The 71052-nt window shown below is 48.0% G+C and overlaps 1 protein-coding gene across 11 annotated transcripts; it reads right to left on the bottom strand.

The window, feature by feature from the left end:
* Nucleotides 1–10561: 10561 nt before the first annotated feature.
* NLRP1 (NLR family pyrin domain containing 1) lies at nucleotides 10562–39934 on the bottom strand. Of its 11 annotated transcripts, XM_031467872.2 has the most exons (19): nucleotides 39711–39934; nucleotides 39498–39560; nucleotides 38813–39130; nucleotides 37732–37908; nucleotides 35887–36072; nucleotides 30444–32073; nucleotides 27547–27717; nucleotides 25334–25504; nucleotides 24581–24751; nucleotides 23312–23401; nucleotides 22072–22194; nucleotides 21154–21245; nucleotides 20384–20546; nucleotides 18827–19050; nucleotides 16322–16584; nucleotides 15679–15804; nucleotides 14517–14658; nucleotides 12015–12059; nucleotides 10562–11579 (listed from the first exon to the last, which is right to left on the bottom strand). In XM_031467872.2, the coding sequence occupies exons 3-19, from the start codon at nucleotides 39093–39095 to the stop codon at nucleotides 11242–11244; spliced, it is 4395 nt and encodes a 1464-aa protein (XP_031323732.2). In that variant the 5' UTR covers nucleotides 39096–39130; nucleotides 39498–39560; nucleotides 39711–39934; the 3' UTR covers nucleotides 10562–11241. The 11 variants fall into 11 exon arrangements, with proteins under 11 accessions (XP_031323732.2, XP_031323734.2, XP_031323733.2 ...); XM_031467874.2 differs by lacking the exon at nucleotides 39711–39934 and having other exon boundaries at nucleotides 10562–11561; nucleotides 38813–39704; XM_031467873.2 differs by lacking the exon at nucleotides 39711–39934 and having other exon boundaries at nucleotides 35887–36054; nucleotides 38813–39704.
* Between the last annotated feature and the right edge of the window lie 31118 nt (nucleotides 39935–71052).

Below are 71052 nucleotides of genomic sequence, written 5' to 3'. Positions count from 1 at the left end.
CCCCAGGCCAGGGAGCTCAGCGTCCTCAGTAAGCCCTGAAAAGGCAGATATCTGGAGGTCCCAAGCTGCAATATCACTCTCCACTTGGTGCCAGAGTATTCCAGGAAAAAATCTCATGAATCTAAGGCCCAGAGCCAGAATCTACTAAAGGTCTTGAACAGGCAAAGGCTGCCTTTAGCACTGCTTCTGGGACCCATCCAGACCACACATCCTTCTCAGAGGTGAGAGAACCAGCCTCTTCCAGGAGGATCTCTGCTCCTGGGCTGAGATGGAGATCTCCTTGATCTATTCAGGAGGATCTGTCTGTGAAAGAAGGATACCCTATCTGAATGAACATGAATTAGGGATCTGAGTCCACCAGGCCAAAGGCCAGCTCTGAACAAGTGTCAACTCACCATGTTGGTGATATCCCCTGGGAGGAATTCAATAATAATAGTAATAATAATAATAACAATAATAGCAACCAACAGCCCTGCATGTGCTAGGAGCTGTGCTCAACATTTTTGCAGAGATGGTCCCTGAATTAATTCTTAACGCCATGAGTCAAACACCAGTATTTTCTCCAATATTCAAATGAGGAAACCAGTAATACTATGTGTGGCCTTAGGTCAATCCTTTCTCTTGAGAGTGTCAGTTCCGCATTAACAAGAGAAGGAATTAATAGTACTACAGTGGGTGAGGGGAGGTGAGCTCCTTTTCACATTGTCAGTGCTGAGAAGCCGGTACCACCTCTGAGGGAAGCAATTTAGCAAGGCATAGAAAGTCATGAGAATATTCATGTCCGTTGATACAATCATCTCACCCCTCAGTATTGATTTCAAGACAATGATCTAAAGGATAAAGAAAAGCTCTCTGCAAAAAGATGTGTACAGTTTATCATGGCAAAAAATTGGAGCAAACTCAGTGTCAGAACAAGAGGAGAATAGTTAATTACATGATGGTGCATTCACTGCATGGGCTCATACACAACCCTCAGAGAGGTTATTCTGAAAACTCTAAAGTAGCTTGGGGATGCTTGTGACGACCTAATTCAAAGTCAAAAAAGGAAGATTTAAAACCACAGGTGCTAGGATGACAACAAGATGAAAGTGTGTTCCTGCAGAGGAAGGCTGGAATGGGAAGAGTAAAGATGATCATTTTTGCATTGTTTGGATGGTGAGATCATGGGGCAATTTCTTTCTCATTTTCCCCGACTTCGTGTACCATTGTTATATTACGTTTTGTGCACCAAAATCAATTAATAGTTGAGAAAATCTAAGCAATGGATCCGGTGGCCACTTGGAGGATTAACAATACCCTGCAATGTTCTGTCAGTGCCCACGCAGTCTAAGGACTTTACCCGAGTGTCTGGATGGCCCCAGATTGCCTAGCAACCACCTGCTCAATAGCAGTTGCTAGGAAACCAGAGACAGAGCCAGGACTCCTGACTAATACTCAGTGTCCATACTACTGCCAGTCTCCTCCCCTCAAGTTCTCTCCCTAGGGTCATGTTCCTACCTAGCCACTCCACCTCCTCTCCTGCTTTCCCCCTCCAGGTTCCTCATCTGCCTGCAACTAACCTGCCAGCAGCACTCAGTGAGTCCCCACAACCACAGAGCCTACCATGGCACAGGCGACCACAGGTTCCAGAGGACCGATTAGTGCCTGGACAGGAGTATGTACATGGTTTAAAGCTTAAGGGCTGTTATCTCATCATTGAGACAAGCATTGCCTGCAGCCTTTACGGGGCCCTAGCCAGCCCTTCTCCCCTTGTGGAGTGATTCTCTTAGGAAAGGCATTGAGATCAGCTCAGAAAATTCGAGTTCTCAGCAATACAGGCATGTGTCTGAAATCGTGTCCACAATGCGCACCTAGTTTTACCTTGGATGTCTGAACCACAGCTGCTCCATTTTGACTATCAAATGCACTTCCCTCCTCAAGGCCAAAGCAAATGTACAATGCATGTCTAAGAGGCCACAAAACAGGCTGCTTTGGTCAGTAAAGTTTAAGTCAAACCATGCATAAGCCAGAATGACTTCCCCATCCCTCAGTAGCTGCAGGTTTTTCTCTCATCTCCCCTTTTGATTATGACTCTTCCAATAGAAACCACTGGTGATCAAAATATCTGTCCCTCAGTGCTGGGTGGTGGCTCCTGCCCAGGTTCAGATCACGTTCCTTGGTCCTAGGCCTCCTTTATATTTGCCTAGTTATCCACATTGGGGGAAAAAATAACAGATAAAGTAAACAGGCTCAGAGAAACCCTTTACAGACTGTACATTTTATCACTTATACCCCATTGTTACACAAGCATTGCACATGTGCTTTTAGCAATAGACTTACAGCACTGTTATACATCGTGAGCAGTTATACTCTGTGCCAACTCCATTAGACAGTTCTCTTTCTACCCTAAACATTGAGGGCAATATTGCTAGGGAGTCAACATTTGGTAAACAGTTCAATTAGAAAACAGATTAAAAGCCAGCAACACTTCAGACAATCCAAAAATTATAACCATATTCACTCAACCCCATGCAATCAGTCCCCCTTACCAACAGATTCATAAAATCAGTTTTTCAGTAGACTTCTTAAATACCTTACCTAGCCAAGCAGTATGATTTAAAAGAAACCTGTGCTTGTCAAAAAGTCCTTTCTATGAATCTTCTTGAAGGTGAAGCAGTTCTGAAAAGCATCAGCTTAACTGTCCACGAATGACAAAAGACCACAAAAGGCAAGGTAAAAGATCTGATTATAATGTTTTTGACAAAGAGGCTTATCAAGTTGCTGTGACCTACAACATCCCGAGATAACAACCAGAGTCATGACTGATAGCATTATACCAGGACACACCTGGATTTCATATAATTTCTAGAATGTTTATATTAACAACATTTATCCACACTGTGTAATCAGAGGAGGCTTATCACTCATTTGACTATACTTCCCATGTAATTCAACACACCAACCAATCCTAGTTAGTTTGATATTTTTCTCTGAGAAGTCTCAGGGGCCCTCTGAAGTGGCCCAAAGTTAGCTAAGAGCAAAAGAACTTTAATTAGAATTTGAAAGGAAGCTTTTAAAAAATATCAAAAAGTTTCACACAATCTGTAATCAGAAGCATTCTAAATAAACTTGTTCTCTTAACAGAGAGGAACCAGATCTAGTCCTGCTCTAGCCTAATTTTAACAACAAAATCCATTTACCTAATCAAGTTTAATCTCAGCCCAACAATGCACAAAACTCCTTTTTGTTTTTAGGGCTCCCTTTCTACAAACTTTCCACAACTTTCTGTATCCATATTAGTTTGTCCCTTGTTTTTTTCCTATCTAGACACAACCAGTTCTAGGACTAAATCACCCTCTTTTTCCTTAATAAAATGCAATTCATTTCTCATTTTCCTCTTTTTTTAAACTCAAAACATATATCCAAAATGGCCATACTGTCCAATGCAATCTATAGATTTAATGTGATCCCTATCAAATTACCCAGGACATTTTTCACAGAAGTAGAATAATCCTAAAATTTATATGGAATCACTAAAGACTCAGAATTGCCAAAGCAATGCTGAAGAAAAAGAACGAAGCTGGAGGAATAACCTTCCCAAACTTCAGACAATACTGCAGAGCTGCAGTAATCAAAAGAGCATGGTATTGGTACAAAAACAGACACATGGATCAATGGAACAGAACAGACAGCCCAGAATAAATCCACAGACCTATAGTCAATTAATCTTTGACAAAGGAGGCAACAATATACAATGGAGTAAAGACAGTCTCTTCAGCAAGTGGTGTTGGGAAAACTGGACAGCCGCATGTAAATCAATGAAGTTAGAACATTCCTTCACACAATATACAAAAATAAACTCAAAACAGCTTAAAGACTTAAACATAAGACAAGACACTATAAACCTCTTTGGAGAAAACATATGCAAAACATTCTCTGACGTAAATCTTAGCAAAGTTCTCCTAGGGTAGTCTACCCAGGCAATAGAAATAAAAGCAAAAATAAACAAATAAAACCTAATTAAATGTATAAGCTTTTGCACAGCAAAGGAAACCATAAACAAAACAAAATGACAAGCTATGGAATGAGAAAAAAATATGTGCAAATGATGTGACTGACAAGGGTTTAATTTCCAGAATATATAAACAGCTCATACAACTTAATAGCAAAAAACAAACAACCCAATCCAAAAATGGGCAGAAGACCTAAACAAGCAATTCTCCAATGAAGACATACAAATGGGCAATAAGCACATGAAAAAATGCTCAATATTTCTACTTATCAGAGAAATGCAAATCAAAACTACAATGAGGTATCATCAGTCAGAATGGCCATTATTCAAAAGTCCACAAATGATAAATGCTGGAGAGGATGTGGAGAAAAGGGAACCCTCCTACACTGTTGGTGGGAATGTAGTTTGGTGCAGCCACTATGGAAAACAATATGGAGATTCCTCAAAAGACTTAAAATAGACTTACCATATGATCCAGCAATCCCACTCCTGGGCATATATCTTAAGAGAACTCTACTTTGAAAAGATACACACACCTCAATGTTCATAGCAGCACTATATACAATAACCAAGACATAGAAGCAACCTAAATGTCCATTGACAGATGACTGGATAAAGAAGTTGTGGTATATTTACACAATGGAATACTACTCAGCCATAAAGAAGAATAAAATAATGTCATTTGCAGCAACATGGATGGACTTGAAGATTGTCATTCTAAGTGAAGTAAGCCAGAAAGAGAAAGAAAAAACATCACATATCACTCATATGTGGAATCTAAAAAAAAAAAAAAAAAAAAGAAAGAAAGAAAAGAAAAAAGAGGACACCAATGAACTCATCTACAAAACAGAAACAGACTCACAGACATAGTAAACAATCTTATGGTTACTAGGGGAAAGGGGGTGGGAAGGGATAAATCTGGAAGTTTGAGATTTGCAAATGTTAACCACTGTATATAAAAATAGATATAAACGTTTCTTCTGTATAAGACAGGGAACTATATTCAGTATCTTGTAATAACATTTAATGAGGAGGAATATGAAAACAAATATATGTATTTATATATGCATGACTGGGATACCCTGCAGGTAAGAAATTGACACATTGTAACTGACTATATACTTCAATAAAAAAAACAAAAAAAACCATATCCTACTTAACTACTCTATACTGAAATGTTTCCTTTATTATTTTTAGTTACTTCAATTACATATTTAAATTAGGATCCTCAGCTCCTAAAAATCTTAATTTCTAGTGAAAACCAAGAAGTAAGCAACTATGGACTGTCTTTTACATCAGCATTCTGTAGACTGACAAACACAAACAATAATCTCCAAAACCATGTGCTTTTCACAGAAAATCTCAGTGTGGCACCAAACATACTTAACAATAGTCCTAAACACCTTTAGTTTCTCTGTAAAGGGAAGCCAGTGTTTAGGAAACAATGTTTTAGTGTCTTATATTGTTTGAGAATGACCTAGCCATTTAACAAACTTTCATCATTTAACGCAATTCAGCACAACTATAAACTTTCAAGTTACCAAATATTTAGAGAGATCATCCTTTAGTAGACATTCCTAAAATGTAATTATTTCCAAAGAGTTCACCCCAAAGCTCCCATCTCATTTGTATTTAATTTACTTACAATAATCTTATCATATCAAGTTAATTAATTTTTTTCTTTCTGCTGACAAACTGCAACAGAAAATGAACTTACTGACCTTCAGTGAACTTAGATACAATAAAAGACTTGTCTGTACTGATTACACCAACAATCTTAAGCTGGCTTTAATATCAGGTATCAATTCAATATTGAACATTTTCTACATCACATGAACCTGAAACTTGTCCTGTTTAGCTTCTGTTATACTTAGAAGTATTTAATTTGTAAGCAATAACTTTTAAGTCAATTAAATAGAGCTCAAAGTTCAATTAAATAGAGCTCATAGACAAGTTAATTTTAAGACAGAACCAGGAATCTCAATTTTTCTGCTTGAGTTAAAAAAAACAAAAAACTTTTTTTTTTTCCCTTGAGAGCCTAGGTAGGTCATTTACATCTCAAAGGCACAGAAAAAGAAATGCAAATTCCTGCTCTAATTGCTTTTACAAAACCCAACCATCTTCGGGTTTCCGGGATTTTTTTTCAGTTCCCAAACATCCACTTTGGTTTAAAGAAATAACAGTAATAGAAAATAGTATATATATATATATATCATTCAGTCACATTCATATGCCTCACTTTCAGCAAAACTAGGAAGAGAGAACAGGATTTGGACTCAGGTACCGAAACATTCAGACACACACGAACTCAGGATAAAGCCAAAGACTGCAGAAGGCCTGCTTTGATATAATAGCAGAGCCATTAGGGGCCACTGTTCTCCAGATCTCAGGGAATGCTGAGCCCACACAGTGTTACAAAAAATATACACATATTATTTTCTTTCATTTATGGGCGCATAGCTGAAGATCTCCCAGTTTTGCAAAATATACCCTCTGGGAACTGGAAGATGTAACAGAGCTCTGAATATCCATAATAGCTATTCACAGCTGGTGTTGTCAAATATCAAGCAAACAAATGCAATGTGAAAGACAATCTTGAAGGGTCACAGTTCCCTTGCTCAAAAGGGTGATGCCCAACCAATGTCCCCTCAGTTCAAACGGGGAGAACCCCAACAAGTGCCCCATCAGAGATAAGGAAGCCGAATGAAAGACCAAGGCTAGAAAGGGGAAATTCTGACCAATGCCCTGCCACAGGCCACGCCAGCACAGCAGGGAAGAGTGCTCTGATGTCCTCACGCTTGTGCCCCATCACTCGCCAAAGATGTCTCAACAAGCCAACGCAAGTACTGACACGCACACGTACAAACAACAAACATGGTCCCACAAACCAAAGATCAGACAAGGTGTAGCCCCCAAATTCCACTCCCATTCCATTCCAGAGAGGCCTGGCTCCTGAGGGAAAATGGACCCAGAGTGGATCCCAGGGAGCCCAAAATGACTCACTTCCTGGAAGGGGATGAGCCCAGGTGGAGTGGGTAGAATTTCCCCGTCCTATGCAAGCCAGAGTGGCTCACCCTAAAAATGACAAACACGAAAACACAAACAATAAATAAGCCATGGTTGCACAGACACACAATCAGAGGAGGTGCAGTCTGAAATATTCCACTTCTACTCGTAGATAGAGGCCTCCAAACTGATTGGCCCAGATTTTGAAAGAGAATGGACCCAGAGTGGCTCACAATGAACCCAGATGGAGTGGAGAGAATTTCCAGCTGGTGAAAGCTGGAGCAACTCACCCTCAAGCAACACTGAATGTGGACCGCAGCTCAGGACGTTTCTCAGCTCCAAAGCCTCGTGCCAGGGCAGCAGGTGCCTGTCAGGGAGAGTCTCATTTCCCTGTAGTGAGATGAGCTCTGGCAGCCGGTGGGGACCCAGTGAAAAAGCTGTTTCCAGCAGGGGTTGACCAGCCACCAGCACAGACTCCTAGGCTGGCTTCACCAAAATTGTTACTGAACACAAGTTCATGTGCCCGATGCACAGTGAGGCCAAACCAACTGAAATGTTGGGGTTTGGGGCAGAGAGAGATTTATTGCTGGGCCAAGCAAGGAGAATGCATGGCTTATGCTCCCCAAACCCTGAATTCCCTGAAGGGTTTCAGCTGAGCATTTTTAAAGGCCGCTGAGGGAGGGGCATCCCAGTGTCTGTGACCAGCTGTGCATAATTCTCTGATTGGTTAATGGTGCTTAATCCTTAGGCGCCAGAAGGTCTGGGGGCTACATGCTCATGATCATCAGATAGTTAATTTCTTCCACTTGGTGATGGTTTCTAGCATCCGAGAAACTCAGGAAATCTGCCTGAGATACCACAATCTGGGTACTTCAGAGAGGAGCTACACCAGAGGATATGGAGTCCTTCCCAAGAAGGTTACACTTGTTCTAAGTAGCCCACTTGAAAGAGAAAGGAAATTCATCTAGGGTGGATCCATCTGAACACAGTGCTCCTGGAGAACCCCCAATCTTCCACCACTGTTGAGAACAATCCATGCTGCCCTGGGCTTCTTCATTCCCTGCACACCCACCATGTTGCTCTACCATCACCTTGGTCCTGAGAAAGCCACCTTCCACCTCTACCTGATGCCCAGTGACCGCTCCATTCAGAACCTGCTCTGTGCTCAGTCATGGACTGATTTCCTGGCTCACAGAGGCTTTCGGGGGGTGGGTCTCAGCTTCACCACTGTGGGCTCGATTACCTTTTGCTGACCTACCTGCAAATCCAAAGAATCAGTAATATTTCCAGTGTCCATGATCTGAGATTCTGAAGGATTGTTTGTGTCTTTTGAGAACCGAGGAAGTTGGGGAGAGAGTCAGATGAGGGTCAGGCCCTCTCCCCTAGGTTGAAATGATGGCACACCTGATTACTGGCCAGAGGACTCCTAGGGTAAAGGATGTTTGATACAGGAGAAACTTGAAGGATGTGACACATTGTATTTTCCAAAGATGGCTGTACTAAAATTATCTATCTATCTATCTATCTATCTATCTATCTATCTATCTATCTATCTATCTATCTATCTCCCATTCTATGTGCTCCTCTTAAAATATCACAACCCTACTGAGAGGTGGGGTTTAGTTCCTTCCCCTTGAATATGGGTTCAAGGGATATGATTGCTCTAACTATCAGAATACGGTAGAAATGAAACTATGCTATGTGACCTCCAAAACTAGATCATAAAAGGATACAGCTTCTGATTCTCCCTTTCTCTCTCTCCACTCACTCTAGGAATCTAGCTCCTTGTGACAAAGCCACAGCTAAGGTCTCAACCAACAGCCAGCATCAACCACTAGACATTCAATTGAGCAGTCCTTCAGGTGATTCCAGCACTCAGATTTTGAGCCCCTCCAAATGATGCTGAGTGGAACAGAGACAAGCCCTTCACAATGTTAAATGTCTTGAGCAAATTAAATTTTGTCATTGTTGAAGCCCTGAGGTTTAGGATGCTTTGTTAGGTAGCCATAATAATGGGAAGAGTGGGCGACTGGAATTAAGGGAGAACATGGTTTCATGAGAAACTAGGCAGGAGTCAGTTGGAAATGGAGAAGTCACCATGGGGGCGACCTGAGCCCCTGGCTTTGGCAGGATGGGCATCCCAACTGGAGGATGCTTGAGGTTCTTCTGTTCCTTGGACACCAACACCTGGCTCCCGGGAAATTCTGAGTCTGACTGCTGAGAACATGTTAGTCACCACATTCTGTGTTAACTCTTTGTGATGCACAGGGCTTTGTTGAGCTGGCACAAAGGTGTCATTGTGCATGTGATTCAAAACCATCACTCCCACAGAAAGAGGACAGGGCTCCACCAGCAGCAGAACATTCAAAATCAGAGCTGCCCAGAGGTGGGAGGACCTGCCTCGGAGGCAGCCAACTTCTCATCACTTGAAATATTCAAAGATGGGATGGCCATCTGGATGTGGCAGCATTTTAGAGCTCTACTAAAGCAAAACTGACACAATAAACCCTATACAATATTTAATGTGTAAATCTGATGTTTTGCGGGGTGTATACCCACTGTGAAACCATCACCACAATCACAGTAACAAACATACCTATCATCCTTCTAAAGTGTCTTGTGTCCCTTGGGAATCCCTCCTTCCTGTCCATCCTTGTGCCCTCTACTCCCACCCCACCCTCAGGCAACCATTAATCTGCTTTCTTAGATTCATTTGCATTTTATAGAAATTTATAGAAATGGAACCACACAGTACGTACTCTCTTTTGTCTGGCTTCTTTTACGTACTGTCATTATTTGGAGAGTCACCTACCTTGTCCGGTGTATTAGTAGTTTGTCCTTTTCGTTGTTGTATAGTATTCCATCACATGGATGTACTACAATTTGTTTATCCATTTATCTATTAATGGGTATTTGGGTTGTTTCTGGTTTGGGGCTATTACACATAAAGCTTCTGTGAACATTTGCGTACAAATCTTTATATGGACTTGTGCTTTTATTTCTCTAGGGACAGCACCTAGGAGTAGAATGGCTGGCTTTATACTCCTGTCTGCCAGCACCCTGAGGACCTAATGGGGAGGGTATCAGTGTGTAGGTGTCTCACTGGAAGGATGCTGACCATCAATTAAATCCTATTATTCTTTACAACACAATACCTCACTCTGCTTTCCCAGTTGCGGCTGATATTCTGAACTGTCTGTCTGATTCAGCCTCTGCAGAGATCAAACATTTAGGAAGGGAGGAAGGGAGCAGCAGTGCTCTGGCTCTGTGGGTTCATGTAAGTGGGAGAGACTGGGTGCCTACCTGCTCCTAATACAGACTCAGCTTTCCCCTTCCCCACACCCATTGTGAATAGGGGCTTGTGAATAGGGGCGAAAACAGATTTGTTTTTCACTTGTCCACGTTGAGCTTGGTTTTTCTATTAGTCCAAATTGTGCTTCATTGTTTCTGAAGTTGAGGTGGGTTCCTAGAGCCAGGAGATGGTGGAGAAGGAGGCCATGAGAGAATCAAAAAAAAAAAAATACAACAAATGAGAGATGTATCAACTGAAAAAAATCATGCAACTTAAAAGTTGAGAATGATGTTTTATTCAGCAGTCTGAGGACTTCAAGTCTGGGGACATCTCAAATTTAGAAATTTAGCACTTTTCTATGTATAGGAAGATGCAAGAGTCTGGGCTCATTGAAATCACTCCTTTGATGTGCATCTTAGCTAGCCAGAGCCAGTATCATGTTCTTTCCCATCCTGAGTCCCCTCTGGGGATAGGGGTGGCTGCAGTGGCTGAGGGCTTGGCAGGAGACATCCAGGGCTCACTGTTGGTGGCAGCTGTGGCTTGATGGCTGCAACATCCTTTGTTTCCTGATATGGTAGGCAACATTTTTCATTCACAAATGTCAACAAAAATTTTAGAAGATGGAAAGCAGATGATACAAGCTTCATCCCTTGGGGAAAGCTGACACCAAGCCTGCAAAGTTTCAAAAGATGCCTATTGGCACTGTAGAACCCGGGAAAGGGGCAGGCACTGACATTCCCTGAGATGCTGTCCTCCCAGCTGGACAGCTGGCCCGTGGAAGCCAAGGGAGGCAGTCTGGGTGCCTGTGGGCATGGACATATAATGCCCAGCAAAGGCATCATTGAAGTTCCATAGCTTTAGGGCAAGAAAGCAACTCAGATGGCAACTTGTTTATAGATGAAGAAACAGACACAAATTGTGAGGAGGCAGACCCAGGACTCATGACAGGTGTTCAGACAACTGCCGAGCTTTTCAGGAACCCCCTCTGGTCTCCTCCAGTGCCCCACATCTCCCAGAGCTCCAAAATTAGGTGAGGATGGGTCTCCTTCAGGGCTTGATAGAGGCGATCTTTGCAGGCCCAGTCCCAGGACCGGCTGAAGCTGAATAGCTTCCGCATCTGGCCCGGCTTGGTGGCCTCAGCCCGGACCCCTTCGTACTGCTCCTCACTCAGCACCTGCCCGTGCAGCTTGTCTAGGATGGGGTCCACGGATGTCACTCGAGCCACCAGCTGCTCCCGATACTGGTCCACAAAGTGAAGCAAGCCCAGGGCATCTGGGGGTGATGGGGAGGCTGGAAACGAACGAAGAAGGGCTCCTACCACAGCCTCTACCTCCGATCCCCCACCTGTTTCTCTCCACTCACCTCGCCTGCATCTCTGGCTTCCTTCTCCCAGGTAAAGGTGTCTGAGGCACCAGGAAGGCACCTCTGCCCTCCCTCACATCAGCACCCAGCCTAGCATTCTGCTTGAGCTAGGGGTGGGGGTGGGGTTCTTGATGGAAGCATCTGAGGTGGTCCAGTGGGAGGTGCCAGGGCCCCCATGGGAAGAGGAAGGGGCATGGGGAGGGACCGCCCTGGGGCACACAACGCTCTCCACGGCCTGATCCCTTGTGAGGTTGGCAATGACAGAGCCCCTTCCTTTTCTCTCTTCCCTCCCCTTCAGGACCAGACAGTACAGCCCAGACTGGCTGCCACAGGCTCCTGTGGCCTCTAACAGCTCTCACTGACCTTTTGGGCCTGGATGGACCAGAGTGGCTGAACACCTGAGATCTCCTGGAGGAAAACAGAGATGAAGAAGCATCTGTAACAGGGATGGTTATTCATACACGTGATAATCCTTGAAACTCCTACCCATTTATTTCTGAGATTGTTTGATTCTGAGAACAAGATACAGACGAAGTCTGATAGAATCTGGAGTAAAAGCTGGGAGGGCCTTCAGAGATTATCTAGGTGAATATGGGGAAGCGGGGGCCCAGAGGCAATAATCAGAGAGAGAGACAGAGAGAGAAAAGACACCCAAATGAGCTACAGCAATTTCTCTCTCAACATCCCAGAAATGGTTTAATCCAGTCTTGACCTGAAGGGAACCCTGGTGGAGAACTAACCAGGGTTTAGACAGCTTAAACTATTTGAGATGTCCTTCTTCTGGGCAGAAATCTATCTCCATGCCCTTGTGTGGTCTTCTGGATTCCCACAGATCAAATCTGCTCTGGATTTTGATTTCAAAATCAAGACCAAGAAAACCTTAGCACCTGGGATTGATGGGTGAATTTCAACAGGAAAATAAATAGCAGCAATGAATGAAGGGGCTTAATCAATTACTTGCAGAAGGAGAGGAAGGGGCTGTCCACAGCAGCTCGTGTGGACAAGACCCGGGAATCTGAGCAGACTCAAGGTCAGTGTGACCTGACAGCGTGTGGTAGTGGGAACAGGGAGAGGGGGGCTCCAACTGTGGTTCTGGGAGCATGGGGTTCACTTGGATGGAGGGAGGAGGGTGTTCCACATCCTCCATGCTGACGGACAGCCTTGGGGTCCATCCTGACTCAGCTGCAAATGGGAGCATCTACTGGGGAAGGTGACCCGGATGGCAAAGAATTTAAAAACCAAAATATAAGAGGAATGATGGGAGGAAGTGGAGATGTTTAACTTGCCTAAGAGCAGACCTAAGGGAGGCCTTGATCACAGTCCTTAAGTAACTGAAGGGCTTTCCCCTGGAGGAAACAGATTCTTCTGTCAGCTCCGAGGGACAGAATTAAGATGGAGATGAAGAAGAAATTGGCTTAATATGAGGAAAAAGAATAATATTGCTACTACTTATTAGGGACCACTGTGTGAGACATGAACAGACATTATTTTGTTTAATCTTTCCAACAATCCTACAAGTTAGGCATTGTGAGCCTCGTTTTACATATGAGGAAACTGAGACTCAAATGAGTTAAGTAATTTTCCCAAGCTCACCCAGTCAAGGAAAAGCCAGAGTGGGGCCAGTGAATTCTCCACCTTTCACTGTACCCAAGCCAAGACTGAGTAATTTACAATAGCCAAGACATGGAAGCAACCTGAATGTCCATCAACAGATGACTGGATAAGGAAAATGGGATATATACACACACACAATGGAATACTACTCAGTCAGAAAAAAGAATAAAATAATGCCATTTGCAGCAACATGGATGGACCTGGAGATCGTCATTCTAAGCGAAGTGAGCCAAAAAGAGAAAGGAAAATACTGTATGCTATCACTTATATGTGGAATCTAAAAAAAAAAAATGACACAAATAAACTTGTTTATAAAACAGAGACAGACTTACAGGCATAGAAAACAAACTTATGGTTATCAGAGAGGAAAGGGTTGAGGGGAAGGAATCAATTAGGAGTTTGGGATTTGCAGATACTAACTACCACATATAAAATAAACAACAAGGTCCTACTGTATGGCACAGGGAACTATATTCAATACCTTGGAATAGCCTATAATGAAAAAGAGTATGAAAAGGAATATGTGTGTGTATATAAATATACATACATTTATAGCTGAATCATTAGAAATGCTGTATAGAAATTAACATGACATTGTAAATTGACTATAATTTCAATTAAAAAAATAAGTCCATTCTCTTTCTACCACAGTGTGACATCTGTCACAGCAGCTCAGGCAATGTGATCATATTTTAATAGCTGACAAGGGCTGGCTGTCCCAGGAAGGGCTGCTCAGGAGGTTCTCGTCTTTGGGGGGTGTTGGTGTTGGACTAAGAGACTGTAAAGTTTCTCCCTTCCATGAAAGTTCATTATCTGATTCCTTCTTGTCTACCTTGAAAATAATCTGAACGATCCAGGTTAGAGTAACTCACATTGCAAAAACTGACTTATCTACACAACCATATAACCATCTAGTTCTTACTGTTTCATTGAATATCCAAGCTATCGTGAGAAACTGCCAAAAACCTTGTGGGTGTCAAAATCTATTAATTCAAGGGCAGTGTGGAGACATCATGGGGCCAGAGAGAGAACACGGGACTTAGAGTCAGGTTAACTTGACTTCAAATTCTTTTCTGTTGTGTAACCAGAAAAAGCTACCTAACTCCCCACTGGACTGTTTCTTCTCATCGGCAAATTGTGATAATACAAACTGCTGCCTCCCCCCAACCCCTACCCACCCTGGCAACACACACATCCGCACTTTAATCGACTTTCTCTTTCCCACCTCTGTGCCCCTTGTCTTGACTTTACCTGGTTTCACCAAGGTTTCCCATACCACGGTCCCATCTTTCTTGTTTCTCATCTGTAGCCTGATCCCCGACCTCAAATGGCCAACATAGAACTCAGAGAACAGCTGGGCTTCTCTGGGGCTCCGATAGCAGAGCTCCAGCTCCTGCAGAGAGAAAGAATCACCGTGGGAGAAGCCACCATCCGTCCTGCAGGTGAAGTCTTTCCCCAGCCGACACCTCCTTGGCCCTGCTCAGCCCCACTCCGATGATTTCCTGGACTGAAATCAACTTCAACCTTCAGACACCGCTCTTTTCCTCATTTCCCACAAACCCTGAATCAGAAGGATAAGCACAGGCTGATGCCCCATGAATGAGTCAGGATTCATCCTTGAATGGAGTGTTCACACATCCCAAACCAGATCCTCTTCCTCCATCTCCTCCCTCCCTGCTGAACGAGTCCCTGCTATTTAAGCAGTTGCGGCTTTATCCTTGTCGGGTCTGCTCTGACTAAAGACGTGCTGAGGTTCCCAGTCATAGAATTGCCCCTGCCTTCCGACAGCACCCAATCTAGAGCAAATCTCCATTTCCTTAGACCTTCCCCCAAATTACCCAACCAAGGCAGGGTAGATGCTATAATAGGTTCTTCCTGACACCTTTGTGCTGAGAGGCCCCGTGGTTTCCTGTGGTGTGTGGTCTCCCACCGCCATGAGTCCTAAACCCCGTGTGTTCAGCTCCATGTAAGTTCATTGTGGGTTTTTTTTTTTAATTTAATTTTGGGGGGGGGGATTAGGTTAGTTAGTTAGTTAGTTAATTAATTAATTTTTGATGGAGGCAATGTGGCTTGAACCCAGAACCTCATGCACGCTAGGCACGCACTCTGCCACTGAGCTATACCCTCCCTTTCATGGTGCTTTTGATTGGAGGGCTGGACACCCTATAGCCCAACTCTTCTCAGCGCCCCCAAGTCAAATCCCACTGTTGTCCTCATCCTGAATGTGACCCTCCCCCCAGCTTCCTTTTTCTCCCAATCTTTGAAGCATTCTGCCCACCCTGAATCCCACTCCCAGTCTGTGCCCAACCCCAGTTTAACCCGCCCCTGGGAAAGATCTGAGAGCTGCCCGCAGCTATCCATCCGCAAGCATGACCTCGGGCCCCGGGGAGGGCGGAACATCTGGGCCGCTCACCTCAGGCATTATTTCCATCCTCTCTGAACCAGACACAATGTAGCGGGAGCCCATGTAGAGCGGGGTCAGCGGGGGCGGCTTGTGTATCCGCACGAACTGGAACTTCTGTTCTTCATCATCTATGGCCTGAGGAAAGTACCGAACAACCATCAAAGGAGGAGGCGTGCCTGGCTCAGAGATACCTCCCTTGGAATCTGGTCTGAACAAAATGAGATTGTGCTTCTGTGTGTCGGGGGGTGGGGGTGGGGGGCTACACCACCCCTGCTGGCCCCTCAACCCCCTTGCACTGCTACACAGAGCGCCCCACGCTTGGCCTCTGCTAATTCTGGGTGGGAATTGGGGCACTGTTGGAGAGGACGGGGAAACGGTGGAAAGGAGACAGTTCTAAGCATGGAGACCTCCCATCCTTTTAACTCCTGGAAAGAGGCTTGTCCAGAGGTGAGTGATGGACCAGCAAAGCCAGCTGGAGGAGACCTTAGGGATCCAGACCCGCCCATGGCTGAGCAGGGGCAGGATTATTCACCCACTTCGAGGTCCCCACTTATAAAAGGCCCATCCTCATTCCCAGTTGACCCATCTCAGGGACCCTCTGGTTGCATTTCATGTTTCCTGTCAGCCCAGCCTTTCTGGCTCTTAGCATCACCTTCTGAATGGAGCAGTCGCTGGGGATCAGGTAGAGGTGGAAGGTGACTTCTTCAGGATGGAGGTGATGGTACAGCAGCACGGTGGAGGTGATGGGAATGAAGCGCAGGGCGGCATGGACCACTCTCAGCAGAACTCCCATGGGGGAGAAGCTGGGGTTTTCCAGGACTGTGTAGCAGGGTGCCACCCTGGCTGGCTTCTCCAGGAGCATCCCCTCCGCTTTGAAGTGGGCCACATGGAACAGAGGGATGTCCACGCAGTTCCCTGCCGAACAGTGGATTTGAGAGGCAAGGACTTAGTGCCCTCAAGGAGTGAGGCTCGGCTAGGGGAGGGAGGTCCCAGGTGCAGGCTCAGTGGCCTTCCTGGGGGACCCAGCCAGGGAAGGCAGCATGTCTGGGGCTGGGGCCTTTTGTGGCTGCGGGCAATCCTGTCTCTAGGGTGGGAACATTGCAGGAACGCCTGCAGCCAAACCCACACAGGAGCCCAGCCTCTGGTCCTGGAGCCAGGAAAGTTACTGACCCCACGTTTACCCATGCTGGTGTGGTTCTCTTTCTCCAGGGACCCCTGACCCCACCTGCTTACTGTAGGAGTGTTTCTGTGTCAGGGTCTGGGGCCCACAGCCTCACAGCCCTTTATTAAACAAAAGTGCTCAATGAACTGTTGTTCCAGAGAAGCAACAATTTCGAAGCATGTGTGGTTCCTAGCCATCTAGGGCAAGTGCATTCCTGGGATGGGTAGCTGGGGAGAGGGAGTGTAAGCAGATGGGGGGGGGGGGTCCCTGGAGAAAGAGAACGAGGCATGGCTTTCTTGACATAAAAGAGAAGCCATTTTTGGCTTAAGCCATTTTGTGATCTGGCCACAAAGCTTGTCTTTGAACAAGTCTCAGTAATAATGATCTCAAGGGAGCAAAAGAACTGTTATCAAGCCAGGGAAGTAACAATAGCAAAGGTAACAAATGAGTTGTACAAACTCTCAGTTCTGTTTCAATGGTGAAGACTAGCCTGAAGCGCTTTCTTGAGCTGTTCTGCAGAATTTAAACCCCGCAGGCAGCAGGCGCTGAAACCAAAGGGATGATGGTGGTGACCTTTCCTGACCCTTGGGAATTCAATCAACTAAAGCTCCTTCATGAATATGCATGAACCCTTAGCTTAAAGCTTCCCCAGTTTTGCTGTTTGGGGAGACACTGCTTTGAGAAAGATCCCGTGTTCTCCTTACCTGTTGCAAGTAATAAATTCTTTCTTCTCCCTGTCTTCGGCTGGGTTGTGTCTTTTGGCTCCACACCCACCAAGAGGCAAACCCAGTTTTCAGGTAATAGTGGGAGAAAACCCACCATGGGAAGTTACTTGACGTAGGACCTCCCCAATGATGAAGAAGAAACAGCCAGCACTGGAGTCCTAAATCAGGCCTGCATTAGGCAGTGAGGTCACTGTGGCCAGGACAAGAAACAGCTGCAGTGCGGAGAGCAGGCGGCAGGCATTCCGGGAAGGGCCCTGGTTTCCTGGCGGGGCCTGGGCACCTGGAGCTACAAGCAGCCTTTGTGTATTTTGCCTCTAGCTCTGAATTCAGAATCCAAAGGGAACAAGTTCTGTCCAGCCGCAGTGTGAAGTCCAGGATGTGGTCTAGAGAAGGCTGGTGGGATATGGGCTTGGGCAGGCCTTGGGGGCGTGTGGGTTTGGCTCTCATCCTGGGGTTAATAGGACCTGGGTTAGGATTCCCAGCTCTGGTCAAGCATCTTCACATCTCTGAGCTTCAGTTTTCTCACTGGTGCATCAGGGGAAAACCATAGCAGCTGCCTCGCTAGGTCGTTGTGAAAATCAAGATGATGTGAATGTAAATGGAACTGCCTTGCCTGCTATCAGGCACAGACGGCTGATCATCGTTCACAGTTATCATTAGCCACGTCCCAGCAGCCCTCCGCCAGGGCCACCAGCTTGGTGACTTCACTCCTGTCCAGATTTGGTCTTCGGCCCAGCAGGCTTAGGCTGGACTCCTGTGCACTTGGAGTGGGACCTCTTCCTTGGGCCAGTCCCATTTCCCAGACTGACCAGGGCGTGGCTAGGGTGTCCTCACAACACGGAGGGGGGCGCTGTTATTAGTGCCACTTGTCACATGATGCACCAAGAAGTTAAGTAACTTGTTTAGACTCTCCGAGTTGGGAAGCAAGTTCTTTCGCTGGGAGCCAAACTCCGGCAGCCCATACTGGCAACCACTGTGCAAGACAGCTCTCTGTGCTTCCACCTTTACACAGTGGGGGTCCAGTGTCCCTCCCTGAGCGGGGAAAGTTGCTCTATGCTTCAGCAACTCACCTGAGCCTGGAAGGTGCTGATGACACACTCAGCAGGAAGGGCAGGGCCGGCAGGGCCATGGGATCAGGCCACAGGGCCAACCCCCTCTCATTGTCTCTAAGGAAGCCAAGAGTTCCTCCCTCAGAACATCACCACCCAAAGCCCCTTTCAGGCCCATTCTTACCACCATCACCTTGCCTCCACCCCTCCCTCTTGCTTACCTTGGAGGGCCACAAAGTGAGGGAGGTACAGAGCTGCCACGGCTCCTGGCTCAGCCTTGATGTCAAACAGAGGCCCCGCAACCATCCAGCCGTGTGGTGGGACAGTTCTGTTCAGGAACTGGTCCCAGGCACAGAATTCAATTTTAACGGTCACTGGCCCTCTCACCACGAAGCGGAGACCCGTGCTGGGCCAGTGGTAGAAGCCGGCTGTGGGGAAGTGGACTCTGGGAAGAAGAGGGAGCAGTGGACACTGAATTACTCTACACAAACTCACTGAGCCCTTACTGGAGGCCAGAGCCTGTGCCGGGCACTGCGGATCCAGTAGAGTGCCTGTAGACCCAGACGCTGGAGTCAGAGGGTTTGAGTTTGAGTCCCGGCTCCTCTGCTCTCTGACTGTGGATCCGTGAACAAGTACTTGAACCCCCGCCCCAATCTCCATCTCAGTTTCCCCACCGGTAACACAGGATCATAACATCACCCATCACAGGGCCGTGAGGAGTCAGTGACCTAATGCGTGCGCGCAGCTTCATATGCGCTGGGGATGGCTGGCCATTTTTATAATGATGATACTGATGATGATGATACAATAGGAAAGTGTTCTTGTTTTTAAAGGGCCTATTTGCCAATAATTAATGGCATTTTGCATGATAACATTAATGATAAACCCCGGGAGCCGAAAATAACACTTCGCAGGGTTCTTAAGTGACTGTCCCAAGTTTCCCCATCCGGTAAATCATGGGGTCGAGGATGCCAGCTTCTGTAGGTGTTCAGTTGGGGGTTATCTCCCAGCTGAGGTAACGTCTATGATGGTGAGTGGCAGTGTGTTATGTGGGAGGTCATGACAGGGGTCACAGACAAGTATTACTCATGGCTGGAGACCCCGGGAAGGCAGGGCTGCCGTATTTATCTCAGGGCCCCCAGTTACTGGTACGGTACTTCGCACCTGGTGGATATTAATTAAATAGAAGCATACAGATGAAAGGAGATTTAGATGCTATTTAAGAGACATGACAAGCCACATACGAGTGGACTTCATTTGATTAGAACAAAGCATTTGCAGAGACACACTCAGGCAATGGAGCACGTTCAAATAAGGGGCGGGGTGTCAGATGACACGAAAAGACCCACGGTAAACGTTGTTAGATGTGAACATGGCACTGTGGTTATGGAAGAAAAGGTCTTTATTTGTACTTTTTAAAATGTCTCCCAAAATATTTAAGGATAAAATCACCTGACACCTGGGATTTAAAATACTGTAACAACAAAAGAGGGGGAAAGTGAATAGTTGAAACAAATTGGGCAAAATGGTGGTTGAATCCGGGTAATGGGTATATATGGAAGTTCCCTGGACTCTACTTTTGTGTATGTTTGAAAATTTTCATACCAAAACCTCTTTTTCCATAATAAAAGGACCGATCCAGTATCTCAGCCCTACCCCTGCCTGGTGGCTTGGAAAGGGGGTGGGGACCCAGTGGGCTGTGAGTGGGGTACAGACTGTCTGTGGGGACTCGGTGTGAGGCTGGTTGGGTGGGGGGCACGCAGAGCCCCCTCACTCACCGGTACAGGCTCCTCTCTTTGTCAACCATCTCGGTAGCCACGGGCCCTGTGGGGCCCCAGAAGTCATCTTCAGTCCCCAGAGACGCCGTGTGCAGGTCCCCCGGAGGGGCAGGAGCAGACGGACAGAAGGGTCCCACCTGTGCTACCTGAGGGGAGCTTCCCTCTGGAACACACAGGGCAGGGCCAGCTTTAGTTCTCCCGTATGGCCTCCCCCAGTCCCCTAAGGCTAGATCACGGACGGCCCTTCACCCCAGGGCTGGCCTGCTGGACTGCGGCAGCCCCCATCCCTGCTCCTGGGGCTGCCGGCCTGCTGCCTGAGGAGGCTCAGCCCTGCTGCCCCCCCCCCCCCCCCCGGCCCTCCTTCCTCCCCTCGCTCACATCCCAGAAGCGTTGCTCTTCCCAGTGTGCTGCGGGTGGGCAGCTTGTGAGATGAACACGCCTCAAAAGACGGGTGGGCAGGGATGGAGAGGTGATTCCCAGGTCTCAGAAGCCCAGAGTGGGTCTTGGGAGTCTGGACTCCGGTTCAGATTCTGAGGCACACTGCACATATTTGGGAGAGGAGCAGCCCCAGCCCCCAAGGCTGGGAGAGAGGGAAGCAGAAATCCTGCAATGTTCTGTGGGTGGAAGATCTCGTGTGGAATGGGGCTCTCCTAGGAGGGCATCCTGCCCTGTCCCACAGCAGTGGCAGGGGGATGGAGGAAATGGCCTTTCACAGATGCCCTCTCCCAGCCGCGCATCATGACGCTCCCAGCCCGGCCCCTTCAAACTACCTGATTCTTGTCTCTGCCGCTTGAGTGAGGACGTGTTGACACCCATCTCTCCGCCACCTGGGCCCTCATTAGGGATCAGCAGACTTGGCTTCCTAGACAGAGTGCATTCTCCCTGAGGTCTTGGAGGAAGCCGGGCTGTCTACATGACATCCCCGCTTAAATTCAGCTCCTCTGAGTTTGAACTCATGGTCCCCATCGGACTTCTCCCATTGTCCCTGTTTCCACGAATGGCCTCCATCCACCCAGCCTTTTATGCCGGAACTGGGGTACCACCCTGACTTTTGAGAGTGGATTGATCACCTTGATCGGTCACCTTGACACCACCTCCAAAACAGCCCTCTTTTCTGTGCTCTTCTGTCCACCTCCACTGCCTCCACTCTAGTCCCAGGCCCTGGAACCACGGCATCATCCTAAAAGTTTCCCTGCTTTGGCTCCTGACCCTCCCCGGTCCATTTCCCTCACAGCAGCTGATCTGAAAGCATGACTCTAACACAGCATTTCTCCACTGAAGCCCTGAAATGTCTCTATTTCTTTTGGAGGTGAAAGCAGAAGTTCTTAACATGGCCCCAAAGACCTGACCGTGCCCCCGTCTCCCGCCCCCAGTCCCACCTGTGCCACGACGCTCCCTGCTCACTCACCTCTAGACCAGGGGTCTAGACCTCTAAACTGGGCGTTAAAAACCACCTGGAGGGCCGGTTAGAGCACGGACTCCTGGGCCCACCCCAGAGACTGTGATTCGGCAGGTGTGAGGTGGGGCGCCAGACTCCGCCTCGCTGACCGGCTCCCAGGTGGTGCTGACTCTGACACTGCTCGTCTGCGGACGACATTTGAAGTGGCCTTGCTCCAGGTCCCTGGCCTCCTATTCCTCAAGGAAGCTAAGCTCAGAGCCTTTACGGAAACAGCAAGTAAAACACTGACCAGCTTACACTGGTTTTGCCTCCTTGAATTGATTGACTGATTAATCTTATGGAGACAGCACTGCACATGCACAAGACGGGAACCCACGTCTCCAAGATGACACCAGAACCAAGAATCTTCAGTCTATAGGATTCAAAGAATAGAAATGTTGCCACTGCAGCCCTTTACGGAACAAGAAGTCCTTCAGAAAGGAAAATCTGGCTTCCAGAAACTCGGGGAGTTTATAGGGACTGATTTGAGACTAGCCAGTCAGCTTCCAAACTTGAAATTTCCTTAATCCACGAACCCTGGATCAAGGAGGCAGATGTGAGAGCCTCCCCTGCTGTCTCCTTGCCAGTCAGCCTCAAAGTTCTTTCTTTTTTCAAAAGCCTGTGTGGAAGTACTGGTTTCTATGCACATCAGGCCGCGAGCCCTTGCCCAGCAACACTGTCTCTGCCTGGAATGGATGCCTTCTCTGCCCAGATAACCCCTCCCATCGTTTAGAACTCAGATCATCTCCTTTGGATAAAGTCAAAAGGCCCATCGTAGTCCTCACAGGGGCCCAGGCAGAGCGGTGACTTGTGCCTGTCTCCCTGCTGCACTGAGCTCCTGGAAGTTGGGTCCTTGTTCGCTGCTGTGTGTCTGACACATCGTGGGGCCACAGGGAATGTTGTTTTGTGATGAACGGGTTCCCTTCTAAGCCTAGGAGCTCCCTCATTTCCATTTCAGGTGAGGGGACCCGAGAAGAGATGCCCTTTGCAGTCACAGGCCAAAATGCACCAAACTGGGAGAATGTGGGGGTGCAACAGACTCCCCCGGGAAGGAGGAGGGACCCTCCTGTCTCTGGGGCTCACCCCTCAAGCCCCAGGGTGTGTGTGTACTTGTGTTGGGAGGTGGGGATTAGGGTGCGCTTGCTACGCCAAGGTGCTCTCTCGTGGTCTTTGTCTCCCCCTGGTGGACATTGCATTCCATGTTCCAAATCTCACTCACCCACGCCTTCACTTTTTTCATTTGTTCATCTCATTCATCTAATGGAAGGGATTGAGCAGAGGAGTGGAATGATTCTATTTGCACTAAACAAACAAACAAACAACAAAACCTCACTCTGGCTGCTGTGGTTTCTTGGTTTCTTCCCAGCTCTGCTGCCTCTGCCTCCACCCCATGTTTCTTTCCCCAGCTCTTGGCTCTGGACCCTCTGAGCCTCAAGGACCCAGACACCGCCTGGGTCAGCAGGAGGGAGTCCTGGGTCTCCCCACCTTACCGTCTCCTGGAGATGAGCAGCTGAGGCTTCTCCTCCTTCAGGGCCCTCAGCATCTCTGTCACCTCCTCACTCAGCTGGGTCTGGTCCAGCCTGAAAGCACAAAGGAAGCCTGGTTCTCCCGGGACTCCCGCATGATCCCGAGGTCCTCAGGGCTCAGAAGCAGGGAGTCCGCCACCTCCCATGGGAAGCTGTCACAGGTTGGGTTCCCCGGGAATCAGGCTCTGAGATGGAAAGTAGGGTGAGGAGGTTTATCCGGGGGTGTTCTTGAGTCAACACCAGGCCAAGGGGAGGGAGGGATGCAGGATGGGGCAGAGGGAAAAACTGGGCTGGATGTAGTCTCACTGCAGACCTCAGCTGCCTCTGGTGGGGGGACACTGAATTCAGCATGGCCCCTCAGAGCTGTCCCAAATTGGGATGACGGGCTGAGTCTTTATACCCCAACACCAGTCAGGCATTGGCTGCAGGCCACCCCAGGAAGGGGGCATGACCTTGGGTGAGGTGGCCCTGGTTGGCAGAGGCCATCCCAGGGGCATTCCCAGTGGCTCGGGATTAAATCTTCATTCCTGGAGGGCATGTGGGCAGCTCCGGGAGGAAGGAAGCAGTCCCTTCGCAGGATGTCAGAGAGCAGGCTGCTCTGAGACAAGATCTGACCAGCGACCGGTGAGCTGGATCCACGAATCCAGAATCCCTGCAGAGGCTGGGCTCCGGGGCGCACTTTCACCACGGAGCCGGGACCGAGGGCAGGACCAGTGTGGTGGGACATGGAGGGTCTGGCGCCCGTCAGCTCTCTGAGTGTGTGACAGGGCCCGGCCAGGAGCTGCAGAGGACTTGTTCTCAGGAGGTGGTGAAGAGAGGAAGTGGCTGAGAGGTGGTGTGCTGAGTGGTGCTCGAAGAAGAACATCGCCCTCGGGGCCGGGAGGGAGGGTGGCAACGAGGGCTAGGGGCTTGCCGCTCGTCAGCCGCTCAGGTCTCCTGTGCTCCAAGCCCATGTCCGTCTGAGCACTGTGCTGGTTTTCACATGCACTTTATTTCATTATAGGACATGATAGTCCTTTTAGACAGATGAGAAAACTGAGTCCCAGGTGAAGACCCCACCCAAGTCACATGGCCTCAGTGAATGGCAGAGCTGGTGATGAACTCAGGCTCTCTAGAAGCCCTGGTACCCTTTTCCTTGCCCCATCCAATCCCATGGCACTCACATCCCCTGCCTACCCTACCTCCTGCCCCCCTTCCCCGCCCTCTGCCCAGAAGGGACTGGCAGGGCCTTACCACAGGAGTGTGAGTCGGCAGGTAGGGTGCCTGAGCCCCTCACAGAGCAGCCTCACGCCAAGGTCGTCCAGGTCGTTCTGCTGCAAGTCCAGCTCTGTCAGGCTGGGGCCGGCACTGAGCATGGAGGCCAGGTCCTGGCAGCAGCCGGACGTGAGGCTGCAGCTGACCAGCCTGCAGGAGAGATACATGTGAGCCCCCAGCCATTGTCCCGAGGGCCCTCTCCTCGGGGTAACTAGGGTTTCCCTTTCTAGTACCTGTGTCCTTTCAGGGGTTCTGAGGTAATATTAAAGGAAGATAAAGACCTGCCTGGCTTGCGGTCGCCTGGGAGATTTAAATTTTCCTCCTGCAGCCAAGGGGCCATCAGGATGCAGGCAACCTCCCTTTTTTACGCCTGTGTGATTCCCTCGAATCCTGCCCACTCACCATAGCAACGTTGTGTGATTAATTTTCCCAAGGTTCTACTTGTATATCTAGGTGCCGTTGTTAACTACACTGGCTCTGCCAAATGCCCAGGGTTCCTGACGTAGGATGCTATGGTGGGTTTCAACATTAAGGGCGTCTAAAATACAGGATGAAGGAAGAGCGAGCTTCTAATATAAGAATAAAAGTTGAGGAGGGGTATGACGGCTTCAGCGGGACTCTGTCGTGGCCCCCGCTGAGCCCTCGCCTTCTCCCTGCCCCACGGTGCCAGGGCAGCTCCCTCCGCACCCCCGTGCCCACCCCCACAAAGTAGTGCCAACAAGGAGCAATTACAGCAGCCGCCGCAGCCCGCAGCCTGGCTGTCCCAGGCGCTGGCACAGGTGCGCAGCCCCAGCGTCCAGCAGCATGTTGAAGCTCAGTTCCAGCTCTGTCAGGGTCTGGCTGGCGCTCAGCCCAGAGGCAAGGTCTTTGCAGCCTTCAGCTGTGAGGCCGCAGTTGGCCAACCTATGGGAGACGCACACTGAGGGCCTTGGTTTACTTACCTGTTGATTGAACAAACACCCGCAAACACCCATTGAGCATCTACTCTGGGCCAGGCCTGTGGACCAGGTGGAGCTCAGTAAGGCCCCCAGGACCCCAGAAACGCACGGGCACTGGGTGGGGCAGACATAGAAACAAGTAACAGTAAGTCAGTTTTTGGATCTCTTTTGATCAAAATCCTCCCATGTTTTCCCATGTCATCAGAGGTAAATTCAAGGTCCTTGTCCTTGTCTGTGAGACACTGGAGAGCTGGTTCCTTGTCTTCTCTGTCCTCATTTCATATCTCTTCTAGCTGGATCTTCACTGGCCTCCTCACTGTTCTTTAAACACTCCAGGCTCGGTCCCACCTCAGGGACTTTGCACCTGCTGTTTCTTCTGTCTGGAACAATCTTCTTACCTGATATCTCATGGCTTGTTCCCTCACCTGCTTCAGGTCTTTGCTCAAAGGTCACCTTGGTGAAATCTCACCTCACCACCCTCCTTATGCACACCCAGCCTCAGCCCCCTACTCCTTTCTGCTTTATTTTTCTCTATGGTCCTTATCAAATGCAATATAATTTACTCACTCCTTTGACTTTTGTCTCCCCCTCCTTCAGAAGGTAGGCTCCATGAGGGAGGAGTTTTACCCATTTTCATGACTAGTTGCGTTTTTGTTTTCATTCATCTCAGAGCATTTTTGAATTTCCTTCGTGATGTCTTCTTTGTCCCATTGTTATTTAAGAGTATGTTGCTTATTTTCTGTGTATTTGTGAATTCCCCAAACTTTCTCCTGTTATTGACTTCTAACTTTATTCCACTATGGTCAGAGACTATAAACGGCAGGAGTTCAATCCTTTTCAATTTGTTGAGATTTGTTTTATGGGGCAATCTTATTTTTGCACAGAGCTTAATTTGGTACCTGTTTGACATCTCCACTTGGGTACCTCAAAGGAATTTTCTTTTCTTTTCTTTTCTTTTTTAACTTTTTTTTCATTGATTTATAATCATTTTACAAAAAGGAATTTTAAATGAATATGCACAAAGTCACACTCATGACATCCCACGCCCCCAACCATTCTTCCCCCAGTATTTCCTACCTTAGGGAAGGTGCCACTATTCCATGAGTTCTTCCACCCAGAGACCTAGGATCACCCTTGCTAAATCTATCTCCCTTTCTCCATAGAGATCCAGTCCATTACGGAGTTTGGTTGATTTCACTTTTCTAGATCTCTGGAATCCATTTATTTCTTTCCATCTCCATGGCCAACATTGGAGTCCAAACTATCATCATCTCTTACAGAAACTATCATAATTTTCCTTAATCCAAGCTCTCACCACCTTTATGGGAACTACTGAAATTTTCCTACAAGTGGCTTCCCAACCTCTAACTTTACTCTCCTTCAATCCAGTTTTTCACACTGCAGTCTGTTTTTACTTTGAAATGTACTGATCTTGTCAATCTTCTGCTTAAAATCCCATTGTAGTAGGTCCCCCAGCCCTGCCACATTCTAACTTGGCCCATGACACCTTGCATGGTGTGAGTCCTGTTGATCTCTGTGGCCTCATCTCACCCCTTGACCCTCCACCCTCTAGCCACACTGCCCTGCTTTCAATTCCTTGACTTCCCATCCTCCTTCCTGCCACAGGGCCTTTGTACATGCTGTTCCTTCTGCCTCGAACTGTCTTCCCCCTTGCTTTACTTAGATAAATCTGCCGATTCTTCAGGTCTCCAAGCATCATTTCCTAAAGGAAATTTCCCACTGGAGGCCCTTATCTGGCTCCGTATTTACACATTTGTTATATGGTTCCTTGATTCACGTCAGTCTTTTTTGCAAGATCTCTGATGAAAGGATCCTGTCTGCCTTTGTTTACCATAATAGCCCTGGTACTGGGCACAGTAGGCGGCCAGAGAGGGGTTTGATGAATACTTGTTGAATACAAAGACCAATTCCCTCATCCCAGACTCAGCTTCCATCTTAGAGCTTCCGTCCATTTCTGTATCAGAACAGAAGCCAGGCCAGACTCACCGCAGCGTCTCTAGGTGGCAGCTAGGGCATCTCAGGGCCTCACAAAGACCCTGCACTGCAGAGTGGCGCAAGAGGTTCCCGCTTAGGTCCAGCTCCTTCAGGCCTCCAGTGACCTGGAGAACGGAGAAGAGAGCCTGCCAGCAGACATCTGTGACCGGGACCCAGCTCAACCTGAGGGAGGGAGAGAGGGACAGGAGAGATGTGACCTGTATGTGTGGGGTCTGAGGTGCACGGCCCTGCACGGCGCAGCAGGGGTCTGCTCCTCTGGGTGCCAGGCCACAGTGGGCAATGCTGTCCCCAGGACTGACCAGCCTCCCTGACAGCCCTTCTGCCCCCCCCCACCACCCTGGATTGGGTGCCCTCCTCTCTGTGGCTCCCCAGTCTACAGCCCTTGCCAAACTACACTGAAGTGTTCATTTTGTGTGTCTGCTCCTGCCTCAGTCGGAGAGTTCCTGGAGGGCAGAGGTAGATATTTTCCATCTTTTTTATCTGCAGTGCTCAGCAAAGGGCCTGGCACAGAGGAGGAGCTTGGGGATCTGACAGCCTTCCTCCCTTCAAGGAAGACACACCTGTCTTCCTTTGGCACAGACATTCTGGAGTCCCAGGGCCCAGAAAGGAAGGAGGAGATGGAGAGCGCTTTAAGGATGACTTTGTGACGGGATGTTTTATATATATATATATATAAAGAACACTGCTGTCCAGGTTGGCTTGCCTGGGACCCTACCCCCTTCCAAGAATAGCAAGAACCACAGAGGGGGGTCTCCAAGAGAGCGATGGCAGAGAGGAATGTCCCAGGAGAGAACATTAGCAGCTTCAGTGGAGGCAGGGATGACAGGCTTCATCTGGGAGAGTTAGCGGAGACCGCCTCGTGGAATTCCCACCCATTTAAATTCTCCATTTTCACACCCTTCAGCAGTGAGCCCATCTACTTCCAGGGTTTTGATGACTCAAACTCTATTCCAGACTCCAGACTGGCATCTCTATTTTCTTGCCAGATAGCTCCACCTTGACACCCCACTAGCACCTCGTCCTGATCTGTCCCAATATGTCCCCAGCTCAATTCCTCTTTCCCCCCACATCTGCAGCGCTGGGCAGAGGCTCAGGGGCCAGCTGCCTGCGCACAAATTCTGCTTCTCTGGGCCTCATTCACCTGTGAAAAGAAGTGTAGAGTCCCTGCCACAGAGGGTTTTGTGAGGATTTCAAGACATTGGAGAGGATCCCTAAGGTTTCAGTGTAGTTTCCAGCTTTAACGGCTCCAGACATTTAAATGCTACAAAAGTACCTCAAAAAATCCATCAGTTGAAAGTTTAAGTGTTTGAATTTCTTTTACATTGATTTACTTTTGGGAAATCTGAATACCACATTAAAAAAAATCTTTTTGTTTTGGTCAAAGCTTGTCAACTTTAATTTTTAATCAGAGAGACTAGAAGAAAATATTGAAAATGTATTATTCAAAATGCGCAGTGCTTAATTACAAGCCAAACACCTGGAAGCTTCCCACCCTTACTGTCTCAGGTTAGTCCTCCTCTCCCTTCCCACCACAGCCTTCAGCCAACCTTCATCATTTCTGGCTGGACTGTTTGGTTTGTTTACAATGGGCTCCTTGCCCTTCTCTCTCTGCCTCACCTGCCTGATTCAGTGCCTTTAAAATCTCCGTCCCCTCCGCACTGCAGCTGAAGCCTCTAAATTTCCCACTGGGCTCTCTCCAGGGTCCATCTGCCACTGTCCACTGCAAACTCTCTTGCTCTGGCCTGGAGTCCCTGGTTCCTCTTGCTCCCCACCTTGCCTCTGCCTCTGTGTCTGCTCAGGACACTTCTGAAGGTCATTACCATTTGTCACACCTGTGCCTAGGTCCTTCATGGCCCAGTTCACATTTATAACCACGAACAACCAGAACAACTCAAGTACTTGAGAACCGAGGGGTGGTCCTATCGCTCATGACACCTTCCCTATGGAATGCTGCCTGTCCTTCAAATTGGTGTTGTTTCAGGCTACTTCATAAGACGAGAAGATAGCCTCGTATCGTAATAAAGATGACTGTAAAATAAAATGTACCATGTGGCTCAGTTTTTGCCATAAAAATGTACATAGAAGAAAGACTAGAAGATACACCGCAGTTCTTAACGATGGTCATTTCTGAGTGGTGGCATTCTGGTCGATAGTAGTTTCCATCTTTTTGCTTATCTACATAACTTTATTTTTCTGCAATGAACATGGCTTTTACTGTGAGAAAAAAACTTTAAATGTCTGAAAATAAAAAAACCCCAACCCCACCCCCAACCCCACCAAAACCCCACTTAAATCCAACATTTCTTCCTCCGACTCTTCTCTGGTCCACTCGCGTGTGATTACTCCCTCCCTCCAGCCACCACCATGCCCTTTTCCCTCCTCTGTCCCCGGAGGCATCACATTCTTCTGTAATTATTGGATGGATGTCTGTCTTCTGCCCTAGATTTTGAGTTCTTTGAGGGCAGGGATTGTCTCTGTTAATCTGCGACCCATAGGGCCTGGCATTAAATCAGTGCCTAATAAATATTCATGGCATAAACCATACAAGCACAAAATGATCAATACTGCAGCTGCGGTGGGGGAACCTGAATGGGGAAGCTAATGGTATTGCTGAGGCTGGAGGACGGTTAGAGGAAGCTACTCCATCACACTCAGATGGTGGGTTTCAGGCTAAGTCCCTGGGGCCACAGCGCATTATTGACACAAACAAGGAAGTCAGTTTTGCGGGGGAAAAATGGACACTACCATTCAGACACACACATTCAGAGGTGATAGAGGCAATCTCAGTGCCAATGCCATTGCCGGCAGCCAACCAGGGAGTGCCTCCAGGGCCCAGGACAGTGCAAGCAACAGAGGAGCTGGAGAGAAGAGAGGGTGGGAGTACTCACAGCACCACTCCGGGGGGCCTCCCCGCTTGTCCACGCTGCCCGCCCTCATTCAGCTGAAGCCTCTTCACGTGGCAGCAGAACTTAATGCAGAAAGTGAACACCAGGAGCTCCACGCCGGTTTGGACACACATCCTCGATCCTTGGAAGTGGGCCATCGCTTGCATCAGGAACTGCTCGTCCTGAATCTCGTACAGACAATGAAGCAACTGCAGAGAGTCCGGCTGCAGGGAGGAACGCTCCCGCTGAACTTCCGACTTGGCCCACGAGAGCAAGTCCCCCTTCCTCTCCGGAGGCAGCCTGCAGCTGAAGACGCTCTCCATCGCCCTCACCCCCGGCTCACTCAGGAGGCCAAACAGGAAACGCACGATCGGTGCCCCAAACAGGTCACGTCTCCCATACACTTCTGGTAACTTTTCCACGCTGCCAGGGCTGTTAGGATATCTACCTTTCTCCTCCTTATCCCCCAGTGCACAGGACACTGCTGCAAAGAACTCCTGGAAACACAGGTGCATGAAGCTGTAGCTCAGAGAGGTGGGGTGCTTTTGAAGAACACGCATCTTTAAGAGAGTGGAGATGATGGCCCCATCTAACCCATGCTTCCTGAGGTCTCCTGGACTGAACAGGGTCTTCCCTTGCCAAGTCCCCTCAGCGGCTAGAGAGCAGAGGCCCCGTAGCTGAGGTCCAAGGGGCTGATCTGGGAGAGCCTGGGAAAGGTAGCACAGATAGAGGGCTGTGGTCGTCTGTGATGTCAGTGAGAGTTCTTCCCCCGACTCCATCTGCCACTGCAGGCAAGTGCAGACCAGCCAGGACACTGAGGGCACGAGGCACATGGTCAACAGGGCTTGGTTTGATGCAACCAAGCTAAAGGCTCTAACTGCTTGGCTTTCGTCTGTGAAATATTTGTAGAAATATTCCTTCCTAGAAGACTCAGAGAACCCCAGGACCTCCACCCAGCGTGGCTGCTTCAAAGAAGGGATGAACTTCTGCAGAGCTGTGGTCCGAGCTGTGATCAGCAAGGATGCCTCGGGAAGTACGGTCTTCTCCAGCAAACTGCCCAGTAGAGTGTGCACTGGCTGCCGCTGGCTCCAGTGCAGACAGAGCTCAGCCCTCTGCTCCTCCAAGATCCAGTTCGGTTCATCTAAATCATTGAGGATAAAGAGCAGCTGCTCCGGCTCAGATAGGATCTGTCCAATGGGAGCCACGGGGCCCGCCCAGTCTTTTGTGAGGAGTTCAGCAAGACTCATCACCTTGGACTGGGCCAGCTCTCTGCAGCTGAAGTAGAAGACATGCTGGAAGTGGTCCCTGTACAGCTGGCCCTCCTCCCAGGCTCTTCTCACCTGCCTGGCCAGGGTTGACTTCCCGATTCCAGCATCCCCATACAGTATGACTGTGTGAGGCTTGTCTCGGGTGCCCGGGTCTGGGCCAAATAGGTCTCTGACCTCAATCAAATGTCCTCGCTCCTCTATCACCCCGTGATGCCAGCTTCCCCTGACCAGGGGCTCATGGCCCCTGAGGTGAGATCTGTGTAGAAGTAGCAACTGCATGAATTTTGGGTGCAAATCTTCATTTTTCCACGACTGTGTAGGGCAGGGCCTCTCTCTCCTTTGGTTCTGGTATCTCTCTCTGATTCCTAAGTATAGGAGGGAAAGAGAGAACATAAAGGTAGAGGATAAATTTGTTCCTTTGTTCCTTCCTTCCTCCCTCCCTCCCTTCCTTCCTTCCTCCCTCCCTCCCTCCTTCCCCTCCTTCCACAACTGTTTTAGGCAGCCACTCCAGCCACCTACCTTGCTGGCTGCCGATATGGGAACACTCTTGCCAGATCAGTGGAAGGAACGTGGGCTTTGGGGGAGGAGATCCTAGCTCAAGTCCTGACTTGACCAAATCATACCCTCTGTGTGACTTTCCTTCATTCTGCAAGTATTAATCAAGGGCTTACTATATGCTCTAGGATCTGGGGGCAAAGAGTGAACAAAACAGACACAACTCTCTCCTCTCATTAAGCCCATGGATTGAGCTATTAGCCCAGCGAAGCCTCAGTTTTCTCTGCACAAGAACTGTGATATCCCCTTGTAGGAGGTCATGGAGGCGGGAAGGAGACAACGGATGGTGTAGCATCCAGGAACTGCTGGTTCCTGACAGTACCCGCTCTGCAAGCATCACTGAAGCACTTGCCAAGGTTGTCCTTCTACAAGCACCTGTGGTCGCCCATCTAAGGACTCTCTCAGCCCACGAGTGGGGCAGGCCAGAGATGCTGAGGAATTAATGCTCCAGGAGGAGCCCTCAGCCAGTGACAGATGGCAGTGCCTTGTCCCCCAGGGAGGCAAGTCCAAGGTGTGTTCTGCCCTGTCTCTTAGAGATCCCTAGGGCATTGAACCTCAGTTGCGCACAGGGGTAGCCTGGCCCACAATGCAGGTTACATTGCTTTCCCACCTTCCCTGTCTCCCTTCTCTCTCCTCCTGGTGCTTCCAAGGCATCCTTCCCCAGTAAACCACCTGCACTCAAATCCTGTCTCAGGGGCTGATTCTGGGTGAACTCACCTGAGACAGACAGGAGAGTATTTTGTGAACTCTGAGGAGCTGATCACAGATCAGGGATTGTCCCCTGGGTAGGGACCTCAGGCTCAATCTTAGATTCTAAATAGAATAATTGTCACAACCCCTTCCTTTCTTCCCTTCCGAATATTTTGAGTGTCACTTACTTCTTTCCTTAGGTGAATTTTTGAGATGATACAAGTGACTCACTTGGGATCCTGAAGCCCAGTTCATTTTGGGAAACTTGCTGGACCTCCAGAGTTCAAGACTACCTGCTGTACCTTTGTGGGTGTACTGAGCACAGTCGGGGGGAGAGTGGGGCATGTGGGGTCAATTTACACTTTCCGTATCGGTGAGACTGGACTTACCAGAGGGCCATCCCCACCTCTGAAATCATGATCTATAGATCCACTTTTGTTGTCTCATGTGAGAACATTTCTGACAACGTGCAAATCTGCTAAGAGCATCAGGATGGTCACTCTGGGTCATGGCTATGGTCCATCCTGCTCAGGGTCCTGGGTCTGCGCAGGATGTCAAGAGAGAGCTTAGCTCCTCTTGGTGCCGTGCCTCCCCAAACATCCTGATTTCAGTGGATTTGTTAGCATGACACATATCTAAATCCTCTTGATTTAGTAAAACTTAAAATAATCCTCCCCCTACCATCAGTATCTCTAACAAGTTACATTTTAATACTATGCTTTTAGCCAGGGGTTTGGAAAACCGTCTAAATCCAGCTGGCCACCTTTTGTACACCCTGTAACCTAAGAATGGTTGTTACATTTTTAAATGGTTGAAAAAAAAAATCAAAAGAAGAATGCTATTTTATGGTATATGAAAATTACATAAATTCAAAATTTAGTGCCCATAAATACAGTTTTATTGTAATACATCCATGCCTGTTTGTTTCTGTGCTGCATACAGCTGCTTTCAGGCTATGATGGAGAGCTGAGTATTTGAAACAGAGATTTTACAGTCCACAAAGCCATCAAATACTTACTATGTTGTCCATTAACACAAAAAATCTCGCCTATCTTTGCTTTTCACAGATCAAAATGCATACCATGTGGGTTTTGCACACGCTATTAAACTGTTGTTGGCATATCATTTTGTTCAAGTTTCCTACTTGGAGAATTCCTCTAGAATTTAGAATTGGGGTAGGGGTGTCAGTGACATGGTGGAATAGGAGAGCCAGTGGTCTTTGTCCCCCAACAAAACCCAACAATTAGACAGCTACCCACGAATGAGAACAGTCCTAAGCAGACTCAAGAGTCCAATTAAAAACTTACAGCAACACAGTGGAGCAAAAATTCACAAATATGTGGAATATAAACACCATACGCCTGAAAATCAGTGAGTCAAAAGAAGAAATCAAAAAGGAAATAAAAAAATGGATACAAACAAAAATGGAAACACAACATACCAGAACATATGGGATGCAGAAAAATCAATTCCAAGAGGAAACTTTATGGTGAGATATGCTTACATTAAGAAAAAAAGGGTGATCTCAAATAGACAGACTTAACTTCACACCTCAAGGAGCAAGAAAAAAGAAGAACAAATTAAGTCCAAAGTTAACAGAGGAAGGAAATAACAAATATCAGAGCAGAAACAGAGATTAGAAAAACAGTAGAAAGGCCAATGAAACAGAGGGCTGGTTTTCTGAAAAGATAAACAAAACTAACAAACCTTTAGGTAGACTAAGAAAAAAGAGAAGATTCAAATAAATAAAATTAGAAAGAGGAGACATTACAACTCAAACTGCAGAAATACATAGATTTGTAAGAGACTAATATAAGTAATTATAGGCCAACAGATTGGATTACCTAGAATGGATAAATTCCTGGAAGCGCACAACTTGCTAAGACTGAATCATGAAGAAATCGAAAAGTTGAATAGGTTCTATAACCATGACGATACTGAGTCAGTAAATAAAAATCTCCCAACTAGGGGGAGAAAGTCTCCAACAGAGAAAATCCTAGGACCAGATGGCTTTGCTGTTTAATTCCATGAAACACCTAATGAAGAATTAATAAGAACCCTTCTGAAAGCCTTCCAACAAGTAGATGAGGAAGGAATACTTCTAAAGTCACTTTTTCTGAGGTCAGCTTTAATCTGACACCAAGGCCAAACAAGGATACTACAAGAAAAGAAAATTACAGGCCAATGTCCCTGATGAACATAGATGTAAAAATCCTCAACAAAATACTAGCAAACTAAACTTCACAGTATGTGAAAAGGATCATATACCGTGATCAAGTGAGATTCATTCCCTGGGATGCAAGGATGGTTCAACATATACACATCAATAAATGTGATGTCACATTAATCGAATACAAGAAAAAAATCATGACCATCTCAACCGATGCAAAAAATATGACAAAACAAGGCAGAGTGAGTGGAATGTAGAGGTTAAATGTGTGGATTGTGGCATTAGAGAGAGTGGAGGCTGAATTCCATCTCTGCCACTCCTAACTGAAATTTTAGCTTTTTGAGCCTCAGTTTTCTTATCTCCAAGGTGTGATATAACAGCATCCATCTCATGGAGTGGCTGTGAAATTTAAACAGACTGTGTACGTGAAGAAGCCGGACACACAGTGTCCATGTGACTTGCTCTAGCCACTCAGGGGCTGAGGAGCTCAGTGGAAATCGCATCTTTCTCTTCTGACTCTAGACCAGTGCCCTGCCCACTAAACAAGGTGATGTGTTTCCTATACTGGATAATACACCTGCATTTTAATTTCCAGGGGCCTCCTGGAAACAGTGCCTTAGCCAGATAGAGAGACTTCAGCAGTAGGATTTCTGGAGATTGGTTTCAGATGTTTGCAAGACCCTCTCTGCTCAGTCTGCCAACCTGGCCCCCGTCCATGCCTTTGCCTCACCCAGCCCTCTCCAGAAGCTCAGCAGGGCCTTACCTGTGCAGCTGTTTCCAGATGTTTCAGGTGTTTCAGCCAATGGCCACACAGTCCCAGGAGTCTCCTGCTTTCTGGGCTCTGGGTTGGGCAGAATTGGGGGTTCCCAGCCACTCAGCACTGCTGTCGATACGGGGGCATTGGGTAATCCCTTACTTGGTGACTCATAGTCTAGGGAGTTTAGAAGATCTTGATAAAGAAGCGAGGAAGGGTTTTTGAGGGGAAACGACAGGAAAGAAATTACCATTTACTGAGCACCCATTTCATTTCCGCTTATACATTTTAAACTCTCACAAAAATCCTGTGAGATGGGTATTGGTAACCCAGTTTTTAAAATCACAAAGATAGAGATACAATTTTATCCTCTTAGCAGATGTTCTGAAACTTCTCTCAGTGAAACTTCCTCTATTAGATAGGCATATTTTGATAAGCCACTTGGGGGAGCTGAACTCCCCATTTCAACTAACAACAAATAGTTACTAAGTGGCATTCTAAGGAAGTGGGTCCTCTATATTGCCAGGCACTGTTCTGTTAGGCAATGAAGTTCAGGGCATGCAAGTTGAGGGCAGAGTGAAATTGCTCTGTGTCATCAACAAGGGAAGAGCCAGTGAGACTGGATACTGCATGGGGGAAGGGCAAGAGAGAAGAAAGCTGGTGGCGGCACAAGGGGGGAAATTTGAGGGCAGAGAGATGTGAACAGTCTAACCCTATCCTTCTATAATATCTTGTAGACTCTACATTATGCATTCAAAATTCTGTGCAAATGCATTTTTTTTTTTTTTTTTTTTTTTTTACTGTGGAGTTCAAGGATGTGAAAATTCTGTACCTTGGGGTAGGGGTGGTGGGCGGAGTGAAAACTGAGTAGTATAAAGAATCAGATGAGGAAATTGAGACACAGGGGGATGAAGTGAGTGTTCCACATCACAGAGCAAGTGGGTGAAGTCAGGGTAAAAACTGAGGGCAATGGAGCTGGTGACCATTACTGCCAGAGTTTGGGAGTGGAGAGGTGAGAGCGGGCACAGAGAGTGGGGGTGGAGGCCCACCCCGAGCAGCAGCAGGTGGAGGGAAAAATCACTGCATCAGGAATGGGTGGCTCTGGGTTCCAGCTCTGGCTCTGTCTCCAAGCGCTGTGGGAGCTTGGACTTTGATGCTGGGATGAGAAGAGGAAGAGGCAGGGGTGTGGCTGAGGTTTGCAGCCTGGGTGACTCAGGATGGCGGAGGCCCAAATAAGAGAAGTCAGGACAGGGAACTGGCTTAGGCTGAGGAATGAGCCTACTCTTTTCTTGGGGTTCATCTGGAGCACAGAGTCCTCCTTGGAACTTAAAAAAATTTTTTTCAATTGAAGTATAATTGATTTACAATGTTGTGTTAGTTTCTAGTGTATAGTTTAGTGATTCAGTTATACATATATATATTCTTTTTCATATCTATCTATCTATCTATCTATCTATCTATCTATCTATCTATCTATCTATCTATCTCTATCCTTGGAACTTTCTAAACCACCCTGATCCCAAGGATCAGAGTCCACCGAGATTGTGAGCTGAGCTCTGCCTGGGCAAGGACCATGTCAAATACGGCACAGGGCTGGGTAAGGTTCACTGTCTGGCCTGCTTGGGTCTCAGTTTCCCCGTCTGTCAAACTGGAGGGGGTACAATCTCAGTGATGGAATATTCCTGAAAGATCATTTCTAGGCCTACTGCGCCCACCACCCCATCCTGGCCCCTCCATCCCTCTGTAGTTCCCTCTACCTGGGTCCATGTGGAGCTACAGGCTTACCTGGATGGGACCCTGCCAGCTGCCTCAAAGCCCTACCAGGGGTCCTCTGGCCAATCCAGCAAGCCTCACCTTTCTGGATGGACCCAGATGTGCCAGATGGTAGGTGTCTCAAATCCCTTTTCTCTGAGTCGTGGAGGGGCACCAGGGGCTCTGAGTTGCAGAACTTCAGCACCTCAGTGGAGGTGGGCCAGCTGGGAGACTGCAGGTTGGGTGCACTCGGGGAGTAGAGAAACGAGGGAGACTGGGCTGGGGGAAGGAGACAAGAGGTTGGAGGCTTGCCAGAGGGCCGGGGCAGGAGCCGGGGACTGTGGCCAGGGTTCTTCAACCAAGAGGAACCAAGAGAGGTCTCCTGTCTCAACCAAGAGAGGTCAGGAGTGAACCATTGCAGCCTGCCTCAGCCTCCCCAGAGGCTTGTTAGAGAATGATCTCCTGACACGGGGGCATACGTCCTGATCTGGGGTCCAGGAAATTTGCATCCTTGCCCTGGCTCTGTTTCCACCTCCCCAGGTAAGTCATGACTCCTCTCGGAGCCTCAGCTCTCCCCGTGGGGTTAAGAGTCTCCACCTCCCAGGGCTGCTGTTAGGACTAGCAACAGCAGGGGCAGTCGTGCTCCTATGTTTTGAGTGCTTACGAGGTGTTAGACTGTGCTAAATGTTTAACATGGATTATCTCTCGAACCCTCACACAGTCCAAGGAGGCTGACTCTTATGCTCCCATTTTACAGATGTAGAAACAGAGGCAGAGAGCAGTGAAGTGACCTGCCCAGTGTGGGAACGCTGGGACTGGAACTTGCTTCTGTCTGACTCCCAAGTCTGTGCTCCCAAGGCCAGGCAAGTCTCCACTTAGGAGCTGAGTGTGAAACTCCAAAACCTCCCTCCCAGTGCCCTTCTGAAAGTCAGCCTTCTCCCTCTCTCCTCCCAGGCCCTGTGAGGACCGCGTGGCGTCCTGGGAGTGCACTTGGCTAGGAGAGAGGTCCAGCAAGGCTCCCCTCCCCAAGCCAGCCTGGGGTCCAGCAAGGTGTGCCCCACTCCCACCCCCCTGGATCCTCCTTTGACAGAACAGTCCCAAGTCACTGCCCAGAGGAAGGGCTGGGGGCTCCCTGGTGGAGGTCCAGGAGATTGACAGCAGGCAGAGGGGGCTTTGTACTCACCTGACATCAAGGCTGCCTCTAGGCGGGCCTGGGCACACAGCCTGCTCAGACCCATCTGCTCCCAGGTGCGGAGAGCCAGGTCCCAGGCCTGCTGCTCCCCGTACTGAGCCACCAGGCGAGAGGCCACCTCCACACCACCCGCATTCTCTGGCTGAGTCAGGGCTTCTCCAGGAGGGTGCCCGCAGGGCTTCTGATCAGACAGCCGAAGCTGGAACTCCTTCAGCTCCTCCTTCTTCATTTCCTCCAAGTACCAGGCCAGTTGCCTCTGGGCTTCACCGGCCATTACTGCCGGCTGGGTGTGTGGGGGGGGCCTTGGGGCTGTTCATGGGGGAGGGGGTGGATGTTGGGTGCTCATGGTGGTCAGGCAGGCAGGGAGTCTCCTTTGGCCCCTACAATTTCCCAATGCAGGGCTCCCACTGGGATCATTGTTCTTCACCTGGTAAACTCCTATTCAGCTGTTAGAACCCAGTTCTGTAAACCCCAGTGCATCTGCCCATAGGTGGTGTTGGGAGAAGGGAGGGGAAAGGGAGTGGTGGGAAAAGCCAGAGGAAGGAGGGGCCCAGAGGGGGCTGGGAAACACTGGAAGAGGTCAGGTTACCGGGGCTGCTGGGGTGGGGCCCGAGGCAGTCAGGGGAGTGAAGGGGAGGGATGGGAGGATGGGTGGGTGGGATGTGCGGGCACTCACTATTGCGAGCTCCTCAGAGTCTTCCTTCACCTGGGATCCCGACTCCTGGGACCGGGCCTTGAGCTGTGATGTTGACAGGAGGTGAGGTGAGGGTGAGGCGGAGCAGAAGGTGGGCTTTCAGAGTCAAGGGTTGAGCTCAGAGCTGTCCACCCCCGGGTTCTCTTCTGAACCTCTCCTGGCCCTGGGACGCTGAGCAGGGAGAACAGCCCTCACCCAGCCAAAGCAGGAACAGAAGTCCCCAGGAGGCGCCACGTGGGGGCGGGGCCAGGGCGGGCGGGGCGGGGCGGGGCCGGGCGCCTTCGGCAGTCTCCCAGCTTTCAGGGCCTCCCGAGCCCCGCTGCACATCCTGGCGTGCTATGTTGGGCACCGGGCTGGGTGTTTCAGGCCCGGGGGGCTGTCTGCTTTGCGGGTGGCTCAGCCCTCAGCTGGTAAACGTCCCCGACTGAAAGCGGAACAGCCCCACCTCATCGCCGCAAAGCCAGGCCTCTGGGGAGTAAGCACGGCTTTCTTCCTCTTTTGTAGAGTCCGCCGAAGTCTGGGACTCCAGGTGGAGGAGCGACGTGACCGAACTCATTTCCTGTTGTGTGAGAATTTCTGGCGATGCAGTGATTTGACCTGGGCTGCAGGGGCCCGGGCTCTAGGAGCCTCAGCCCCCTGCTCGCCTGGACACTGACTCCTCGTGCAGCTGGTTCATTTCTCTGAGCCTCAGTTGGCTCATCTATCAAATGGGACATCATAGGTTTGCAGCGAGGCTCGAATTAAATAAAAGCTCTTAGTAATCTTCAAAAATCCTTTCTTCCTCCGTTCTTATTTTGCCTGTTAAAATCCTACTCATTTTCTGGTGGGAGAAGGGGGAAGGTAATTAGGTTTATTTACTTTTTAATGGAGGTACAGGGGATTGAACCTAGGACCTCATGCATGCTAAGCAGGCACTCTACCAGTGACCTATTCACGCCTCCCAAATCCTACTCACATTTTATGGGCCAATCTAAATGGCACCTCTCCTAGGAAGACTTTCCTGCTTTGATATTCCGTCCCACGGCTCATTACGCGTATCCCAGCATGCCTTGCAGCTCAGCCATCTGCCCCCTGGAGGCCAGGTAGTGCAATACAGCACAGGGGTTTTAGATCTCCTGGGTCTGGCCTCCGAGGCTGACTCTGCCACTAGCTGTCTCTGACCCTGGGCAACGCCTGCCTCTCTATTTCGTCTGTAAAGTGAGGAGATGACAGCCAAGTCCCAATGCACTGGTGATGGTTAAATGGACAGATATGAACGTGCCTAGCACAGGACCCGGGACAGCAGAGGGTAGAGAATCCTGCAACCTTCTTCTCCTTAAGATCATGGGTTCCTTGAAGGCAGGTCACAAAGTCTTGTTTTTTAAAAATTTAATCTGCAGAAGCAGCTCAGTGCTTTGCTTAGCAGTGGTGTTCAGAGAATAGATTTAATGAAGAAGTTATTTAAAAGATTACTGTAGGGGGGAGGGTATAACTCTGGTAGAGTGTGGGCTTAGCATGTGTGAGATCCTGGGGTTCAATCCCCAGTACCTTCATTAAAAATAAATAAATAAAATAAAATAAATAAACCTAATTATCTCCCCCACAAAAACAAAACAAAACTGGAAAAAAAAATTAAAAAAAGAGATTACTGTAGTTTTAATTTTGCAAGTAATATATGAATACAGTTTCTTCGTGAAAACCTTAAGCAATACGGATATTGCTTCACAGAGGTTGCCACTATTCCCAGTATGCTCTGTGTCCTTCCAGACAGGCAGGCACTGACAGAGACACACGTGTATCTCTATCAAATATGTAGCCTAGTTTTGTAACACAACCCATGTTTTATTCTACAAGATTTTTTTTTTGTTGTTATATAATACTTGATGCACGCAAAAAGACCCTACTACGAATAGCCTTGCATGTGTCTTCTGGAAAGATGCGGATGCATCCTGGGATGGAGGCCCAGAAGCAGAATCCGGAGATTATGCACCTTTCACATTTTAACACCATCACACCACCCTTCTAAATGACAGTGACCACACTCACTCCAGCCGCTAAGGAAGAACTACTCCCCGACACCCTTGCTGATACAGAGGGAGTATGATTTACCTATGCCAGTCCCCCAAGTGGGGAAAGCAGCCTTCTTGTTGTTTCAGCCTGGATTTCCCTGATATGATGATGGAGGGAGAGCTGAATGCAGGGTTGGATGGCGGGTCGTGCCCTAGGTGCTCCTGTTCCAGACCCCTCCTCTTTTCCAGCTGCACTCACTCCCCTTGTGGCCTCCTTGGGGCTCTTGACTTTATTTATTTATTGTTCTCTTTTTAAAATTTTTTTGAGGGGGGAGGTAATTAGGTTTATTTATTTATTTGTTTATTATTATTTTTTAATGGAGGTACTGGGGATTGAACCCAGGATCTTGTGCACGCTAAGCACGCACTCTACCACTAAGCTATGCCCTCCCCTCAGGCTCCTGACTTTACACTCTCTCTGTGGGCCAGTGACTCCCACATTTGTACCTTCGGCCTTGACCATTCCTCTGAATTCCAGGTCCTTCATCCAGCTGCTTCCTCAGCCTCTCTGCTCGCTCGGGTGTATCACAGCTGTCTTCAACGACGCACCTCAGGTTGGAGATCCCAGTTTTACCACCTGCCTCTTCCCTCTGGCCTTCTTGCCCACTGGTTCTTCATCTTAGTAAATAACTGCTTGGGACAAAACACTGGCATCACCTTTGACTCCTCTCTTTCTCTCAAACATCGAATCTGTTGTTGAGTCCTGCTGGTACTGTCTTTTAAATGTGTCTGGAGCTTAACTCCCCTCACGGTGCCCCCTGATACCACTGTGGTCCAGCCCATTGTCATCTCATATCCAGATCACAGCAGCAGCCTCCTAATGAGCCCCTGACTCTGATGTTACCCCATCACCATCTGCTCTCAGTCAAACAGCCTGAATTCCCCATTTAAAACATAAATCAAGTCAGGTTACTTCTCTGCTCAAAACCTTCCAGTACTTCCCAGTTCACTCTGGGTAAAAGCCAAAGTTCCCCCAGTGGCTCATGAGGCCCCAAATGATCTGGGTCGTGGTACCTCTCTGACTTTATCTCCTGCCTCTGTCCCCCTCCCCCCCCCCTCAGCTCCACCCGCTTCTAGTCTCCTTTCGTTTCCTTAAACACACCAAGTACAGTCCCACCACAGGGCCTTTGCACTGGCTTTTCCATCCTCCTGGAATGATTTCCCCCAGAGAACCAGAAGGCTTCTTACTTCGCCTCCCGTAAAGCAGCACCTCCTCACCCCTACCCTTTACCTTGCTTTGTTTTTCTGCACAGCATTTTTCACCACCTGACCTCACAGATTTGTTTATTAGCTTACTTTCTGTCCCCCTCACCTGCCAATAGAATGTTAGCTCCCTGAAGACAGGGACTCAGACTGCCATGTTGACTGTCATGCCCCCTCTGCCTATGTATGACAGCGCCTGGTCCACACTATCAGCATAATAAAAGTTGCACACATTGAATGTCTTTTAAACTATTTCCTCTTCATCTTTTTAAGCAGTTACTCACTCTGGCCATTAGGTGGCACCCAAATACTTTGTGTGCATTGAAACAGCGTCCCAACACCCATGGCTGCTCTCCCGCTGAGGTCTGAATTTCTAAAGCTGTTTCTGCTTTGGGTCTTTGCTCTCTTTCTGATGTTCCAGGGCCCTTTAGAAGCACATTAAAACCCCCAAACCCTACTTTTATTCAGATAATATTGATTTCTATTAAACATTAACATACGAGGGTCATCCTATGTCTCACACCCCACTAGGGTGAAGTGACACTTCTTTTTACATTCAAATTATTACGACTTAACCCAAACCTGGATAACTTCTAGCAATTGACCTCCTTAAGGTTTCCCTCCTCCCAGCGAAGTCTGAGAGTGTTCCAGGTGTTGTCCCTGGAACAGATGGGGGCTGTGACGTCCATCCTCAGTTTCCTCCCTGACCACCTGTCTTACTATCTGGCATTGCTTCCGCAGTCTGAGATGCTGTCTCCGCCCTCCTGAGATGCTGGTCCCCAGGGTCTTCTCTGATCCACCAATTCTGGTGGCACTGCTCTTTTTCTGTCTGCTCCTGAAATGTGGGGCAGGCCCTCCCCAGTTCTCCCTGGCACAGCCAAGACCCAAATTGGAAGATAGGACTTTGAATAAGACTCTCCTGAAGGATCCGGAGGAAAGGAAACTAAACACAGCAGAGGGCCGCTTACAGTGCCTGCTGCCGGCACGGTTCCCAGAGCCCGCCGGCCAGGGCTGCCTTGTGCCCGTTTCCCAGCTGACCGCCTTTGTAGCTCTGGCTGGACTCCATCTGACACTGGCAGATCATTCCCCGCCCCAAGATTCTCCAGTTACCTCCACACTTTGGAGGCTGGATCCGTCTGGCTTCAGACACCCAAAAGAGAACGAAGATCCCCCCATGTCCACCGGCCTTCCGACACAGGCCTCGGCATTAACCTCTTTCCAGGATGACTGATGCGGAAATACCGCTTCCCATCAAGTGTGCGGCTGGTCCAACGAGGCCATCCCAGCAGTTTGACAATTCATTTCCCCAAAGTCTGAGCATCACAGGCTTAGATAAAACTGCACAAAATGCCAATGTTTGAGATCATTTGTTCAAAAGTGTGACCTAGTCCATCCAGTTTCCTCCCCTCCCTCCTTCTCCTCTTTCCCTTGGTGTGATGTGAAGAAAATATAAGGACTTGGTGTCCATCTTACCAAGATCTGCTTTTAATCTCCTGTGAACTTTGGCAAGAATTCATATACCCCCCCGTCATCATCTTCCAAGAACCAACAATACTCTATAGGTACAAGGTATTCTCATCACAGATTTAGATTTAGGAAAAAAACCACTTCTCTAAAGTAACTTGCAGGGGCAGTTATTCAAAAGACACAATCGACTTACGTCATTTACAATAGATCACACTCTCTCACTCTGGGTAACCTCATTTGACTCTCTTAACTGCATTTAAGTCTCAACCACTGAGCTATTACCCCCCCACCCCGGAACTGAGATTTTTAATGATCGTCCTGGGAGTGGGGAGAGGTGCCAATAGCGGTATCTGTTGAGTGGGATCTGCTTTATGCCGGGCACTTTGTGGAGCTGGCTCGTTCATCTTCCCAGCAATTTTCTAAGACAGGGATCATTGTTCTTGTTTTACAGATGAGACCAGAGAAACTCCAAAACCCATGTTCTCATCCCTGTGCCTACTGCTGCCCAGGTCTGAAAGGTGTGCTCTCCGGTGATGGTGACGGGTGAGTGTCTCCACCTCCAACAAGCTTATCCTCTCGCCACTCCCAAGGCTGCTTCTAAAAGGCATGGGATGCAGGTTGGCTGTGCACCTAGAACTTACTTGGCCCTTGCCACTGGCGGAGGCCTCAGCCTTTCAGAACACACCTGTGACCATTACTTTAAGTGGACTGTCACTCCCTCCTGCTCCCTGGAGGCTTTGAGCTGGAAGACACAGAGGTCAGATGATGACCGCTGAGTGTATGTATCCAGCTCCACTGATGTCAAGCAGAGCAGAGGGGGTTTATCGGGGGCAGGAGGAGCTCGGACCAGCCCTGGGGTAGGACTCCCGCCCAGTGAGAGGTGCTCAGTGCAGGAATTAGTTATCGGGGGTAAGCGTGGAATGCCCTTCTATGGGCCTTTAAGAACAGGCCAAATCCTCAGCCCTCGGGCTAAGCGTGAAGAGCTAATGAAGCCCCTTGTGACGGCCCTGCTAAGCCGCCTTAGAAAACTACAAATCTGCTTTGTCAACTGGTCATTAAACTCCATTACTCAAAGCTCTCTTTTCTTGATAAAATTTTTGCCCATCAGGTGGTGATAGTTCAACAGAAATAAGACTGTGCAGGGCTTCTTTGAGACACAAGGAAGCGTTAAGACCAGTCCGGGAAGCTCTGGGACCCAGACAGGGAAATGGTTCTGAGAACCCTGCCTGAGTGGGCGCGTGGGCTGAGCTGGCTGAGGTGGAACTTGGAAGCTGAGGTTCCTGCTTTTTCCCGTTCAGGTCAGAGAGAGAGACTCTGAGTGACAAAGACTCTGAAGACGAAGCAGATGCCATTCGTAGGACACCTCTCCTGCCTCTCAGGAATCTCCTGGGCTCCCACTCTGACCACGTCTGGTCAGGCCACAGGACAGGGCCCTGCTGCCCAGCAGACCTTGGGCAGACGAGGTGGGTCCACCTTCTCGAGGAGGCATGGCCTGGAACAGTCAGACCAGGGCCTTTTGATCTGCAGGGTTTCTCCCTGGCCAGGGAGGCCCATCACCATTGGGGTAAAAGGTCTACCGGGAGGTGCACTAATCTTTTATTCTGCCTGTCTGCTTCCTGAACTGCGGCTTCTCGAGGGCAGGGATTATGTCTATTTTGTACACAGGCATCCTGCCGGCACCAGATACAGTGAATTAGTTGTATGTAGTAAGAGCTCATATGTATTCGTTGAACAGAGGAATGAAAGGATAGCAGGACAAGAGCCTGGCCTCAGGGAGCTGTCCAGGGTCCCTGGAGCTGCACCTGACTTCCTTTGGCAAATTGGTCCTGTGCCCCTGGTGGCCAGGAGGGATCCTGCTGAGTTAGGTCCAAAAGAGTGGTCCTCTCTGCATAGAGACAAATAGGTTAAATGCCCCAGGCCTCATCTGTATCCGCATTTTTAAGTTTTCAATTCCAGGCCCTCCCGTGTCACTACAGAGAAGGGTGAGTGGTGAAATGAAAGAGGTGGCGCTGGAGAGGCGAGCTGGGGCCAGATTGTGAACGGGTTACGGTGTGAATTCACGGGGCAGGGAGTGTGCTTTGTCCATCTCTGAGTGCTCACGTTGTCCTGCACAATTCCAGGCACAAAGTAAGTGCTCAGTAAAAGGTGCGTCATTTCTGACTGTGCAGGACTGTGCAGAGAGGATGGAAAACGCAGACCTGTGGCTCTAAGCTCAACCACCTGGAATGGCTCAGATAATACTCTCTGAGGAGTAGGAGAGAAAGGATCCCATTTCCGTTGATTTCCTTTTTGTGTTTGTTTATTCACATCTGGTTTGACTGAAGGAAGTAGTTCTTGGTTCCTCTGTGTTGCTTTGCACTATCTCAGAGGAAAATGACTCAAACCTTGCAAGCTCTGGTGTGATGCAGGGAGCCCTGATGTCAGTGCCCAAGGTGCATCAGCAGTGAAAAAGGGTCCCCATGGCCAGCCCCTCAAGACAAGGAAATGGGCATCAAAGGCAGGCCCCCCTCTCTCTCTACAAACTCTGGGACACCCACTCTCAGAACTCTGATCTCAGCACCACCTTGGGAAAATGATGGGGCTGCAGGAGCCCAGCTAAAGGCTCTGTGTCAGGTGACCAGCATCTCTCCATCTTCCTTCACATTAATCTGCCCCTGAGCCGTCTCTGTGCTCTGCATCTGCCCCCTCTCTCCATCCCCTCTTCTCCTCCTCATTTCTTCTCTGGATTCCTGTGATAATCATTTCTTAAGAACTCCTCTCCCTTTCTCTGATCTCAATGCTTCTAACCCACTCTCCATGTAGGCAGCCAGAGAGATCCTTCTAGAGCATAAACTGAATCATGCCACATCCCTGGATAAACCCCTGTGATCACACCCCTTTGCTGTGAGGCATTTCTGGTCCTCTGACCTTGGTCCACACTTCAGGTCTTACCTGTGTCCTCTCCCCATGTGCTCTCCACTCCAGCCTCATCTTCTCAGTGTCCCCCAAGGCCCCATGTTCTGTCACCTACTTGGTGCCTTTGGTCAGATTGTTCCCTCTACTTGGGATGCCTTCCTTCTACTTGGTGAACTTCTCATCTAAGGTCCAGTTCATATGTCACCTCTTCCTGGAAGTCTTTTCCCATTTTCCCAAGCACAGTTTCTTCCTAGGCATAAATCATTTCCTGATATAGAGGGCTGTGCTCTTATCTGCCTCTCCTCCTTCAGACCATGAGCTCCTTAAGAACAAGAATTATATCCTATTTCTTTTTGTATTCCCTTCTTCCCACTGCTCTGCAGAGTGCCTGGCACATACTTGGTGCATAAAAAGTATTCGGAGAATTGTAAAATTAATTGAGCCCATACGATGGACACAGAGACTGCCCTGTGGGGATGGGCTTTTCAGTCCAAAAGGATGGAACCTGAGAAAGGACACAATTGAAAGCTATGAAAGTCTAAGAACAGAGAGGGGTACGTGGACTACTGGGCTGTGTCTGTTCCTTGGTCCCTGGATAGGTCATCGTCTCCTGCTTTCAAATCCATGCCTGCCTCACTCCTGCAAGCTGTTTTTCAGGCCCCTTGGCACTGATTTCCACTTTGGGCAGGAGATTGGAGCCTGGGAGAAAGAGGGAAGTCAGGGCATTTCCCCTTCTTTCTGCCTAGGCAGAGGAGAGCATTTCTGGCCACAGCTGCATGTGTTCCAGATCCCTGCTGGACATCCCTCCCTCCGTGGTCTCACCACCTTCTGGGCAGCCTTGGCTGTGGTCTTAACTTGAGCTGGATGGCCTTGGCTCCTGGGTTTTGGTAACACCATCACACCCCTGTGTCCCACAACCCTGGAAGGACACTGGCTTCCTGTTGTTGCTAATTTTGGGGTTACTTCACTAGCCCTGTTTGGCTTTTTTAGCCTTTTCATCCCCACTATGGCCCATTCTCTGTCTTAAATTCCCTGTGTTTGAGGAACTAAAATGGTTTTAGTTTTCTCAACTGCACCCTGACCGTTGCAGTCTTGCTTAGACCAGACGAAGCATCAGCCCTGGGGTTCCTGGACCAGCCTCTGTCCTTGCTTTATGCACAGGGGCCCCTTGCCTTGACCATAACGTTCCTGCAGGGCAGCCACCAGTGGCCCATACAAGAGCCAGAGTAGTTTCCTGCCCTTGTGCCTAATGATTCCCTTTGGGTGATTTTGGAGAACTGATCCTTGGCTGAACCAATTTTCCTCTCCCTTTTGGTTCATAAGAAGGAGGATCTTGGATCCTGCTAGAACGAGGTAGGGGTGGTGGTGCAAGACCACAACCCACATGTAGCCACTACTTTCAGGATGCTAATTTCCTTCTGTGCCTTGACACTTAAAAGAAAGCTGTTTGAAATACATTCAGAGGGTAGTAAACTTCTGGAACTCATTATGCCAAGAGCTGGTGTCGATGGGGTATATAAAATCCTCGCTGAGAGGCCTGGCTGAACTCAACTGATCTGTGTAGGATCATTAAGGGAAATGGGTCTGTCACGCGGCCATCCTCACTGTGAAACAGTGATAACATATTTTTGGGGACCCCACTGGAACCAGGACCTGGGCGGGGTGGACCTGAGGCTTACCCCGTGGGTGGTTCCCGTGCAGGAGGTGAAGGGACTCTTCCGACCTCCGGTGGAGTTACAGGAGTAGGGACTGAGATGAGAAGCCTGGGTTTGGAGAGGAGCTGGATGGGGCACTTGAAGGATGTGGCCAGGACCTGGTGCAAGCTTCCCCTGGAGCAGAGAAATGAAAATATTGAAAGCTTCAGTTTGACAAGTCACTGTGACTCTCATTGGATAAGGAGATCGGAGCAGAGAAAGAGCACAGAGAAGATGAGGAAAATAGATCTGGAGATCAGAAAAGAGAAGGGCAATTCTGCAAAGATCATTGAGGAGATAGTACGCCAAGAAAGACAGGGACTCAACATGCATGGCGTGGGTGATCAGACTGTAAGACGGAATCTTTTGGCGTCATTGATTTAGTACTTCCATGTGCCAGGTATGTGGGAACGCCGAGGTGAAAGAGACATGGTTCCTCACATGTGCTCTAGCCACGGAGACAGGCAATAAAAAAGATGGTCGTGATTCCTCACGGCCAGCGCTCTCATATATGGGCCTGCCATTGCTATGGGAGTTTGAAGAAGAGGCATCTACCCAGGCCAACTTGGGAGGCCAGGGAAGACTTCTGGGAGGAAGAGACTTCTGGGTGGAGCCTTGAAGGATGAGTTTCAGTTATCCAGGAAAAGAGGAGGCAGTGGGGGGTGGGGAAAAGTGTCGAAGGCATCTGGAGAGTGGTACTCAAAGGCCTGGAGTGAAGGAGAGAGCAGGGCCAGTTTGGGGAGCTGGAGTGTGGAGTGAGGAGGTGGGTGGGGGAGTGGTCATGAAGGGCCTGTGAAGTGAAGAGGTGAGTGATGGTGGCGTGTGTCTTGAAAAGCCTGATGCTGCTCTCGGAGTTTGGGGGACTGTTCTCCTGTGAGCAATGGTGGGGGAGTAGCTGATAAAGGAACATGGTGGAGGGCTGATATGCTCAGATTTATGGTTTAGAAAGATTACCCTGGCTGTGAAGGGTCCGACTGGGGCGGAGAGACTACACAGGTGGTAATGGTGATGGCTCATCTGAGAATCTGATCTAGTGGATGGTTAGATCTGGTTCCATCTCTGACCAGGATCCGTGAGACCTCAATGGGGCTTACTTTGGCTGGGAGAGGGGGGGCCCTTGGGGAACTGCTTTGGGGGCAGAAGTGGGGGAAATGTCTGGGCTCACCAGGCTCTGAGACGTGTGCTCAAGCTCGCATGTAGAATGCCCCATCCTCCACACCGACGTGGGTCCGACCTGCTGTGACTCAGTGGGGCGAGGCCTTTACAGGTGGAAGCAGAGGTTTAATAGCTGCTGACGAGTTGGGAGAGTGTGGGTTTTTCCAGCACGTGTGTCAAGAAGGCATCTCTATACAGCTAAATTCCTTTATTAACTTAATGAGTTTGGCTGCTTTCCTGGAAATGCAAGTGCCATTTGGCACCATTGCTGCTGCTTCAGAAAGGGTGTCATTAAACTAAGAATCTGTAGGAATGCATGGCGGCGATAAACGGAGCTGCCTGGGAGATTACAGAGCATCACACAGGCTTCACAGGGACCTTCAGAATGGAGAGCACTCTCGCTCTGAGGTCAGTATGCAGTTAGGGGCTGGGGGTGGGGGTGGTGGGAACCAGAACAATTTTCTGGATAATCCAATCCCTGAAGGTAATAATGAGTAATATTTGAAGGACAAATATTAAAGTCATATCAAAGTAAAGTTGAAGCAGAGACTTCAAAGGGGCCAGACCACCTCCCAGCCCTTCTGGTCTCTATTCACTGATCCAACCTCTCATCTGGGTTTCTAAAGGCAGGACCCAAGTGTTGTGGTTTTGTTCTTTCCATGACCCAGCTGTGCATCAGATTGTTCTGGTGGTTGCCAGACCCACTGGGAGGGAAATTTGAAGTTAATTACCTCTTCCAAACACTGAACCAGACCTGGAAAACCGAGGGCTGAGACTAGATCATCGGGCAAGGTGGGAACAGAAATCGGTCTTCCGTCCCTTTTGTTCTTCAGGAAGGGAGAGGGCTTGAAATTAGTGGGAGACTTGGGAAGTCACTGGGCTCTTGAATTCATGATATTGTTGTGAAACTCTTTCTCTCTGAGTTGAGTTTGGACCCAAGAGTTGGATATGGACACCTTGGGACAATGAAACCTTCCCTGATGACTTCATCAGAATTCATGTGATGCCAGGTTCCCAGGAGCCCCAGCCGCAGGGAGCACGGGGCGAAGCAGCCATGGCGACCACCTCTCACTCTCCCTGACCCTCGCTGCAAGCCTGCAAGGGTGGTAGTGCTTAGTGCTCTGCAAGTGAGAGGTAGAGGCTCAGAGAGGTAAAGATACTTGGCAAAGTCCACCCAGTTGGATTGAACTCAGATTGTCTTATGCTGAAGTTGGTCCCTCCAAACCCGTGTCCCCCCTTGCTGATGAGGGAGGTAGATATTAAGGGATCCACGTAAAGTCAGGTTTGAGCTCAGCCCAGCCTGAGGAAAGCGTCTGTGGTTCCCTCCATCCCCTCCTGGCTCCCGTCCCAGGCAGGGATTCCACATGGTCGGGCGCTTTTATAAAATTTTTATTTGTCAATTACATGCTCACTGTAACAAATCTGAACAACACGGAAGTGGATAAAAACGGGTGGAGAAGGGCCCTTCCTCCTCCTCCTCCCAGTTCGAGACCTTTTTTTTATGCTTATGACATGGGGAATAGGGGTTGAAGGTACCTCCCAGGGGATCAGATCGACTCTGGGCTCCACCCCTTACTAACTTCAAAGCCCTGGGAAAATTACTTAACGTTCTGGTGCCTCAGTTTCTTCTTCAGAGAAATGGAATAATAGTACTCATCTCATAAGGTTGTTGTAAGTATTACATGTTTAGACGAGCACCTGGCAAAAAATAAGGAGTCAATAAATCATTAGCTATTTTTGTTATATGTGGATTTTCAAATCCAAAATGAGTATTAACACTACACATATTGTGCTGCAACTTCCCTTTTCACTTCGCAGTATGTTGCAGACTTCGTTCCAAGTCTGTACATATGGCACTTTTTTAGACGGCTGTGTGCAGTTTTATTTGTATGGAGGTACTATAATTTATTCAGTCAGCTATGGACAGATATTTAAATCATTTTCACTTGTTTTTTTTTGGTAACAAACAATGTTACAACATTGTGCTTTTGTAAGATACGCATTCTAGAGGTGGGATCGTGGATTTTAGGAGATACTATATATCTTAAATATGTAATCAGTTAAAATATCCATATAGGACCCTAAATATATATATTTAAATATATATATCTCCTAAATATATATATTTGAAAAGTTGATTAGATATTTACAAATTTTTGCCCAAATATGTTGCCAATTATATTCTCACTGACAGCGTGATAAGAAAGCCTGTTTAATCAATCTTAACCAACACTAAATTTACTCCTCTTTAACTGCTGGATTCAAGAAATATCCAGCTAACTTTGTAAATGATAAGGATGTTCATCCAAACTAGCTAGGTGCCTACCTCACATCATCGATACACACAAGTGGTATAAAGGAGACCAACAGCCCACGGAAAAGGATGGCAGAGACCATAAAGCTTGTTTTTCTTTTTTTTTTTTTTAGCACAACTTTGAACTAAAGATGAGTGTGCCTATGAGGGAACACTATTCAAATATTCTCTAATCCTTATGACACCTAATCATTATTACCCTCCCCATTTTAGAGATGCGAAAACTGAGGCATCGAGAGATCCAGTAATTTGCCCGCGATCAGGCAGCTGGTTGAGTGGCAGGACTTAGAAGCTGAACTCACATTTCCCTGAAGTCAGGATCTGCCCTGTTTGTTCGACCTGGCTGCCAGCATGTAGAGGTTTCCAGAAGCAAATACTGTTGGTTTTGAAGTGGGAGCTGCACTAGGCTGGGATGCAGTGGTTCAGTTTGGCCGCCTTTCCTGGGTGGCTTTAGACAGTTCTCCTATCTGTGCAGCAGAGGGTCAGGGTTCTACTAGGGAAGCACCGGGGCCGACAGAAAGTGTTCTTGCTCCTCTCGGCCCCTCAGGATGGAGGCACCGGGAGGCAGGTGGTAAGACAGCTCCTCTCCAGTTAGATGATATTAGCATCTCTGTGTATGTCTAGCAAAGAGCGCATAGTGCCTTCCGGCTCTCGTTTTCTGTATATGCCTGTCAGTGTAGTAAATCCTGAGTGCTTCTGCCTCTTCTTTTTTTTTTTTTAAACAAAATGGAATCAGAGCCTTTTGTGTTTGAAAGCCGTGTCCATAAATCAGTGCTCCTTGAATGAGAGGATGTGTGTGGACCCATGAAGAGAGAGCTTTGAATTATTTATCAAGAAGTGATGCTACTTGGAACCTCAGGCACACTCATCCCTACGGCAAAACTGGGTTGCTTTTCAAGATGTTTCTGCGGCCCTGGTAAATGATGGCATGGGTGAGAGAACCATACAGGGGGCCCTTACCGTCTGGCCCCAACCCACTTTTCCAACCCCCTCGTGTCCCAGGCTGCAGCCACACCCAGGGACTCACACGTGGCTAGATGCATCATGCTCTGCACACACTGTTCTCTCCCCTTGGATGTCCTTTTCCACTTATCCACCCTGCAAACTCCTACAAGTCTGCCAAGAGCCATCTTAAATGTCCCCTTCTTTCACAAATGTTTCCCTCCTTCCCCTGTCAAAGTTTGTAGCTGCCTGTTTGTAAGTCTGTCTAGGTACCGAACACTTCAAAGACAGAGTTAGTTACGTCTGCCCATCTAGCCACTGAACGATGTCAAGCACAGAGTCAGAGTGTGGGGTTGTTAAGTGAAAGAATGGTTTGCTGTCTCTAGGGGCACATCTGTGCTTGGTCAGCACAGTGTGTCTAGCATGTGATGCTTGTTTAATCTCCAGCAAAACGCATCTGTGCTCCTGGGAGGGGCTTGGACGAAGGTGCCAGGGGCAGGTGCTTTACTCACTGCCAGTAATGCAGACCTGGGGGTGATGGTTAACACACTGAATGATTATTCAGTATTTGAAAAGATCTTGAGAGGTTGGCAGAAGCACCTAAAATTAATAAGATGACACTGGAATGTGGAAAAATTTCAAGTGTGACTGGTATAAAAGTCTGTGAATCAATGGCTGGGGTGAGGGAGAAAAGAAGGAAGATTGACAGGTGACTAAGGTATTAAACAGCCCTCTACATGTGCCATGGTTTTTTTATGCACCTGGTTGAGGGGAAGCTTAGAGGCTTGTCTGGGAAGGGGCATAAATAAGCAGAATTTTGTTCTTTGAATCCTCCATGCTTGTAATGGCACCTGAAACTTAGTAGATGCTCAATAAATATTTGTTGAATTATGAGTGACTATTTTTGTGACTATGCATTTGCTTTTTGCTTAGAATATCCTTTGTCTCCAAAGTCTTATTAATTCTTCAAGACTAAACTCAGGAGCCACCAACTCTAGGGCATTTTCCCCTAGAGCGTACTTCTCCATTGGTTTTAAACCTAGGACTTATTGTACTGTGTTGATGTTATTTGCTTATGGTATGGATCCCCCATTAGACTGAGAGCTTGGAAAGCAGGAATTGGGTTTGATTAATCTCTGATCAACCTGTGCGTTCCTTTTTCATCCGTGCTCAATAAATGTTTGTGGAATGAATGACCGGTAAGGGCTGGCACGTGACACTTATTTCATTTCCAGTGAAGCCCAGCGGTCTGAAACTAGAGATGGGCCAAAGGACAAGGTCCTTGATTATGGAAGGCTAGACCATTAAGGCATGGTTTCCAGGGATCCCTAAGATCCAGGGTCTCACTAAGAACAACTCTTGGGCCAGAATCTGTAGGGAGGTGAGCAAACAGGGAGCTGGGCTGTTGGCCTATGAGAATAGGTAGGTTTGATCTCTAAGCTCAGATCATCCTTTAATTCATTAATTTTTTTTTTGTTGGGGGGAATTAAGTTCATTTATTTAATTATCTAAATGGAGGTACTGGGGATTGAGCCCAGGACCTTGGGTATGCCAAGCAAGCACTCTACCATTTGAGCTACACCCTCCCCGTCTCAGATCATCCTTTAAGAACTTGGAGGTGGATTCAGGTCTTCTGACTCTAAACCTAGTGCACTGTGCACCCACATCACGGCTGTGTCTGGGACATTGGAGGTGGAGAAGTACAGAGTTATGACAAGGTCCCAGGCCTGGGAGGCAGTGGAACAGAGGAGAATGTCACTAGCGCTGAGGTGACTGGAGAACTATAAGACCAGGGTGTTAGAGGAGCATTATCCTGGATGCTCAAGGGTGATGTCAAGGGATAGAATGCATAGCACGTGTGAAAGAATTCTGCAGACTGAAAATGACAGACGGCAACTTCCAACAAAGCTTAAGCAACAAAAGAGAATTTGTTGCTTTCCAGTGTCCCAGGGGGAGCAGGCAGATCAGTCAAGTTGTGGGGAAGGCAGGGCAGAGGCTGGGTCCTAAGAACAATTGTCAGCAAGGACTTTAATACCACTATGTCTCTGTCTCCATCTCTCTGTTTCTCACTTTATATAACTTGTCCCTTGGGCGCGTCTGTTTCATTTGCTGTTTCCATGATGAACAACTTTCTTCGTGTGGCAGGACACATGGCAGTTCTGAGTCTCACTTCTCAGAGTTTTAAACACTAAAGAGACTGACCCCCTAGGATGCAAATGAACAAATCATGAGGGCAAAGACCCATTGGTTTGGGAGTGAGATGCTCATTCCTTGGCCAGGCTCCTCAGCTGGCCACCAGGTATGGTAGGAGAGCTTTCAGTGTGGGGAAGGTTGGGTGGGAAGCACCACCATTTGGGAGACATCTATTCTTCACTGTGTAAGAGGGACATATCAGTTAGGATGACTTCGGTTGCAAAGAGGATAAAATCTGACTCTAACTGGCTTAATCAACGAGGAAATTTACCGGTTCAAACAGTGTGAAGTCCGTTGGTGTTAGGGTCAACTCACCCCAGTGGTTCCAGTGTCCACTTTTCTGTAATTCCCTCATCTGTGTTCTCTTCCGTGTTGTCCTCACCTTCACCTGACTTCTCTTATGGAGGCAAAAAAGAGGTGGCAGCTTCCAGCTTCACATTCACACATTATAAAATCCAGAGGAAGTGAAAGCTTCTGGCAGATTTTTCATTAAGAATGGGGAAGCTTTATCCTCAGAGCCTCCCAGCAAACCCTACCCGGTATTTCACTGGCTCCACCTGCCTGGGTCACATACTCTTTCCTGAACAAGCTGATGGTCAAGGGATGCTATCGTTGCTGATAGATGCAACTGGTGTTCCAGGTTCTTGCCCCATCCCAGAAAGAATTCAGAGACAAGATGTAGTGGTTAAAAAAAGGTAAAGTGAGGCTTTATTAAAGGATGGATAGTACACTGTCAGGGGGAGAGCGGGCTCAGGTGAGCGGCTGCCCTGAGTTTCTTTGGCAAGTTAGCTACACAGGGTGTAAAAATGAATGGGCGGAATATTCACTGGGGAGGGAAGGGTTGGAGTCGTATTCCCTGATTATCATCCCAACTCCACCTTCCCAAAAGGGGGAGGGATTTTTGTCCTTATTTAGTCTGGATCGAAAGTGTCATGGCGTCAGTGCATGATGGGGACTTCTGATCTGCAAGGCTAATTTTATTGAAACGAGGGCATAATGAGCAAAAGGTTACATTCAGACACTGGAAATTCCTGCCTTTTCTCACCTTTCTTTGTTCTTCTCCAGGCCACTTGTCACCCCAAAAAGCATGATCCCTTATCAGCCCAAAGGTTCCTGCTTTTCCTTCTCTGCCCAGGGACCTCTGCTGCTTACATGAGTGTGGCTTCCTGCATTTGGCTTGTGCCCCTCCTTTCTGCCCAGTTTCTGCTGTTTGGTCATGTCCCCCTTTCTCTGCTCATATCTAGCTGTCTGCCTGCTCTAACACTATTGCCAATTGACTTAACTCTCTGGATCTCCGAGCCTGGGGCAAGGAGACTGGGATTGCCCTGGTTGAATTAGACTAGTTAGAGCTCATTCAAAACACCTGAGTGCTCTACGGTGGGAGAGGGTGTATCAGGTGTAACAAACCACCTACACTTTAGTGGTTTAAAATATCACCTATTTATTTAGTTCCAGTCTTGTGGGTCAGTAATTTGGGCTGCACTCAGCAAGATGGTTCTTCTGCCGGGCCTGGCTCTCTCATCAGCGGATGGACCAGCGGGGATTGAATGGTTTATGACTCCCGCACCACAGAATTAGGTGACATGCTCAGGGTCACAAAGTGAGAGGAGGAGCAGGGCTTGGAGGCAGGGCTGTGGGACCCCAAGTGCCTGCCCTGAAATGCTCTGCTGCACTGCCCTCACAGGGGGAGCAGGTGTGTCAGAGGTTAGCTTAGCGGAAGGTGGGGCGTCTGGGTATGGAGACCCTCACAGTGAGGAGCTTGAGGTGTCACCATTGTAAACCTCTGGCCAAGAATTGGGCTAAGTGTTTTATGTATTTTAATTAATCCTCTGAAGTACTCAGGGTTAGATACCATTGGTTTGCCCCATTTTAGAGATGAGGAAACAGGAACAGGGAGGTAATCCATTTGCTGAAAGCCGCAAACACGTACCAAAACCTCAGGCAAACTGGGCTGACCTCAGAGCCCACGCGTCCCCACTATGCTGTCCACTGCTGCATCATCCATCCTATTGTGACTCCCAGCTGAGCCCGACAGGTACGTCCAGATGCCCTTCAAGTGCACGTAGGAGGAGCGCAGCGCAGACCTCTGTTGACTGAAAAAAATGCACTACCTAAGAGTTGAGAATTTGTGTTTTATTTGGCGGACTTTCTGCCAGGAAGACAGCCTCTCCAATAGCTTAGGGACTGCTTTGGAGAAGTAAGGGAGGAGTTAGGATATATAGGAATTTTTGCAACAAAAACCAAGTAGTCGGAACATCAGAAGATTACTGTTAATTAAAGAAAAGCAGACATCTCAAGTTAATGAATTTAGTGCTTTTCTACGGATGGGAAGATGCAAGAGTCTGGGCTCACTGAAATCATTCCTTGGAGGTGCACCTTAACTCTCTCGGGCCAGTATCCTGTTTTTGTTTTTTTCCCCCATCCGCTCAGCATGCACGTCGGTGCGGTTGCAGTGGCTGATGGCTTGATGGTCACACATCTTTTGTTTAATGATACGGCCATTGAGATTCCTTGTCCACACTTCCAAGGACTCTGGCGGGCAAGAGAAGTCCGGAGGCCGATTCTCTGCGGGAGGGGCATAGGTGAGCTCCAGGCCTCTCCATCCTGAAGGGAGGGTTCTGTGAGCTTGAGTTAAACCAGGTCAGGTCCTTTTCCGCACCTCAATTACTCTAACCCTCCAACGCTGTGCCAGCCAGGCAGGAGTTGAGCAGGAACCGTGTCCTCCGTCTGAATCAAACATTTCCCACAACCTTTTCCTCCCCAAAGTCATTAATAACAATCCTCATTCCCGCAGCATCTGCTAACGATTTATTATTACACGGGTAGTATAACATTTTCATATACACAACATTTTTCATCCCAGGCTGAGTTAATTACAAATGACTCAACAGCAAGGAGCGTTTCCTCCAGCAATCCATTGCAAACAATGGCGCATTGTTCTGTCCCCTACCCCCTCACCTGAAGCAGGAATTTGCCGCATTTCTCCAGCTTCTCCAACCTTCCCTCATTTATCACCATTGCTCTAAATGAGTCACACAAGCCCACAGCAAAAGCACTCTGAGACTTTTGAGTCAGTAGCTTCTTCCTGCTAAAAGCAGTTTCTAAAAATATGTGAACACTTGCTTCTTGAAAACTGAGTCCTAGTTTCTCATTGAATGGACCAAGAACCTCAGGGGTTGCTCTCACTGCCTTTTGCCTGTAAGATGTACAAGAAATCATGCTGTCTTAAAAGTGACTGAAGGACCTTAAAGTTCATTCAGTCACTGAGGTGACAGAATGCTGCTGGGTGGAAGCAGGGCTGCATCAAGCATAGCTCTCCAAATTGGTGCATTTTCTACAATTTTAAAGTAATAAAATAATAATCGCTAGTAGCTAATGTTTATATAGTTCTATGAGGGGCCAGGCATGGCTCTGAGTCATATATATATTACCCAGCATCCTCAACCATTCTGAAGTATCAACTATTAATATTCCCATTTTACAGATGAGGAAATTGAGGTACTGATTACTAAGTGACTTGTAACTTGCCCAACATCATATAGCTGATACAGGATGGAGTCAGAATTCAAATCCATGGGATCTCGCTCTAGTCTGAGCTCTTATCCACTCTGCTATCCAGGCTTGCCATAGTGTGTAACCTATATATTTTCATGTTTTGATATGGTGGCTCTGACGACTATGAATAAAGAAGAGACATTGTGTGAACAAAGACCATGGGTTTCATAGAAAAGGCAGTCAGAGGGTTACACTTTGTTCTTAGAGTTCTCTACCCCCACCAGTCCATGCAAACATCCTCTCCTCTTACCCAATGGAATCATCTCCCTCAGCCCTGTCTCCGTGGGGGATCTTGGAGGAGAGGACTTTCTTGGACTTGGAGGACGTGGGTTTGAGGTCTGGCGTTACCTCTTTCTGTCTAAGAGGTGGGCAAGGACAGCAGTCTGGGTTCTGGGCCAGGTCTTCCACGAATGAGCTCCGTGCTCTCAGGTGTGTTAGTTTCCTCTCTCAGTGTTAATTTCTGCCTCTGCAGAGTGGAGGGACTGCACTGGATGATAACCAACACCACATCTTGCTGTAACGGGGAGATTCTAGAGCAGGCAGCAAAAATTATCCATCTGGTGAGCCAATTTCAAATCGTTTTGGTGATGGCCACGTGGAGCACCTTTTGGAGAGCAATTCTGAGTTCAAATTCAGACTTAGAGGTAAAGAATGTCTTGACCTATTCATGAATCTGCCAGACCCTGCAGGCGTGTGGGGACTGCTATATATTTGACACTCCAGTCCTGTTCACCTCACTTTTCAGCTGCGGAAGCCAAAGCTTAGAGAGGTTAAGGGGACTTTCTAAGGCCCCACAGGGTGGTAATGATGCAATTGGGATCAGAAGCCAGTTCTTCTACACATTTGTCATTTAACAGTTACTGTATTAGGAGCTGGCATAATGGCGAATAATGGCTGACATGTGCTGAAAATTCACTATGGCCTCACTCTGTGTGGTAGATTAAATTGTTTAACACACTTCCTTTCTCCTCAATCTCCGATTCAGAGAAAAGTGAGTAAGAAATACATGCCTGTTGTTATACGACCCCGAGATTTTTTTGGTTGTTACGCAGCAATAGATAACTGATACAGACGTTGGTACCTGAAGTGGAATCTTTCATGTAACAAAATCCTGAAATATGTGGCACTGTCTTTGAGATGTCGTGGGGAATTTTAGGAGACTGGTAAAATAGCACTCATGTTATGTAATGGTGAAACATTTGGTAAAGCTGTCACTTGCAATAACCTGGAAGGTAGAAACATCTGCCTAAGGCATTTGTCAAGTTGGGTGAAGAGATTTTGAGGCAAGATGTTGGAAGTATGAGCTGGCTGCTGCTAAATGCATTTGAAAGAGATAGGTTCAAAAAGGAATTGGCCAGTTTGCAAGTTGAATTTCAAGGGACTGCAGAGAGCCCAGGAATTGCCAGGTTGGAAAATAAAATGATTTTCACAAAATCAAAAGTGTCACCGTTACAACACAGCTTTGGGGAGAAGACCAAATGTAGGCTTTTGTATGTGGTTTTGTGGGTTGTTTCACAGCAATTGCTGACTGATATTTACTCTAACAATCACTTTGCGTGCATTATCTCATGTCATACTTATAATAACCCCATGATATAATAATCACATAAAATGTGATCTCATTATTATTCAGGGATGGGGAGGCCAAATGACAGATGAGGAGACAATTACCACTGAAAAGATAGTTTGTTACAGATTTAAAGAGAAGGGGCCATGCATGTCATGCAGGGCCACAGGGGGAAGCACCAGGGCTGGCGAAGGGGCAGAGGGAGTGAAGGGAAGAAGTGGGTAAGAGCCTTTACTGTGGTTTCCAGGAAAGAACAGGTAAGACTTAGGACTGGCTAGTTTGGGTAATTGCATCAGGCTCTGGGGTGTAGGGACTGTCCTGAGTTGTCTGGTACCTGGCCCTGGGGTGATTAGGGCAAGGGAATTTCAGCTCTGAGTATGAGAGCCCGATAGAGGACGTGGTTGAGTGTATGGACTGGTTAATTTGTATATGAAAGCCCACTTGTTGCTAAGGCCTTTACTATCTTTAGGAACTGGCTAGTCTTGGGAGGGGCAGACTCTCCAGGGTCCGTAAGACCCCAGATGTCAAAGCAGCAGAATAAAAATTCTACAAAACAGAAACAGACTCGCAGACTCAGTAAACAATATTATGGTTACCAGGGAAAGGGGTGTGAGGGGATAAATCTGGGAGTTTGAGAGTTACAAATATTAGCCACTGTATACAAAAATAGATTAAAAAAAGTTTCTTTTGTATAATACAGGGAACTATGTTCAATATCTTGTAATAACCTTTAATGGAAAAAATATGAAAATGAATATATGTACGTATATGCACGACTGGGACACTGTGCTGTACGCCAGAGATTGACACATTGTAACTGACTGCACTTCAATTAAAAAAAAATACATTCTTAACACAGTAGGTGCTATCATTTCCATTTTACAGAGAATGAAACTGAGACTTACAGAGGTTTTGAAACATGCCCAAGGTCACATAGCTATAAAAGGCAGAGCCAGGATGAGACCTTGTGAGTGGATCCGGCTCCAAACCTGTGCTCTTAATCAGAAAACTGTTCTGTTTCTCATTCCATAAATATCTGTGTTCTTTTTACTGTGAGTATGTGTGAGTATGCTAGGCAGGGTAACAGCCCCTCAAAGATGTCTCTGTCCTAATCCCCAGCACCCGTGAATGTGTGTGTTTACATGGCAAGGGGGAATTAAGGTAGCCGATGGAGTCAAGGTTGCTAATCAGCTGACCTTGACCTGGAGAGATAATTATCTGCGTGGGTCCTGGATTATCTGTGTGGGTTCCTCATAAACAGAAGAGGAAGGACAAAGGGTCAGAGGCAGAGAGAGACTGGAAAATCCTGCACTGCAGACTTTGAAGATGGAGGAACGGGCTGTGAGCCCAGGAATACACGCAGCAGCTGGAAGCTGGAAAAGGTGAGGAAACGGACTTTCCTCTAGAGCTTCCAGCGGGATGCAGCCCTGCTGGCACCTTGGTTTTAGTCCTGGAGACCCATTTTGGACTTCTGACCTTCAGGACCTTTACGATCATAAATTTGTGGTGTTCTAGGCCATGAAATTTGTGGTCATTTGTTACAGCAGCAGCAGAAAACCGATTTAAGTGAATATGCCTGAATGTGGGATTTCTGTGAATAGATGTACGTGGGTTTCTAAGCATATATGTCTTAATTAAAGTCTAAATGGCCTTGAGTGAGGGATGCTCCTTGGGTGACCTAACAGAGTGCAGAAGCTAGAAGATTTCTGGGAGGGCTGCAAATGTTCCATCTTCCCCCGAATTAGTTGACCACAACCCAGCCCAACACTGTAATTTAATTCAAGCATGTCAGAGGACCCAAAGGTAAGTATCAATGCAAATGAGGGGATGCAGGCATCAGTGTTCAGGTACTTACGTGTACCTGTGAACGTATGTAGGTACCCATGTGGCTGGACACGTAGCATCTTTATATGTGCATGTATGTAGACAGGTGTGCTTAGTTTATGCTTGTGTACCCGTGTGTGCAGGCATGGTGTTCATGTATGTCCCTACAGAAGGCACACCAGGACACACATGTATACCTCTATGTGATGTCCTCTGTGTGTGTGTGTGTGCGCGCACGTGTGTGTGCACCTGTATTCACTTGGGGATTTCACACCCAAAATCAGAACTCTTCTAACCCATCTAACTGGCACCTTCCTGAGCCAGATCCTGGGCAGAGAGGTAGCACGGGAGCCCCTGCCAGAAACCATTAATTTGCTCTTTTCTCCCTGGGGCTGGAGTAAAATGAAGCTTGTTTTCCATTTCTACACAATGAGAAGAAGTGTATCGATTTTTCCTCACTTCTGATTGTTCACATTAGAGGCTTGTTTCTAAGTAATTGACACCCAGATCATTCATTTTACTGCACAAATGTATTTTACAGGTCGCTTTTTCCTTTGAGACATAATCTTGGGTGGACCCAAAACAAGTCCATTTTGTAGATCGGTGCTTCCCTGCGTGGAGATCATCCCTCAAAGAGCAAGTGCAGCTGCTCTGGTGGCTCCTTTTCAGTTGCTCATTTGTTCACCCATTAATTTGTTGAAGATGTTGTATTGCATGCCAGTGATGTACAGAGGAAGGTCCAAGGGCTGGACTGGGCTGTGGTTGAGGAAGTCCAAGGGCTGGGCTGGGCTGTGGTTGAGGGCCACCAGCAGGTCCTTGCTTGCAGAACCATCATTCTGGGACTGACATGTCAGTCTAGAGGAAGCCTTCTTTCCACCCTCCTTAGGAAGCAGTAAGGAAATTCAGGACTGAGGGAAAAGGAAGAGGAAGAGGGATGGGGCAGATAAAGACTTGAAGCATCAGGCCAGCAAGGTTGGTTCTCCTGGCCTTGGCTCACCTGCACTGACATCTCAGAGGATGCTGCCCATCTTCCACATCCCATCCTACCAATACTCAAGAAGAGTGAGTCTCTGAACCTGTGAACTAGGAGGATGCCTCCTTCCTCTGACCCTCTCCCTCTCAGGTCAGCATCTGGCAGCTTTCCTTACATTCTGACTTGGGTCTTGATACAAATTCCTTGTGATGTAATTCCTTGGAGGGCAGGAGCCACCCCTGACTCTTTGGCATTCCCTAAGAGGGACATCTAATACCACCACCTATACGCGGGGTTCCCCCTCATTCCTTGCGTAAATCCCGAGAGAGATGCCTGGGGTGGGAAACAGCAGCCACCGCTTTCACGTGATGCGGACATTTGTCTGGACACCTAGTACCGACCCCGCATCCTAACGCCCGGTGGTGGTTGTTGCTGTCAGGTCTTCTGAGTTTGATTCAAGGCTAATTTTCCTCTTTCAATGTGGAGCTAAAAGTAGCAGTTTCTTTTCACAATTCCAACAAAAGCTCAGGTTTCCAAGCTTTAGTGCCACCTCCTGCCGGGGAAGGAGGAGACGGGAAGGAGGGAGACCTAGTCCCAAAGGCAATATAAAGGGTTACAGCTTTTCACCACCCCGACCCCCCAAGAAGGGTAGATGTCTTTCAGGCAGGCTGTGGGCCCTGAAGGAACTGGGGGGTCTTGAGGGAGGATCAGTGATTCTTCCAGGAGCCACTGGTGCAACCGCAGTGGTAGGCACTGGGGGTGGGGGTGAGGGCCACCTCCATCACTTCAGATGGCCCCAGAGAGTCATGGAACTTTCTTATATAGGGTAAAGCAATGAATTCTTACTGCCTCCCCAGTATCCATCCCCATCTTTGTCCTTCATAGCAGAACCCCAAATCTAGTCCATGTGCAATGGGTCTAACAAAAGGACTAAACTTTCTTGTAACTGGAGGTGGCCAGTTGATTGGGAAGAGAAGTGGGTTGGTAGAGTGTCTGAGAAAGTGCTTTAACAGAGGGAGAGACTGTGGCACATGACTTTTTCCTCTCTTCTCTCCTTCTGCCTGGAACTCAGATATGTGACTGAAGCTCCAGCAGTCATGCTGGCTTGTGAGTGGCCGTGAGGATGGAAGCCATGTACCGAGGATAGTGGAGCAGAAAGATGGAAGATCTTGACTCCTTAATTACTGTGGAAAACTTTCTCCTGCCTATCCTGGGGCTTCTTTTATATGAGAGAGGAATGAATGGTTATTTCCAGTTTCTGTTACTAGTTTCTGAATGCAACCTCTGATGTATGAGGCTACACGGTTGTAGCTCTTACCGAGAATAGCCAGGTACTGAGGAGCTGGGTGGCTGTGCACACGTAATTGACCAATCTTTTAAAATTCTATTACTAAACCCAAACATGCTCTTTCATTTCCAGCAGAGCATCAGGTCTACATTTCAGGAGGTGCCTCACAAAGATGCTGCACCAGCCTGCTCCTAATTTAAGGCATCTCACTAAATTGGGGATAGTCAGCTGACCAAAGGGAGAAAGCATTGTTATAAGGTGGCAGATGCAAGGGTGGGGAGCCCAGGACTCCAAGGGAATTTTCCTGGAGACTCCCCCAGTACAGGCGTCCCCAGCGAAGTAGCGACTGACATGGGCTAAAGGTGCCAGGCATGCCAGGCAGCCGGGGCGTGCAGCCCAGTGGAACCCACTGTCCTTCACCCAGGCTGTGCAGGAACGCGTGCGGGGCTGACTATCAGCCCCTGTTTACCTGGATGGGTTATCAAGGTCAGCGCTGGTTCTGAATGGTTGGTGCCTGTGCTATGCTAGTTAAGCAGTTGAATGTCACTTCTGCATAACACAAGGCTTTTAAACCCGACGACCTGCCCCCTCAGGTCCATCCCGAACCAGGGCACCTCCCGGAGTTCAGCCTCTATGTTCGTATTAATGATTTATTCTGCGCTTGCGCATCTCTCCATCACAATGAGAGGGCATAATAGGCTGAGTGGGTGTATTAAAGGGCCACGGGGGCCCTCGCTCCAAGAGTCTAGTTCTCAGACTCTTCCTTTTGTTTCCTTTAACTCCCCGCTTGGCTGTCTTTGGCTCAGTACAGATACGCTTTGCTTGGGAATTAATCATATCTTACCTGCACAGCCATCTTTTTCCCTGCGGCAAAAGTGACTAGCTAACATAGACAGTTGACCCTCACCACCCTTTCTTTGTCCCTCTAAATGGACACTAGATGACAGTCCAGAATTTACCTCCAGGACAAAACAGAAATTATTTCTTAAGAAATTTTATGACGTGACAGGAAGAACTGGGTCAGTGAGTGTGACTTGGGGCCCCAAAGAGAGGTCCTACACCTTCTGGCTTTTTGAAGGGGGCCTTGGAATAATTGCGACTCCTTGATTTTATGCGGCTTCGAGCCCATTGGGTGGCGGCCCCACCCTGGGGCACACAGAGCTCCTGGTCAGGCTTCTAATCATTTCATTCGTTAACAGTGAGTGGCCGACCAAGGAGCCCCATGTGTTTGAGCAGAATCTGAATTAATCAAGAGACAGAGTGAGGTAAATAGACAAACTGACTTCAGAGGAACAGAGATGATTAGGGAATAGGAGAGAACCTACGTCACACCTCCCCACCCTAAACATTCACCTTGTCCTTGGACGTATCAGACCCCCCGAGGGGGCTGCTGAGGGTCTTCTCTCTTGGTTCCATGTGAGCAATCTACATGGCCTTGGCTTGGCATCTGATTTGGATACCTGAAATCTACATTGCAAGGTCCAAAATGGTAGCCGTTCACCCCATGTGGCTATTTATACTTAAATTTAATTTATACTTAATTAAAACCAAGCAAAATAAAAAATTCAGCTCCTCAGTTGCACTAGCCACATGTCCAACACTCAGTAGCCACATGTGGTGAGAGTCATATCGGACAGTGCAGATACAGACCATTCCCATCACTGAAGAAAAGTCCATTGGATGGTGTTGATCTTTAGCACTAGTTTTCAGCTGAAACATGTGTTTTAACACTGTGACATAGATTTATACGCACACATACACATCGATCATTTCCTTTTTAGATGATTTAATTTATTCTTACATATTTTAAAATTGAGGTATAATTTATACATGGTAAAATGCGCCAACCTTAACTATACAGCTTGGTGAATTGTTAATATGTAAATACTACTGTGCCTACCACTTAAATCAACATATGGAACGTTTCTATCACTCCAGAAAGTTCCCTCATGCCCCTTCATAGCCAATACCCTCCCCATCCCCCTACCTCTCTCCCAGGTAACCACTGCTCTGAAATCCACCACCGTGGATGAGTGACACCCGTTCTCAAACTCATAAGTGGGGTTATGCAGTATGTCGTCTTTCGCAGCATGATGTCTCTGAGATTTGCTCATGTTGTGCATGTCTTAGTTTTTACCGTTTTGTTGCTGAGTCATGTTCCGTTGTGTGCACAGACCACAGCTCATCTATCTGTTCACCGGCTGATGGACATTTGGGTTGTTTCAAGTTTCGCCTGTAATGAATAAAGATACAATGGACGTTTGTGCTCAGGTCTTTTTGCGGTGGTGTCTCTCCCTCTTTAAGGTGATCTTCAGGGATTTTTCTGGCTCAGTCCCCATTGTCATCCTTTGACTGCAGAACTGACCAGGGCTAGAGTTTCCTGGGACAGAATTTGAAGGCAGGTTTTAGCCCAGCCACTGTCTGCCAGGACAGGTGAGGAGGATGGAGAGTATAAAATTTAGCCAAAAGGAAGACAAAGAAAAGCATTTGGAGGAGATTCAAATTGAAGGCTACAAAATGGGTTGCTGCCTTGGGGGTTGCCTTTGGCCGCATTATTTATTTATTAGGGGTTCAGTGTGAAATTGTGGGCTCTCACAGGAGCAAGGCAGGTCTCTCCAGGTCCTTGGGGATGAAACGTGGGTCACTGGATGCCAGTGACGGGAAATTGAAAGTGAAGGGTCTGTGGGTTACTTGTCCCCAATGCCCTCTGGTTCCTAATCAGCCCCTGTCGGGGTTCCTGCACGATTCAGAAGATCACACGTTTGATTTCAGGTGGTGGTACCTGTCAGAGACGCTGAAACTCCACTCTGGGTAACGGGATGAGGAAGGTGGTTTCAGGACTTCACAGAATGAGCATTAATTAATTAATTAATTTATTTATTTTCAATTCTTATTTTTTATTGAAGTGTGGTTGACTTATAATGTTAGTTTCAGGTGTACAGCAAAGCGATTCAGTTATACATATACATACATACATGTATGTATATTTTCGGTTTCTTTTCCATTACAGCTCATTACAAGAAATTGAACATAGTTCCCTGTGCTGCACAGTAGGTCCTTGTCATTGTAGGTCCTATTTTATATATAGTAGTGTGTATCTGTTAATCCCAGACTCCTAATCTGTGGATCCCCACCACTTTTATCCCTGTTAACCACAGTTTGTTTTCTATGTCTGTGAGTCTATTTCTGGTTTGTGAATAAAATCTGTAGCTTTTTTTTTTTTTTTAGATTCCACATATAAGTGACATTGTATGATATTTGTCTTTCTTTGTCTGGCTTACTTCCCTTAATATGATCATCTCTATGTCCATTCGTGTTGCTGCAAATAGTATTTGCACATCTTTATCTGTTCATCTGTCAATGGACATTTAGGTTGTTTCCAGATCTTGGCTACTATAAACAGAGTATGAACATTTTTGTGTGTGTGTGTGGGTTAACTCAGCTTCCTTCAACACCTGCCTCCCTGGTGGATGCCCAGCTTCTGTTGGTGACAGCCACAGTGCAGCCTCCCAGACTCTGGGGTGGGGGCGTATCCGAGTCAGCTCAGACTCAGCCTTCCGCTGCTTGGGCCTGGGAGCCCTGGCCGTGCCACCCACCCCATGACCCTGGCCCTTGTGTGCACAGCCACTGCCCTAGGTCAGGCCTAGCCCTTCTCACCTGATCAGTGCATCAGCCTGCTTGAAGGCCTGCAGCCTGGGTGATCTTTGCAAGACAAAAGTCTGGTTCTGCCCCTTTCTTCATTAAAATACTTCAGTGGCTCCCTATTGCCCACAGGATAAATCTAAACTCCCAGTTATGGCATAGAAAGCCCTCCAATTTTTCCAGTGCCCTTTCCTCTGACTCACCCACACCCACCCAAACTCCGGCTCTGCCGAGGGTTCTCCTAGCTTTTTGTCTGTGCAACATGGGGTTGATGACAGGGCAGGGCAAGTGAGGCAATTGCCAGAGGTGCAAAATTTATGGGGTGCCCCCAAGCTCAGAAACCAAGATAAATACTATCTTAAAGATTAAAATTAGTGCAAAAAATCCATGATGATCAAAATATCAGAATTTCATGCAGAGACAGACTCTGACAGTATGGTGCTTTGCCAGACTGGAGCCAAGGCAACGGGAAAGTGTGCATTCTTGTGTGTTTTTCTGTGTTCTTTTAAAGGGTTCATTTAAATATTGAAAAATAGAGAAGTAGGTGTATCAACGCTCACAACATTGCTTTAACTTTAACTCTTTTATTTTTACTCAAACCAGAATTTATTAGTTCCACATTCACGGCTTTCACAGAAGCAAACGAATCCGGGGTATTTTCAAAAACCGAGTTGTGGGAAAGAGTAGATTTTGCAACAGGCTCCACACAGCACCGAGATAAGGATGTCCTGTCGATCTGGTGTACCCCCTTCTCCTGTCAAGGTGAGGCCTTGAAAGGACAAGGCCCTGGTGCCGCTGCTCACTAGCTGTGCGATTTGGGGCCAACGATTTGACTGCTCTGCATCTCAGTTTCTTTATCTTGAGAAAAAAAAAATAGGAACTCCCTTTTATTAGGGCTGTTGTGAGGATGAAAGGAGATAGTCCGTGTAGAGCAATTAGAAAGATGTGAAGTCCAGAGTAAGTTCTCAAAGGAATAAAAAGTGAGTGGTTACCGTTCCTGGTGCGTCCTTCAGCAGGAGCCCGAGGAGCCATCTGTGACCATCCTAAGAAGAGCTGGTGTGGCTTCGTGGGCTCCCTCCACCCCCCCCCCCCGTGCTCCCTCCAGCAGCTCCCTGACCACACGGCGTCGTCCTCCCGTGTTTATCTTCTGTCTCTGCCACTGGACTGTGAGCAGCCCAAAGCGGTCACCATAGGGCATCTTCTGGAAAACCAAGGCTCAGCCTCGTATGGTGAACTTGCTCTGTCAGCAAGGGTCCCCAGACGATTCCTGAGGCCCAGCTCTGGGCTTGCTGGGCTACGAAGGGGAGAAAAGAGAAGATTTCTGCCCCAGGAAGGTCACGGTCTGGAGGAATTGTTGACTGACAGGAGGAACGGTGACCCCAAATCACAGGCCAGTCTGGGACTCAGTCCTCAAATGGGGAGGGTGAGGGTGAGTGAGAACCAAAAGGGCCCAACAGCGTTCTAGAGGAAGGGTCTAGCCCGGCTATAGTGCAGGGGACCTTGTGTTTCTTGGATGCTGTGAAACAAGCCAGTCTGAGTTGTGGATCCCCTGAGAGCGAGCCCTGGGGTCTGAGCAACACCTCAGGCCACACGTGGGGGCCCCTCGGTAGGGCTGGCACCCACCTTATGGGCGTCCCCACAAAGAAGTAGCAGCATGTGTATTAGTTCTATATATATATATACACATACATGTACACACAGGCTGCCAAGAAGCTGATTAAATCAGGATGTGCCACTCAGAGTTGGGATCTTTGAATCCCCAGTGTCTAAATCACCCTGATGACCTCTGTGAGGCCATCTTGGTCCGTCTGGGCTGTTGTAACAAAGTGCCACAGATTGGGTGGCTTACCCACAACAGAAATGTATTTCTCACCGTTCCGGAGGCTGGAGGTCAGGCTGCCAGCATGGTGACCAGCTTCTCGCTGTGTCCTCACAGGGTGGAAGGAGGGCAAGAGAGCTCTCTGGGGCCCCCTTTGTATTGGTACGAGTCCCATTCAGGAAGGCTCCGCCTAATCTCTTCCCGAAGGGCCCACATCCTGTACCATCACACTGGGGGTTAGGATTCAACATGTGAACCCAGAGGAGTCACAAACCTCCAGTCCATCGCAGTGCAAAGTCCCGGATGAAGGTTCAGACATCCGCCGACACCACCAGCAGGCTGTGTGATACGCCTGAACACAGATGGCCCACGGGCTGGGCCTGGAATGATGCCTTAAAACTGCATTTCCAGGGGACACGCAGCAGTGAACTCCCGGGCCTGTTCGTCCAGGAGACCATGTTTTCCTCACAGGTCACAGAGCAAACACTGTAAGAACCAAACCAATTACAAGAAGTAAAAGAAGGTAGCAAAGAGGGAGTAGGGCCCTTGCAGGGAGCACCGTGTAAAAGCCAAACCCGAGAAGCCAAGAAAATGCCCCTCGGGGGCCCAGGGAACACGGACTCCGTGCAGAAGTCTGCCCACAGACTTTAACATTTATTATTTTTAAAAGGCTTTTGACAAATGTGCAGAGCAGTGCCGAGAATCCTTATCAAGGATAAATTGGGGCCAAATAGAGGCAGTAAAGAAGTTGCCATGGTCCTTTTAAAAAACTGTATTTGTCTATTAAACAGAGCTTTGTTCCTCCAGCATCCTCCGAGGGTTACTAATGTCGAAAGACACGTATCAAGATCACTGTCTCCTCAGCAATGGTGTGTGGGGTACTCCTTCACTACTATTTTCCCAGTAATTCTTGTCTTCAGTGGTGGGCTTGTGGGTTAATCTGGGACCATAGAATAGA

The sequence above is a fragment of the Camelus dromedarius genome, chromosome 16 (genome assembly GCF_036321535.1).
Source record: "Camelus dromedarius isolate mCamDro1 chromosome 16, mCamDro1.pat, whole genome shotgun sequence".
Taxonomy (NCBI): Eukaryota; Metazoa; Chordata; class Mammalia; order Artiodactyla; family Camelidae; genus Camelus; species Camelus dromedarius.
Note: the sequence above shows the minus strand (reverse complement) of the source record. Positions and strands in the feature narration are given on the sequence as shown.

Excerpts from the sequence above, each read along its gene's own strand:
- NLRP1 (XM_031467872.2), bottom strand. The coding sequence starts at position 39,095 with ATGGCCGGTGAAGCCCAGAGGCAACTGGCCTGGTACTTGGAGGAAATG. Across the intron at positions 24,752-25,333 it reads TGCGGGCTGCGGCGGCTGCT|GCTGGTCAGCTGCAGCCTCA; the intron begins GTAATTGCTCCT and ends TCTCTCCTGCAG. Across the intron at positions 16,585-18,826 it reads TCACTTTGTGGCCCTCCAAG|GGAACTGCGTGGACATCCCT; the intron begins GTAAGCAAGAGG and ends ACTGTTCGGCAG.